Here is a 66,963-nt window from a genome sequence, read left to right as displayed (position 1 = left end):
CTGACTGTTGATCTCAAAAATAAAATGTAATCTATTGATTGATTATTATCTATTGATTTACATTGCCAATTTGGTTGAAGATGTCACTGACACTCCGATTTACCAATTAATGTTAAGTATCTAGAATTATGAAAACATAAAACACAAAAAATATTGATTTTGAATACAGGTGCAAGAACATGACTTTCCATAAACTCAGGTAATGCATTTCTATGTATTTAGTTTATGTTTATTTCCCCAGTTGATTCCCAGTGAGATGAAGAATGTCTTTTTTGAGGGAGACCTGGTCAAGAAAGCAGCATCATGACAAACATACAGGTTACAAACAACATGCAACAATGTAAGAAAGCAAAATACTAACAAAGTGACATTAAAGAAGGAGCACTCAACTTTTCTGTACAAGTGCTCCAATAGGCACTAGACAAGATCATCATTTCATACAAGTCACTCATCACACCAGTTATGCTCTATGCAAGTGAAATATGAGGCTCTATTTTAAAATCACAAATAAAAAATTGGGTTAAAATGCCTACTGAAAAATTGCAACTGTAATTTTGCTAAACCATATTCAAAGTGCAGCGAAATTCCCCAAGCAATGCATGCAGGGCTGATCTTGGTCTGTATCCCCTGAGCATTCAAATCCAAAAAAGAGCAATTCAATTTTGGTTCCATCTAAATGAGGCATAACATACAAAGCTCTCCTCAGCAATCAACACACCCCAGAGGTCCGGCCTCTAGATGGGCTGGCTGTGAAGTTCACTGAACTGAACAACACATTGAGCGGACCAGACTCAGAGCCTCCTCTCTGTCTGCACCTATTGCCACAAGGACTGAAATGCATTTCCTCTGTACATGTCCCAAATACAAAGACATGAGGACTAAATATTTCCACAACTTTGGAAAAATTACTCCAGGCTTCATGACCTACCAAATGAAAATAAACTTCCTTCTCTGTAGGGGGAAGATCACAACACTTAGCAGCTAAATGTGGCTACTGCTGCCACAATACCAGGAACAATGTACAACTTTATATTATAGAATTATTAAAACTCTTTCTATGTGGTTTAATATTATGTAAATGTTCAAATAGTATGCATTACAATCTTATGCTCACTTAAGGTATTTTTCTGCTTTTGTTTCTATGTTCTATTTCTTTGTTTTGTTTTCCCTGAAATCTATTTGTCTTTCATTGATTATCTTTTTCATCCATTCACTTTGGCAACACGGGAATGTACTTGTCAAGCCAATGAAGCAAGTTGAAAATGAAAAAATGAAAAATCGAAAATTGAGAGAGAGAGAGAGAGAGAGAGAGAAGAGTGAAGCAAACAAGAATAGAGCTCTTCTACCATCTAGTGGAGGAACCCTTGGGGGCCACAAAATTCAATGTTACAGGGCTGTTAGACTCTTAGTCTTGTGAAAACAATATTAGCCTACTTCAAAACTGTTTGAAAGTCTAAGACAGCGGCCATTAAAACTATCTGGTTGAATGAGAGTTTTAGTGTCCCATGATAGTGTAAATGCTGACGCAGAGGCTTTTCCACCCTGAGACAAATAAGACTCTGGGGCAAACACTGAATTGCTGGTATTTTTTTCAAAATACCAGCAAATTTAATTATCTTGAATATGGGCGCAAAATTTCAGCTATCAGTGATTTCAGTCTAAAAATATTTGTATTAGTGTCGGCCTTCAAAAATCCCATATCTGTCGCACCCTAGTTAGTTCTAGTAGTGTTAGTATGGTTATTACACTGTGTTGTGGCTGCAGCAACCAATGAATCCTGCTCAAGTATAAGAAAGTATATTAAAAAATTGCATAGACTAATTCAATTCACGTTCCCATAAAGTGGTGAACAGAGTGACCGACCGACCGACAATGCCATCCATAGAGCCCCTTCTGTCGCGGGGCTAAAAATAAGATCATTGTTACATTGCAAAAGCATGACTGCAAATCAAATTACCAACATCTACAGCCTACATCTGTTGTGGCTATAGGACCAGACAGCTCCCAGCAACAGCCATAAAAAATATACATTACTTATTACAATAATGAAACACAACAAAATTAACCAAACAACAAAGTTAATACATTGAATAGTGTATGTGAGCATTTGTCACTAGAATAGTACATAGAGAGATGCTACACCTGTTCTGCTTGCATGTAATGTAATTAAAGGATCATGAAGGAAGGTGTGACTCATGGCAGCAACGTTTTACAAAGTGGAAAGGAGCTGACTGAGTCTGACGTGTATTATAACTATAAAGGAAGTCTGTGAATGGTTTGGTACTGTACGTCTGTCGCTCATATGTTCCACTGGTGTCTAAGCCACGCCCCCTTCCGGGAGATAAACAGCGCTTGGCTAGGTAGGTAGCTGAACTTTCCACTCCCTAAGTAGATTGAGCCATATTCCAAAATATGTCCTGCAGTGGCAACACAAGTAGCTATGCTTCATTGTTCTACAGACAGGGCTTACTCGCACCTGGAGAGGCCAGGGGGCGCTGTGAGAATCATGTTCTTTGACTTCTCCAGTGCCTTCAACACCATCCGGCCCCTCCTGCTGGCAGAGAAGCTCTCAGAGATGCAGGTAGACCAAAACCTTGTGGACTGGATTATGGACTAGCTCACCGGCAGGCCACAGTACGTCCGGTTGCAGGGCAGCCTGTCAGACTTGATGGTGGGCAACACTGGCACACCCCAAGGAACTGTACTGTCACCATTTCTTTTCACCTTCTACACCTCAGACTTCTGCTTCAACTCCAGAATGTGCCATCTACAGAAGTTCTCTGATGACTCCTCCTTTGTTGGCTGCATCACGAAGGACAATGAGGAGGAGTACAGAGAGCTGGTAGAGAGCTTTGTGGGTTAGTGTGACAACAACCACCTTCAGCTCAACATCAGGAAGACCAAGGAGCTGGTGGTGGACTGGTGGTGGAGTGGGAAGCCCCCAAACCCTGTCAGCATCCAGGGGGAGGAGGTAGAGATGGTGAACTCCTATCGGTTCCTAGGAGTGCAGCTCAAAAACAAACTGGACTGGTTGGACAACACTGAGGCTCCACAGGAAAGGACAGGGCTGTTCTTCCTGAGGAGACTCAGGTCCTTCAACGTGTGCAACAGGCTGCTGCAGATGTTCTACCAGTCTGTAGTAGCCAGTGCGCTCTTCTTTGCTGTGGCGTGCAAGGGAGGCGGCATCAAGGCAAGGGAAACAAAGAGACTTAACGAACTGGACGGTCTGGAGGCACTGGTCTTTGGTTACCTTGTGAGGCAGCTGGATTCGCGAGATCACGATCACATGAGAATCCATCTTGCCAGGCTTCAAGTTATGCATTTGTGGCCGAACCACAGCGGTGCGGACCAATCAGCGTCCTATGAGGGCAGCTGGGGGGCGTGGTTTAGGTGTGATGACAGCGAGATGCGACTGTTCATTCACAACAATGGCGGCTCCTAAAGAGGCTAACATAGATGCTGCTATAACATCAGTTATTTCTGAACTGGAGAGTATTTCTTCATTGAAAGAAGAGCAAAGAACGGCACTGAAGGCTTTTCTGGATGGAAAAGATGTTTTCGCTCTTCTCCCGACCGGCTTCGGCAAGAGTTTGTTTATATGGTTCGTTGATCTGATTGGTTGAAGCCTGTGATAGACGGTGATAGACAGATGGTTCATCCAATCACCTGCCAAGTATTTTTTGAAAGTGCCTGCCCTTTTCCAAACAGTTTCCAAGGACGACTTCCCAGATGGTTCTGTGTAACAAACCATCTGGCAAGTCAGGTTAGGTCTTTGGTACCAGGTGATGTCACTTTCTATAGAGTACAACAGGTGGTGACATCACCTGGGTGGGGTTTAGTTACTCTTTAATGTGGCTCAACTTCCAGTTTTCATCCAAGGTGTTGATGAATCTTTCAATGTCACCAAAGAGTTTGTTGAACTGATACCAATAAGCATATAAGTGGTTAAAGACTAATGAACCAGCCCCCTTTGTCTTTGTGACAGGTGATGTCACCACCTGTTGTACTCTATGGAAGGTGACATCACCTGGCACAAAGACCAGCCAATAGCAGATGGCCAGTTCAGTACCCTACTTTTCACCATTAAAGAGCAACTTGCAGGTTCAATATTTTACGAAATTTATACTTAACCTTGTCTGAAAATAACCATTTGAAAAGTTAATGCAGAATTTAATATGTTTTACAAGACATAAGGGCACAAATTCAGAGGAAAAGTGGCCGTTTTGAGCAAAGCTCCTAAAAACGCCTTTTTTTTCTAACATCGCGTCATATTACGTCACATAAGGGAGTCCGTCTCACAGACTCCCTCTACAGTTCACTGTGCAGTAGCAGGCGGTAGTGAGTTTGAGCGGTTGTTAGTTTGTGAGTCAGCATTTTTTTCTAGTTTATCTTTGCAATTTACCATTTTTCATGATGGTGAATTATTGTGTTTGTGCAGGATGCACAAATTCCAGCCTGTCAGGACATCGAGGCCACAATTTTCCTAACAGGAAAAGGGATGGTGCTAGTTTTCGTGCCTGGGTGCGTTTTGTGCAGTGAAGAGACGAGACTTCACTGCTGCATCTGCAACGAAAAACGCGGTCGTTTGTGGCGCTCATTTTAGACCGGAGGATTATCTTCCCGGCAATATGATGGAGTTCAGGATGGGATTTCGAAGCCAGGACCGGGTGAGACTGACAGCCGGTGCGGTTCCTTCAGTGCACAAAGCGGCGTCATCAGGTCCGCCGTCAGCAGCAGCTTCTGGTTCTGCCGGCGGGAGTAATGGTCTCGGATCCGTCAGAGATTCAGCTCGACGAAAACGTGAACTGTGCACCGTAAGTCTTGTTTTCTAACCTAAAAAACCTATTATTGGGAATCATGAGAAAGTTTCAGAGCGACACACAGAGCGTCCCCGTAACCATAGCAACTCACTCTCACTCCTGCCTGGTGCGCACGGCGCGAGAGGAGAGGGAGAGACAGAAGAGCCGCTGACTGAGATTACTCTGAGCAGCATGCATGGGAATAAATTACAATATAATACATTTGTGTATATTTCTCGCTATTCAGATGGTCTGAATAACTCTCTGCTGCACGGTGCTGCTCTGTCTCGTCTGTCCACTGCGTGAGAAAATAGACTTGTGGCGTGAGAGCTTGTGATAAATGTCAATTGCATGAGTCTCACGGTCAATGCGTGAGAGTTGGCAGCCCCGTGAACTAGCTTGACATTATTATGTATGAAACTGCCAATCAGATTTATTTACTTATTAATGATGATTGATGATATGAAGCATAGCGTCCTGGCTGTGTTTACAAGACGCATGAACCATTACGCACAGGTGACAGGTATGTTACAGTCATTTTAAACGTCTTTTCAGCAGCTAAGATTGTCATTAAGCTGTAGGAGCTTACAAACACATTTTTTTTTTTTTTTTTTAGATATTTTTATCACAAACTCTCCGTCATCTGGTTTAAAACAGGTCCAATGACATCAACAATCCGTTATTTATGATAACCTAATCAGTGCAATAACAAGTGAAAACACATCAATAATACTCTTACATATTTTACAAAAACGAACAGGACATTTTTAATAACTAAAAGCAGGAATTATAGCCTACATAAGCGATTTGATCAGAATATTTTCACGGATTCAGAATTAAAAAAAACTATTGATCTACTAATTCATGTAGACTAATTGACAATTTAATGAAAAGGTTCTCTCATTTGAATTTAGAGTCTTCTACATTTTATTCTGGTGACAGCAGCAGCTTGATGCGTAGCCTATCTCCGTTATGTTATTGATTAGCCTGTTCATGATAATTTGGCAGCGCCCAAAAGACACAATACGTTCAGTGCAGCATTTTTCAATATTGTGTCACCAAGTCAGGTCTCCTCAGCATTTTTGCCTTCAAGTCTCAAGTCAAGTCGAGTCTCACAGCATACAGACAGCTCTCGTTTTAGCTTGTTCATATTATTAATTACTATAACGGCTAATTTTCGGGACAACTGCTCGCAATTTGGGACTGTCCCGAATTTTTCAGGACGTCTGGTCACCCTGTTGTGATGTGAACACAGCGTTAGATATCGTTAGCTAACGCCGGTCACTCACCAAGACACCTGCCCAGTTCTCCACTGGTTCTCCTCACACCACAACTCAACATTTCTCCTCTGACCGTTATTTCTTCTAACCCTGGTCTGTTCCTGGTCTCTTGGACGCCTAGCAGGCTCATAATTATAAGGCTGTGGTCCATCATATGCGTATGCATATACATTTACAACCTCTTCAGTGTCAAAACTAGTGTTGAGATCCATTACTTTCTTATTGTTCTTATTGTTCAACTTGACCGCTCTCCCTTTTTTTTTTTTACGTCACTTCCGGTTTGCCTTTTTTAGATGCGGAAGTAAAATTCTTTCACAAAAACGACTCCAGAAGTCACTGTAGTGTATATATAAGTATAATCTAGTTCCTACATCATTTTCCTACACATTGATTCACTGGGGTCTCCAACCTGCAAGTTGCTCTTTAAGTGTCAGGCTTCACCACAAATTTGGGTTTGGGGCTTAGTTACTCTTTAACCTGGGGAGTTGTGCACGGAAATAGTGTGAATGAATTGAAAGGGGAAAGCGGTGACAGAATTGGATGATCCCAAATGGATTCAGGATCTTGTGTTTATGGTGGACCTCACTGAGCACTTGAATGTTCTCAATACAAAGATGATCCAGGATTGATGACTGAGTTTCATCGGAATTCTCAAGTCCTGAACCAACTTGAGCCAAAAATCAAGGTGTTTACCTTGCCATTCACTATCACTCCTGACGCTGATGAGCTGGTTAAGGCCAAAAGATCCCAGGTGTCAGGGAGTTCTAAGAAGTAGCCTAAACCTGTGAGCCCCCCATATCGACTCCTTTATTTGTGTTTCTTTTTTTCAGCCACTATGATTGTGCAGTAGCCTGAGACATCATTGTTGTTCAATCAGTGGCTCATTAATGACAGGCACTGGCATTAGTAGTATGTGTCTTTGCACTATGTTTGTTGTAATACATTTATAACACCACTGTGGAAGAAATCAAGATTGGATCTTTGTATGCATTAAGTATATCATTCTTTCTTTAGTGTGTGTCTGTTTTCAGGGTGGAAACGTACTGAATACTTCATGCAAATTGTTTACCAGATCTTTATGCTCCGTTCCCGTCTTTATCAGACAGTCAAGGACATGTGAAACTCACACATAGTACCCCGAATGTTACACCCCCCCCCCACACCACATCCACCATCCCTTTTTTGATAACACTAATAAGGCTACACAACTCTTTAGTTAATGCATAACTTACGCATGACTCATCATGATTTAATGCACGAATGAATCTCTTGTGACTCAATGTTAATAAATGATGCAATCACTATTAGTTCATATGATTACTTAACACTTAATGGATCATCAGTATTAGCCTTAACTCATAGTTAAGTCATACATTAATTAACAATAGTTAATTAACTATTCCATAGCTAAACATGAAAACATCAACTTAAAAGTAGGACATGGCATCTCCCCCCATTCTCAGGGAGACTCACTGGATTACAAAACTCAACACCTTAGACCCTCATGGACTTAATAAGAAGCTAAACGTGGGCCCCCTTATGTAAATCAAATTAACTTAAGTTAAGTTTGCTCAGTATGCCTTTAAGGCAAAGTCCTAATCGCAGTGGCACAGGTTCAAATCCGGCCATTTGCTGCATGTCATCCCCTCTCTCTCTGGCCTGTCTTTCTCTACTCTGTCAAAATAAAGCAGAAATGGCAAAAAAAAACTCATGATTGAACCATAATCCAAAATAAAGGAATCCAAAAGAATTCCTGTATTTTAAGTTTGCTGTGGGAATCTTTGTTCCAGGTCTGTTTGGGTGTATACCATCAGATCTGAAGGCTCCCAGAAAAGGTTGAAGATGTCAATACAATTGACATGGCACATGCCGATGAAAGCTGTGTGTTTAGGGCTATTAGTCAGCTGAAACGGCCAATTCCATGGCTGAATGTGGGAACAAGACCCAATATGTATCTTTGAACTTTGGATTTGTTTAGAGAGTTCAACAGGAGAATGAAATCCTGTTTTAGCAGTTCAGATTGCTGTTTGGGAATGTCACTGGTACCCACATGCACAATGATTTTGTCCACGAATGGCTGATTTGATCAATTTGTGGGATTATTTTCAGTGATGTCTAACACCAGTGTTGTATGAGTGCAAGTATGGAGGAGGGGTATCACCATAGGGGCAATGCCGAGTTTCAACATCTTACTGACAATTTTACACCAATTCACACTTCCACTCCAGTGACTCCAGTGGATTTTTGTTTTCATTTTTTTTTTACTTGGATGACTGAAATTAATCTACACAGAAACAATCATCTGATATTTTGTTTCGTAGCCAAATATTGTTTCAGGAATTTGGGAATAAAGACACCAAATAGTAGCCTATAAAAAAATGAATGTATTATGTCTTGCTATATATGTATATATATATATATATATACTGTATGTACATATATATATATAGGCCTACTGTATATCTTGAAGGAACATATCTGGTTATTATTATTATTGTAATTACTATTATTATAAATGTATACAATGAAAGGGACATTTTGGGGAAAACACAATTGTATTTTTATTTTACCACAGATTACTCCCTAAATATATTCTTTATTTTCTTTTTTCTCTGCAGTGTTTAAAACCCTCATAACTCCCAATATGCAATGTGCAATATTCCCTAGATTTGTATACATTTCGGTTTCATTTGTTTTTCTATTACTGACTTCCATAGCCTCCTGTCAGTGTAATCAGTCAGGCTCTAACAGAGACATGTGCATACTGTATAGATATAATATATAGATAATTTGACTTTTACCACACTATAAAGTTACTTTTCTGATTCTGATAGCAATATGTTTACCATGAAGGATTTTATTTTGAAAAAAACAACAAAAACCCCCCCAAAAAAACCATCAACAGGAAGTTGTATGTCATTCCCGCACGCTTGACTGATCTCAGGGAGAGAGGAAAAGTCGACTTGGGGTGGGAAAAACATCAGTCTAGTTTTGGCTGAACTGAATATGAAGGACCTCATGACTTATTGAACATTTATATAGGCCGAGGCAGCGCATTATCCATATTTCGGTGAAAAATGTCCGCAGCAGCATCCGGCAGGTCCGACAGATAACGTATCCCGCGGTAACGTTAGCTAGCATAGCCAGGCTATCAAATCAAATGTCCAGTCAGCTGACGTTCTAGCGGATTTCACTTGAACGGGACTTCTCCTCATAAATAAGGTAAGAGCAATTTCACAATTTGTTTTCCATTGGTGTGGCAAAATCATTTAAATTGCACCCAGAAGTGAACCACGTGTGGTATTTGGCAGGAAGTGGAAGCAAACAGCAGTAGCTAGCACAAATCATAAGGTATCCAGCCAGGTAAAGCTGTGTTGACAATTTCAGTGTTGCTTTAGCTGTTGCTGTTAGCCATTCGTACCAGTGGAAAGTGGTTGTATGTTTGTGTTCGGTGTGTATTTATGTTCTCGTCCCTTTGACTGTATTTTGGGCTGTCAGGAGGACCCGGGGGCTGAAAATATGATTCACCCAGAGGAATCAATAAAGCATCACACAGACGCTATTTTATAAGGCCCGGTTAAATGTGTAGCTTGGTGAATATTTTATCCACTTAAACAGCATCTTATTCTCCATGAAATACCCTATGCTGTGATTCCAAGGCCCGGCTTGCCATGTATCCTAGATGATGATAGCTACTCGCATCCCAGTTTCTGCTGTTGTAAACAGGTGTTAAGCCAGTGGCAGATGTTATTGTGAAGGTTGCATCCTGATCTTTATACCTCACTGACTACTGAACACAGACTGCCCAGCTAGAAATTGTACGTTCCCAGAACGTTCTGACAACGTCCCCCCTGGTGTAAAGGACGTCGCCTTGTAACGTTCCCAGAACGTTCCCGTTCGGTCACGATGGGGAGTTCTTTAAAGGGTACGGGGACGTTATTTGGCGACTTTAAGGGAACATTCAGGACGTTCTGGGAACGTTTAGGGGACCATTACTATAGGACGTTCCCTCTAGGTCTCTACACCAGAGGTTCTCAATTGTTTTTCAGCCAAGGACCCCTTACAAGATAGAGAATATACCGGGGACCCCGCATTCTGATTTGTGATTTTGGGCTATATAAATAAAAATTGACTTGACTTGACATGTATGTCCCTTGGAATAACACTTCTATAGTCTCAGTTATGTGAAAGAACAACAAAAGAGAAATGTATTAGAAAGATATTAGATATGTATTAAAAATATTTGCACCATCTCAACACAGAATACCCATAAAACAATCAGTCAATTAGCTGCAAGTAACACTGTACCTAAACAAAATATCAAAGGGAAATCAAGAGAAAAGTGCTAATTTGAAGTGCATTTCAGAACACACACACACACATACATATCAAGATAAAGTGTTTCACTCTTAGTTCATACGTAATGATTGAAGTCTAATCATAACAACCCTAACCCTAACCATAACAAACTGAACACATGCCTGCATTGCAATTGGACTCATCCAATTGAACCGCACATTTAGACACTCAGTCTTTCCAGGAGTTGTGACTTGATATCAGAAGACATGTCCTCTTCTGTACACTTCTTTTCACGGACCCCCTGGCAGAGTGCCACGGACCCCACTTTGAGAACCACTGCTCTACACTACGTTCACATAACGTTTGCAGAACCTTTAGTGACATTACAGGGACTTTTAGGGGACCAACCTATAATGTTCTTTTTTGGTCCTATTTAGGTCCTTCCATCACATTCCCAGAACATTTTCAGAACCTTTAGTAACATTACAGGAACCTTTAGGGGACCAACCTAGAATGTTATTTTTTGGTCCTTGCATCACCTTCCCAGAACGTTTGCAGAACGTTTAGTAACATTACAGGAACTTTTGCAGAACCTTTAGGGGACCATTACTATAGGACGTTCCCTCTAGGTCGCTAAACTACGTTCCCATAACGTTTGCAGAACCTTTAGTGACGTTACAGGAACTTTTAGAGGACCAACCTATAATGTTCTTTTTTGGTCCTATTTAGGTCCTTCCATCACATTCCCAGAACGTTTTCAGAACCTTTAGTAACATTACAGGAACCTTTAGGGGACCAACCTAGAATGTTATTTTTTGGTCCTTGCATCACCTTCCCAGAACGTTTGCAGAACTTTTATAACATTACAGGAGCTTTTGCACCTTTTTTGAACCACATGTGAATGCTCCCACTCCAAAAAGCACATGTGGTTCAAGATCACATGTGGGAACATTCACATGTGGTTTACATGTGAATAACCACATGATGAATCACATGTGCTTTTAAGATCACATGTGGGGATATTCACATGTAGTTTTCCACATATGAAGAATTTAATCACATGTGAAAAACCAACATGTAAAACACATGTGTCCAAAAACCACATTTGGTTCAAGATCACATGTGTCCAAAAACCACATTTGGTTCAAGATCACACGTGAACATGACCACCTATCTACCAAAGCCAGAAATCAGAGAACTAAGAATTGAACCTGTGACATCTTCAAAATATAAAATCTGGAGCTGGAAGTTGTTACTTGTGAATGTTCTACTGTATATATAGGAGAGACAAGGCCAAGTGCAACCTTTGCTTAAACATGGTGACAGGTGGATTTAAACATTTAAAGGGGCATTAAAGTCACACTGAAATGAAAAATGACTTTTTCACATTGCTAGCTAATTCTACATTTACATTAAAGTACAGGTATAATGTAACAGTGAATGCCAAAAAAAATAATTTATATCAAAATCCCATTACTTTTATTTCAAAACGGCGTATTTCCTTGTTACATTAAATACACTTTGAGGCGTCTTAGCCTTTGTAGCTGAAATGTCTTGCAATGCTGCTCACTTGTTCGTAGCACCGTCCTCCGTAAGTGAGCAGCTGAAAAGGCCAGTAGGTGGTGGTGGTGGTGGTGGTGGTGGGGTGTGGAGATTGGGTGGGTCTGAGAGTTTTTGTTCCAAAACAGAGTGTAGGCCGGGAAGTGAGCTTTGAAAGCCAGAAATCTCAGCAGCTGCCCAAGTAATCATTGAGTCATTGGTATTGCTAAACCACCCTATCAACCCCCACAGATAAGGTTATTTTGTGGTATCAAAAAAAAGATTTATTGCACCTTTAACAGCTAGTACCTGAGTTTTGATAGCAACCAAAAAGAATAGAACCTCCTAATTAGGTTTGGGCCGGTTTCCTGGTGTAATCCGGTTTGATATGGTATACAAGCTTACACCGGTTTAATTTTCTACACACCGGCTGTAACGGCATGTGTCATTATGAGCTGGTCTGGCAAATTATCACGTCAACGCTAAACATATTAACTGGTACTGCATTAACATCACAAATACGTACCCTTTCACAAACAAATCTCTTCTGCTTTTTTTTGCTAAGCAACGCAGGACACACCCTAGTGTTTGTTTACACTCTTAAGCTGTTAAAGATAGTGCTGATTACAGAAGAAGTTTTCTTTACTTTCTTCTGCTCTTTGTGTGAGAGAGCGCTAAGGCAATGGAAATTACACTTAGAGCTACTAGTAATGCAGAGCAGTCTTGCAGTCCTCCAAGCCAGGAGAAGATATCACGTAAAAACGGGGATTGGTATTGTTTCGATTTTGCCGATACCAGTGCTAAAACGATACTTTAAAACGGTACCGGTGCCTGAACCGATACCTTCTTTAAAAAAAAAAAGCGCAAACAACGACATTAAAGAGTAACTAAACCCCAAACCCAAATCTGTGGTGAAGCCTGACACCTAATGGTCAAAAGTAGGGTACTGTACTGGCTATCTGCTATTGGCTGGTCTTTGTGCCAGGTGATGTCACCACCTGTTGTACTCTATAGAAGGTGACATCACCTCTTTAAAAAACGTTTTTTTTTTTTTTTCACAAATCATAAATAAAACCTAACCCATTGATAATAACTGAACAGTTAATAACAGGTATAGTACTAATAAATAACAGCAAAAGAAATACCAAGTGCAAACCTCTAAATGGGTCAGAGTGTTCAGCTCACTATCTGCAGTGATAGTTTCGGCGTCTAGTCTATTTTCTCTGTGTGCCTTGTGCGTATTTCACAGGAAAACACCATGATAGAAATACACTGTAGATAGTCATATCTGCATCATAGCAACACAGAAGCACAAATATATTAAATGATCTACTTACCAGTGTCTTCACTCTTGTTGTTGATTAACCCGTGTGCACTGATGCAAGTTTTAAATGCAACACATTGTAGGGTGACGATCTATCTGGTTTTGAATGATCATTTGGATCTGTTATTGAATTGCCACAAAATATAAATAAGAATAGATGTTTATGTTTAGGCTGCTTAATTTATTTAGGCCCAGATTATTGAGAGAGAGAGAGACAAGGAGAGAAAAAGAGACAGATTTTGACTAATCACAACCCACAACTCTGGCTGAGAGAAATCCTAAATAAATAAATGTGACTGCTTTGATATGTGAGAGTCTGTGAAGAAAGGGAGAAATTGAAGAAGATGTAAGATATAGGACCTAAAGTGAATCCCTGATGTGGAAAAGTACAGTGAGCCGTCAGCGTTGTGTCTACAAGGACAACAGTAAAAAAAAAAAAAAAAGATGAGGCTTTGGATGTTGTTGCCTTGCCTGTTGGAGCACAATACAAATAGCCTACAGCCTATTTTCAAGAGGTATTTCTCTTCCTGCAGTGCAGTGAAAAGGATCTTCAACAGCGCCAAGATCCAAAGGCATGTCATGGAAGTAGAGTAGGGCTGAACGATTTTGAAAAAATAGCCTATCTAATTGCGATTATTTTGACTGATACTGATATTGCAATTGCGATATGATTTGCGATATTAGAGGGAATGATAATTTTTACATCATTATTCTCATTTTCATTGAAAAACGTATTCAAATGATTATGGTGTGATTTTTTTGCGGGCATCTGTACCAAACAAAGATGTTTTCTTAAGTCTGTAGAATATGATGTGTAGGCCAGGACATCTCTGCAGCACCACAATATTTCATTTAAAATGCTATTTTGACACATTTCACCTTTAACAAATATTGCGCCTCCTGCGATTTGAAAATTGCAGTAGGCCATATTGCGATTTCGATAAAATTTTGATGAATTGTTCAGCCCTATAATACACTGTTTTCTCTCTTTGACTCTTTTTATGGGAGAGAATGCCATGTCAAACTGCATACTGAAATTGAATATTTCCTTGTTCACATACATGGCTTGTTGAATATGAATTAGGCTTAAGACTTTTTTTTTGTTTTTATGGCTGAGGTTTGAACTTAAATTTTTACTTTAACCTGTTCACTGGTTATTTTTTTGTCTTCTTCCAGCAAGTCACTATGGCAGGCAGTAGAAAGCGCTGCAGACCAATCACAATGAAAAAAATGAAAAAAGGGCTGCTTGGTCGATTGGACATAATCTGAAATGAAGACTGGTGCCTCTGGAGAATGGACCTGGCTCATGAAATTGTTCTGGTAGCTGTTTGTAGTGTTGAACCTTGACTGAACCAATGACTGTTTGTCATTGGACCGCAGAAGGATGAAGCCACGGCAGACGCAATTCAAGCCCTGACACTGTGATAATACCATACTGACCTGGCGGCCACCAGGGAGGGAGGGGTTTAGGTGAAAGATTAGAGAGCGGCAAGGAATGAGAGAGGCAGCACAGGCCACTGAAACTAGGAGAGAGCCGCCATGCTGGAGTGTCTGTGCCAAGGCTTAAAGAATTAAAAAAAAAAGACATGACCCACATCTTGCCGAACATGGCACAAGCAGTGTCTCCCGCAGGTTGTGAGTTTACTCAGGCGGCGTCGGGAGGGGTATTGACTCGTTATTGACATTTAATTTAGCGAGCCCAGTCGTATTTTTTTCAGGCACTATAGTCTCTCAATCTAGTAGGGTTCGACTAGGGCTGGGCGATATGGACCAAATCAAATATCACAATATTTTTGACCAAATACCTCGATATCGATATTGTAGGGATGACTATTGGTGCTTTCACAAAATATTTACACAGTGAGATTTTTGATAAATAATCATCAGTAATGTGGATGTAATGACTAAGTGGGTTAAAGGCAAATAATAGAACAGCTAGAACAGTCTGGTAAGTTCGGAAAATGACATCACTTTACTGTAATGCAGCCTTTAAAACCAGGAAAAGACACTTATGCCATATCACCATATTACCATATCCAAAATCTAAGATGATATCTAGTCTCATATCACGATATCGATATAATATCGATATATTGCCCAGCCCTACTGCGTTGCTTAGCAAAAAAAAGCAGAAGTGATTTGTTTGTGAAAGGGTATGTATTTGTGATGTTATCTGGTTAATGCAGTACCAGTCAATATGTTTAGCGTTGGCGCGGTAATTTGCCAGACCAGCTCATAATGACACATGCCGTTACAGCCGGTGTGTAGAGCATTAAACCGGTGTAAGCTTGTACACCATATCAAACCGGATTACACCGGGAAACCGGCCCAAACCTAATTACAGCAGCCTTTACAACACGCCCACAGCAAATGGTATACGTCTCAAAATGTCGCCAACATCACTGAAAAGACAATTTCAGGCAAACAGCTTTTTTTTTCTTCCTTTTTTTTCTTGGGTCACAGACTGACAGACAATCTATAATGTAGGCTGTCACATTTATCTGTTGGAATATTTATGTCAAGAGTTGCATATTGCTTTAATCTGACCAGCCTGTGTAGTAGGGCTGAAGAATTAATCGGCCTACTGCAATTTTCAAATCGCAGGAGGCGCAATATTTATTAAAGGTGAAATGTGTGTCAAAATAGCATTTTAAATGAAATATTGTGGTGCTGCAGAGATGTCCTGGCCTACACATCATATTCTACAGACTTAAGAAAACATCTTTGTTTGGTACAGATCCCCGCAAAAAATCACACCATAATCATTTTAATACGTTTTTCAATGAAAATGAGAATAATGATGTAAAAATGATCGTTCCCTCTAATATCGCAAATCATATCGCAATTGCAATATCAGTCAAAATAATCGCAATTAGATATTTTTTCAAAATCGTTCAGCCCTACTGTGTAGCTGCCTTTTGTAATTGTGATGTGTTTAGTTACTTCAAAGTTAAAGTCCTTTTTCATGTGGTGTTTCTGTAATTTTTTTTAAATTTGGTGTAACTACTTGAATTTGTGATTTTGGGCCTGAACGTAAGGCTACTATGTGTGTTTATTAATGTCTGTGGTTGTGGGGTGTATTTTCTTCCAGATCAGAGCAACAGAGAACTGAGCACCATGCTGGGCCTTCAGCAGCAGGACAGTGGGGATAGAGGCTCCAGCAACGCTTGGGTGACCCTCTAACGCAGTAGGGTCGGTAACCCAGCACCACACCAGGACCAACCGGACATGCACTGGGGATAAACCCGTTTCCTCCCCAGCACCTGTCGAATCTAGCCCCTCTTTCCTCAGTTCAGTGCACCTCAGAGAGCAGGCGGTCGCGAGGTGAGACCCTACGCTCTGTGTAGAGCTGGAGAGACAGATGCGGTGTTGGGTCGTGGCGAGGTAGTGGGAGGTAGAGAGACAGAGAAAGAGCTATGTCTTCCTCCGGAGGAGAACCTCCCGATGTCAGGGAGCATCCACGCTTCTTCGTGGGCTGCGATGACGGCGAGTCGGAGGAGCTGCTGGAGCCCGGACGGGTCCTAGGGTACGACTGCCTCTACGAGAATGTTGAGGAAGAAGAGGAAGATGAAGATGAGATGTATGACTCGGTGAGTAGTGGCCGTAATGACTCGGCAGCAAAACACGATGTGATCGTCCAATGCAGCAGCCTGGAATATTTCTTAGCAATATTTGTAAGAAACATGTCTAATGAATATGTCTCATTAGCTGCTATCCGGTGCGCTGTAGGAAGGTCGCACTGACAATGGCTCCGCATTCAATAATGTTATAATACTATGTGTGTGTATATATATATATATATATATATTTATGTGTATGTGTATGTGTATGTGTATGTGTATGTGTGTGTGTGTGTATATATATATATATTTTTTTCTTTTTTTTCTTTTTTTTTTTTTCTTTTGCTATTTTTGCCCTTATTTGTGACATTTTTTTGGCTATATTTCTGGCTTTTTTTTTTTTTTGGGCTATATTTTATTTATTTATTTTTATTATTTTCTTTTTTTTGTTATTTTTGCCATATTTGTGACTCTTTTTAACATTTAATATTTGATATGTTTCTTTATTTTTCTCATGCCTACTACATAGTTGTTGCTTGCCTTGTCCTTAGAATTTCATTGTTCAGAATGACCTTGTGTTATACTGTGCATTTGATAAATAAAACACTTTGACTTTGACTTTAAAGACATATTGTCTAGCATAGCATTAACCAAGTCCAGATAGAGTCCACAATTGGTTCAAATCCCTTCAATGTCCGAGGACTGGATAGTAGATCATTTGAGTTGCATCTGGTCAGCAGTAAATTATAGTCTATGCAGAAACAAGTTAAGAACTACACAACATACTTGATTGGATTTGATTGTTTGGGTTTTATCCCCTTTCTCCAGCCGCCAGAGAGGCAAATAGTGGTTGGCATCTGTGCCATGTCCAAAAAATCCAAGTCCAAGCCCATGAAAGAGATCCTGGAGCGTCTGTGTCTCTTCAAGTACATCACTGTGGTAACCTTTGAGGAGGACGTTATCCTCAACGAGTCCGTCAGCAACTGGCCTCTCTGCGACTGTCTCATCTCCTTCCACTCCAAAGGTAGGGCTGTTGTTGAACTATTATGCGCCATGCACATTATGCACATTGTGACACTAGGTCACCGCGGCTTCCCGTGTTTGCACATAGACTCTCAAGCAACTGCTAATGAACACAGATGTCAGAACGTGCACCTTTTGTCACAGAACCAGGTCCAAGTTGGTAAAACACCCAGATGCGTCTAACAAATCTCTTATTCTCTCTTCTACATCTGCCGTCTGCAACCGATGACGTAATCCGAGTGTGCGCTAAATCCCCCGTTTGTTTACTGGACTGACTGAACACGGGAGATCACCTCAGATATTCCAAAGTGTGGCTGCGCTTCACTGCAAATCAACGATTATTTATTAACTAAGAAATTGTCTTTTTTTTTTTTTTACAACTTTATTTACATTTTCACAATACAAAGTATATTCAGGTTGGAATATGGTTACATGTACTTACTGATTTATCACCCCCACCCACATCCCCCCATCCAGGGTCACACAAACAACCAAAGAAATTGTCTTTTTTTCCCTTCCAAAAAATGTCCTAAAAAGATTTGATAAGGGATTTGAAAGGAATCGGACTCGATAAGCAGATGCGATACTGTAACTCTTCCTTTGAAGTCTTCCTCTATTTTCCCTAGTACATAATATCATGCTTCTTTCCAGGAAACTTCTTAAGAGATTCAGAGTTACTTCCTTGCATGAACTGTCTTGTCCAGAACAACCTTGGCATCAAGTATCATACCTATTAGTCATCTCGATAGGTCCCAGTGTTGTTTACCCTTTACCAGGAAAGGCCCACATTAGGAAGTAGGGATGTAGGGTGGCAAATTTAAAGCAGTTTCGCTAGTAGTGTTACTCCACACACAAAATTGCGACTCCTTATCTTTTGATACTTCCAAAACATGATAGAACGCTTGATAGATCGATAAAATTCTTAATGGTGATTAAATGATCATTGATTGATCATTAGAATACCTATTAGAACACTGTACTGTATTTAGAACGCTACAGTCATCAGTAATGACCAGGGTAGTAGAGAGTAAACCCTATATAAGTTGAGCTTGTTCTATGCTTAATATCTATAGTTCATTTCTAATTTTATGAAAATCCACATGTACTTTGAACTAAATGCTATTGAAGTTCCACACTTTAACACTTTAATCTACTTCCCACAGTAGCGTTCATTGAAAATAATCCAAAAAGATGCAACCGTTCATTTATTCATACATTTATTCCTGTCCGTCTTTCAAATAAAAGTGGCCGAGAACTGGGAAGCTTTGGATGGCTATATTCAACTTCTCGTCCATTTTACGTTTGCTAGGTGGCACTTTGGTTCATAAAACGAAATCAGATCAGTCGGGGAAACAAAGAAGTGCAGAAAGCTGATTGGTCTGTTGACAGCTGATGACTGAAAAGTTCAGCCATGGCCAACTTTTGTCGTCCAACAAGCTTCACCATCAGCTTACTTTCCCTGGCTGATCAGCTATATAGGAAATGAATGTACTTCTGGTTACTTGTTGATTGTGCTGCTCACAGTGTGAACACGCGGTTAGGGGCATGGTGGTCAGTTATATACCCTGCACATTTAGGCTATTTGATGACGATTTTACATTTCCACCTCAATAATTTAGATGTTCCATTAAATGACAGTGTGATCTCATGAACTACATTGTGAAATCACCCCGCAAAATTTCACGTGTGACAGTACCTTCTCATAGATCAGTACCTGCACATGGTGGGTATACAGTATATTTCTATGCGTGTTTAAAGATGAAATGGTTGGAAACAGATACCTACACAGTCACAGGGCTTACCTTGCAAATTCCACCAACACATGTGATCTAAACAGCCTGTTTTCCACCTCTCATCTGCTTTGTTTAACGCATTATGCTGGTTGAGGCTCATTCACTGTCTTTTGTTGAATTCCACACTGCATTTTGTTTGGATAATTTGAACATTGCTGGTTAAACCTGGCTACCCTGCTTTTCAAGCTTAACTGTCTTGCAAACATATTCTTGTTCAGTCAGTGTAGAGAGCAGGATAGTGGAATTTCGTTCTTTTGGTTAAAGTCTGTTGACAGGCTTAGTATACAACAGGGCTCGTAAAGAAATGCCTGTGTATGAGTCAAAGTACAAAAGCTTGGCTAAACTTGGTCTCTACAGCACTAAGATGATTTTTTGCAAAATTGCTCTTTCTCCTTATACTACTCTTTTGTGTCATTTTATGGGAATAAAATAATCCCTCCACTTCCCCAATCCCCTGTCCAATTGGACAATTCCAGTTTCTCACAGTTTAATCACTAGTTAATTTGTCAAGGTTTTAACACTGTTTTTTGACATAGACATACACAGCACAAGGCTTATTGTCTTTGTCATTCCATCAGGTTTTCCATTGGACAAAGCAGTGGCCTACGAGAAACTCAGGAACCCTTTTGTCATTAATGACCTGGACCTGCAGTATTGTATCCAAGACAGGTGAGTTGTTGCTGAAGACACAGTTGCTAAGGATATGACCATCAAGGCTATATTAGGGGTGTGCATAAATGCTATTATTTGTATTTGAATATTGAAAGATGTCCGACAAAAAAAAAAAAAAAATCCATGCCAAACACATTATTCATGCTTTGCTGAATGCAGTATTTGGATTTGGGAACGTCCCTAGTCTCGCCAGGATGTCATTCCAAGAAAGAAAAAGAATACAGATGGTTGACTTACAGATGGTTTTCTCTTAGTGGGCTGAATCATAGAGCTGGCTAGTCATGTCATCCCGATGTCATCAAGGTTCCAGAGTGTTATGGCCATTGATTTGTAGCACCCATCTGGGTTCCTTCTAGTCCCCCGCATTCAATTGTTCTGAGAATTTATGGTGCAAGAGTAATGGATAACTAAATTGGATTTGCATTGTGGAAATTTCAGTCATCGATGATAGCAATCCCATAATGGAGCCTTGCTTCACTCTGCAGAAGATAATAAGCCGACTTGATACAGATAGGCTGTAATCAACAATAGAATGATGTTGGATGGGTGGCTAAAATGGGGGAAAATCACTTGTTGAACCACGGTACTATGTGACTAGCCAGCTCTATTTGAATTGGTATATGTAATGTGTGAATTAGGCATTCACACTTTTGTCCAGTGAATGGAAAAATGGGCGTTGTGCCAGAATAGAATGATCTTTTACCCCATGACCGCTGAATAGATGGCATCAAATATTTGTGAATGTGTTGTGTGAAATGCCCGATCAATGAAGGCAATGGACATTGTATTTAGACCTAACAGATTTCATTTTTCTCCTCCTTCATCCCTGCAGCTATATTTGAATCTATTTTTGTGTCCCTTGTTTTCTGTAAAGTACTTTGCTACAAACCCTCTTAAAAGCTGTATTATAACAAACTCACATGGATTTTATGATGTACACATACAGGCAAACATATGCACGGACACTAAATTTTATATTTTCCCAGAAGTTTTGTCAAAATCTGTGTAAATTTTGTGGTATTATGCTTTGAAGTTCAAATTCCATTTTTAAACCGAGACTCTGTGACTCCATCCTTGATTTCTGCAAAACAGAAAACACATAGAATCAACCCTGTGCTTTCAGATTGTGTTTGTACCCAGGCAGAGTCCTTAGATATTTAAACTCCAAACAGTTCACAGTACAAAAATATTAAAGTGCTTGAAAGAGCTGTACATCAAAGATCACTATATGAGCTGCATGTGCAATCATTCTTTGCTGGTTTTGTGTTCAGTTAGGTGACTATATTGTTGTTAAAAAAAAAACTGAAATTAGGAAATGATTAAAATGTAAATAAATCAATTGCATTTAATCAATAAAGACGCTAAATGCTTCCTCTAAAGAGCATTGGTTTGATCTCATTGGTTTATCAGTGAGCTGATTACGTGTATATTTGTATGTGCTTTTCTTTTCTTTCAGGAGGGAGGTATATAGAATACTGAAGGCAGAGGGGATCCAGCTACCTCGCTATGCTGTTCTCAACAGGGACCCTGCAAGACCAGAAGGTTGGTCTCAAACAAGTCATGTTTGTTTGTTTGTTTGTTTTTTTTGAACATTTTTTGCTAAATGTTCTATGTTTGCTGTGTTTGTAATTCCTTAAAGAGTAACTAAACCCCACCCAAATCTTTATTGAAGACTGACACCTAATGGTGAAAAGTAGGGTACTGCACTGGCCATCTGCTATTGGCTGGTGTTTGTGCCAGGTGATGCCACCTTCCATAGAGTACAACAGGTGGTGACATCACCTGGCACAAAGACCAGCCAATAACAGATGAGCAGTGCAGTACCCTACTTTTTACCATTAGGCGTCAGGCTTCATCAAAGATTTGGGTTTGGAGTTTAGTTACACTTTAAGCTCAGATAAACTCGCTGATGTTGAAACTCATACCCTTTTTACACCAAAATTAGCGCGTATATGCAGGTTTTTTAAACACGGGTAAACCCGCTAAAAATAGCCGATTGACTCCTTTCCCATTGCCAGTAGACGAGTTTGCCTTTCTGTTTTTTTTCTGGTGTGTCACGTTCAACGTCATGAACGTGCCGGAAAATAGGGTTAGCAAACAGCAGAAAGCAGAAAGCAGCATGGAGGCCAGTGACAATGTTGGTTACTTTTTTATATCTTTTACTTAAGTGTGTCTTTCAAACTCAACGCCAACTGAACGGTGCCATGCCATTGTTCCGACGGCTCATCATTCCAAAACCCCAATAGTCCGAAAAATGTCCCATTGGACCGAAAGCCCATTTGTCTCGTTTCTCAAACAAACAGAAGCACATGGCTAATTATTATGCGGAATGACGTCATCGGACCTTCCCGGGTGCAACTGTCGGACCTCACGGTTGGATATTTACTCTAACAATCCATCTTGGAATTATGCAGCGTTCCATGCAGCAGTGATATTACGATGGTAGTGAGGGCTTAATCCCCTAAGGACAAGCTACTTACGTTTTCTTCATGGACGCATATGGTCTGATGTTTGGAGCAGCCGAGTGGTGTAGTTGGTAAGTTACCGGACGTCAGTTCTGACAGCCATATTTATAAAAAAATTAATAAATAACAATAAATAATGTTTCTGCCTGGCTATTTACGCGCCAATGTCTGGAACTTCAACGCGCGTCATAGTGTTGCCCCGGAAAAGGGCCGAAAATTAGCGTGTCCACCCGGGTGTCATGTTTCCATCACTGCCGATTGGCGCTGGAGCCGGTAAATACCTGTGACTACTGCAGAGTCATTTGACCCGGGAACGAATGCCGATTGTACCCTTTCACACTGAAGACAAAAGCCAGATGTTAGCAGGTGTTAGTGGGTTTTTTTGTCCAGTGTGAAAGGGGCTTTACTGATGTTGAGAGATGCAAGAATAAAGCAACGTGAGGCTAGAAATGACAAAATACCCCAAATCAAAGACGCCAATTTTCAAAGACCCTATCATGTATTTTTCTGGTCTGTACTGTGACTGCTGCTTTCCCAGAGTGTAACCTAGTGGAAGGCGAGGACCATGTGGAGGTGAACGGGGAAGTGTTCCAGAAGCCGTTTGTAGAGAAGCCAGTAAGCGCCGAGGACCACAACGTCTACATCTACTACCCCACCTCAGCTGGCGGGGGTAGCCAGAGGCTCTTCAGGAAGGTACAGTCTGCATATCTCAGGCTATCCGCAGGTCCTCAAAAAGTCTGAAGAAGTCTTAAATTATCTAGCCTTAAAAAAGTATCACAGTTTCTTTAATTCAGTAATAAGTGGTGTTATTTTGTTCACCAAGTAATGCGTATCAAAATGCAGTTACAAAGTGCAAACAAAACAGAGCGAAAAATAACTTAAGACACAATAACGGTAAGACAGAGGTTAAAATCACATGACTTGAAAAATGAAAAGTGGGTTCAAGTAAAAGCAAGACGGTAAAAGTGCAATTACAGTAATCAAGGCGAGTAGAAGTGAAAGCATGTGTCACAATCTCCAAGTGTTTGAAAGAAGAAAATGCCTTGATCTTAGGGAGTCTTCTGAGTTGAAGGGAGCAAGACTGTACCACTTTCTTGACCTGATTATCTAGGGTTAAACTGGAGTCAAAGATTACTCTCAAATTTCTGCAGCTAGATGTTACATTTGTAGAGAGCCAATTTGCCTGATATCAGACAGAATTGTCAACTCCACTCCATTTCCATCTTCAGTCTGACATTGCCTCCACTCTAACCGATTTCCATGGGGGAGGGGGATTCGATTTTCCCTAACCAATCACTAGAGACCGACGTATCCGCCTGAATCTAAGTGCATTTTAAGTCGACACTGATGCATAGCCATGACAACACCAGAAATGGTTCAGAAAGTATAGAGCATCTTTGACAACACGGAGCGAAGTAAAAACAAAGTATTTTGGATTTCAAAGTAATTGGTACTTTTAATCGATTTAGAACAGCCTCGAAAGCAGCATCTATCTTGTCTATAGCGGTCTCCATTGTTGTTATTACTCCTCCTTGGTTCCGGCGCACAGCTTGACAACAGCTCGACAACGGCATTAGTTCCTCCCGTTGATTGGCTAATCGTTAGTCCCCCCCCCCCCCGGCGCTCATTGGACCGATCGATTTTTCAGCCAAGAGAAACCGCTGTTTCATGTCATGATGCCAGACCAGAATCAGTCAACTGGTGGAGTGGGCGGATTCAAAGGTCTGGACCCAGGCAAGAGAGCCAATGACAAGAACCTCAGATTTATCACTGTTGAGCTGTAGGTGAAAGTTGGGTGAAATCCAGCAGCATATTAGTCAGAGCAGACCTGGAAAGTGAGGCAATACTAAGAATTGTGTAGTTTAGGCAAAAGATATGAATGGAACCGGCATTACTGTTGGTTTTATTTTCTTATGTTGTATCACTGCATGTTAAGCTTCAGATCAAGGTACACTTTTGTAGAGGTATATGACACTGACAGTTTGTCAGTATGACGCTGAGCACCATTCATTATCCAAACCACACTCAGGTTTATACCACGGTGTTTACAAGAACTTGTACTATTCAGTCATTGTCGTATATTGAGTCATTCACCTCAACCTCTGATTCTACTTCCATTTCTAGTAATAAGCATGCATTTGTGTTCCAGTGTTGCAGTGTTTTCATTCTTGTGTCCCCTTCTAGATCGGTAGCAGAAGCAGTGTTTACTCCCCCGAGAGCAACGTGAGGAAAACAGGATCCTACATTTACGAGGAGTTCATGCCAACGGATGGCACTGATGTCAAGGTAACTACACTCAGATTGATTGCAGAATTGACTTAATTAAATGTTTTCTCTCACTTAGCGATCAAAATTACTACTAATAATCTTACTGCTTTAAAGCCACTACAAGCTCTCCTTTTCTCACTTTTCAGAGAATGCTGTTCATTGATTATTACTCAACATAGTGTATGCTAAAGTGTTAACATGGCACAGGGGAGTCAACGATCTACCTGGGGCACATGGCTAATTTTGGTGTCTATGTTCTCATCACTTAACGGGGAAGTTGACCAATGGTACAATCTCCTGGTGTATTCCTTTTAAAAAATAAGGATAACCTACAAAGACAATTTTTGGACTGTTGTTAAACTGTTATTTCAGCCAGTACAAATAGTAGTACAAATACCGTATTTCCTCTAATAGTGGCCGGTAGTCAATTAAAAGCTGGGTCTCCGATAATGGCCGGGGCCGTGGTCGACACAAACGAATAAAGGCCGGCCCCAAATACAGGCTGGGGAAAAAAACAAAGGAAACAAACGTGAATTCACAATAGCTGCGACCACGTACACACGCTGTGCGGCTATAGGTCGCCAAAGGGCGGGGAAATTTTTGTAGACCGACAGAGCGAGCTATAGAGCTGCTGGTCGCAGCTAAAAACAACGGTGGATACCGGTAAACTCCCGGTGCCTGGCGGAAGTCTCTGGAGCGTACCGTTGTCGATTACTGTAATTATCGGTAATGTATTGCAGTAACAAAAAAACGGCTACCTAACGAACCCCAACAGAAGCAGATCAGAAAACAAGGAGGCTTCGGACTAAAATATGAGCAAATATACTTATCAAACAGAGGGAATTAGAAATAAAGGCCTGTCTCTAATATAAGCCTGCCTCCAATAAAGGCCTGGTACCCTCTGCAGTTGAGGTACATAAAGGCCCGGGCCAATATTAGAGGAAATACGGTATTGTAATTTGGCTTGGTATAGTCCAAGAGCAGTGAACACACCACTCAATGGTTTGTATTCACTATCTGAAGCTGTAAACAAAAGGGAAATTGGCATTGTGCACGTCTAGAGAAGGCAGCGTTCATTAGCTTCTCCAGATGACTTTACCTTAGTGAGGCTGCTTTTTTGTATACACTTTTTGTATAAATTGTGGCATATCTAATCAAACAAAACTTTTGTCAACATAACTGCTCAGTAATATATACTAAATTAATGTTGCACTACTTACGCATGGTGATGTATAGATGGTACAGGTGACCAATGAAGAAATAACAGATTTGGCTTTCTGCACTCATGCTATGCTGACAGCCAATTGTGGAGTCAGTGTGTTGCGACAGCGTGTATCTCTGTGTATGTGTGTCTTATTGTGTGTTTTCTTTTGCGTAGGTTTACACAGTCGGGCCCGACTATGCCCACGCGGAGGCCAGGAAGTCTCCGGCCCTTGACGGCAAAGTAGAGCGGGACAGCGAGGGCAAGGAGGTGCGCTACCCCGTCATCCTCAATGCCAGAGAGAAGCTCATCGCTTGGAAAGTCTGTCTGGCGTTCAAGGTAATTGTGCGAATACCACAGCAGCGTGTCAGGTTGTCCCCACATGGACAGCCAAGATAATGTGGACTGGGCTTATCGTCTTGTATGGCTTCATGAGAGGAGACGTGGTGTGTTCAAGGAAATTCAATACCCTTTCACATTTTCTCTTCTTGTCGTTCTTCCTCGACAGCAAACGGTCTGTGGGTTTGACTTGCTGCGTGCCAACGGTCAGTCATACGTCTGCGATGTCAACGGCTTCAGCTTCGTCAAGAACTCCATGAAGTACTACGATGACTGTGCAAAAATCCTGGGGTGAGAACAGATTTAGAAATATATTTCCATATTGCATATACAGTCCGTTTTAAAGAGGACGAGAATTTTTAACCAGCGACTGCTTTCGGAGATGATTTTTATCTGGCAAAGTAGTCTAATAACAACACGCATCAAATGAATATTGAACTTGTATCTGTAGATCCATATCTCCATGCTTAGGTTAACTACACTATCTAAAAGTAAAATGATTTTTAGTATTTTTATCATTATGTCTTGTAGGCATCAGTAGAGCTGCAACTAACGATTATTTTCATTGTTGATTAATCTGTCGATTATTTTCTCAATTAATCGATTAGTTGTTTGGTCTATAAAATGTCAGAAAATGGTGAAAAATGTGGATCAGTGTTTCCCAAAGCCCAAGATGACATCCTCAAATGTCTTGTTTTGTCCACAACCCAAAGATATTCAGTTTACTGTCATAGAGGATTAAAGAAACCAGAAAATATTCACATTTAAGAAGCTGGAATCAGAGAATTTTGACTTATTTTTCTTCAAAAATTACTCAAACCGATGAATCGATTATCAAAATAGTTGGCGATTAATAGTGACAACTAATGGATTAATGGATTAATCGTTGCAGCTCTAGTCATCAGTACATCAAGGATACCCCCAAGCCTTTTGATTAGAATAGTGCCTATTGTCTACTTAGACCAAGTGAGGGACAAAAACAACAGAAATGTAAAATATAAATATAAAGAAATGCATCAAATTACCTGATGGCTGTGTAGATTTTGCTCTGCAAGAAGGGATTTTTAAAACTACAGTACAAGGGAATATTATACACTGAACAGCAGATAAATAATCATACAATTTTGCTGGCCTTAATATATTCAATTTGAATTATGAAGTTCTGTGACTAATACTGTAAAAAAAATGTTTTTAATCCAGTAGCGTAGAAATGCTTTTGTCTATAATTTGATTACCGTATTTAAAATCTTGAAATGTGGAAAGGATCAAAATTATTAAAAAGAAGCAGAATTGGATTTGGTCTGGATTCAATTCAATCCTAGAGTAAAACCTGAATGAAGTTTGGTGATATTCTGAATATAGACCAAAACAAATTAGTCGGAACAAGAAACTGAAGGCGGTTCATGTAAATACGAAATAAATGAGTTGTCATAATCCACAAATTAGGAGAATAATAGTAAGGTTTAAGCACAACTTGCAGTCTGTCCACTTAAATACAGAAACAGTTTAGTCAAAGCTCACACCTGTAGATTGCGTTACACCATAATACACCAAAAATGCCTTTCCTGCATGGTTCTTTGGACAGAATTCTTATGTAATTTGGTGCCTGTCCTACAGAAACATCGTCATGAGAGAACTGGCTCCACAGTTTCAAATCCCCTGGTCCATACCGCTGGAGGCTGAAGACATCCCTATTGTCCCGACCACCTCTGGAACCATGTGCGTATGAGCTGCAATAAAGCTTCTGAGCAGGGCTATATCAGAGTTGTTAAAGAGTAACTAAACCCCACCCACATCTGTGGTGAAGCCTGACACCTAATGGTGAAAAGTAGGGTACTGAACTGGCCTTCTGCTATTGGCTGGTCTTTGTGCCAGGTGATGTCATCACCTGTTGTATTCTATGGAAGGTAACATCACCTGGCACTAAGACCAGCCAATAGCAGATGACCAGTTCAGTACCCTACTTTTCACCATTAGGTGTCAGGCTTCACCACAGATTTAGGTGGGGTTTAGTTACTCTTTAAATAGCAACTAAACCCCAAACCCAAAATTGTGGTGAAGCCTGACATCTAATGGTGAAAAGTAGGGAACTGAACTGACCTTCTGCTATTTGTTGGTCTTTGGTGCCAGGTGATGTCACCTTCTATAGAGTACAACAGGTGGTGACAGCTGGCACCAAAGACCTACTATTTACTATTATTCGAAAATGTGGAAAATAGAAAAATAAAGAAAAATGTGGTGTGTCAAAACTTTTGACTGCGAGTGTAAATTATAAGAACACAGAAAATATTGATTTATTTTGCTCATAGAAATTGAGTAGGGTTTAGGCATGGCCTTTTTGCTGCATCATCGCCAGTCTTATATATTCATACATGCTTCTAAAACAAAATTATTCAACTGTTGACGCCGTCCCATGATTCAGTCATGCCGTAAGCTACTGCATGCATGTATTTGTTCCAGCTTCAGCATGGTGGTTACTGTTTTAGGATGGATAAGAATGATTCCAAGCAGAGTGCGTCCACACAAATGGATTGGTAACAGCTGTTATTTAAGAAAACAATTGGCAGATACACAGAGTTATGCACTCTGAATCGGTATAGGCAATGAAATATTTGTATTGGTGTATCCTTCAGTGTAAAATCCCACTACAGTCCGCCTTCTGTTAGATTTTTGCACTGTCCCAAATCATGACTCACTAGCATTCTCTACTTAGGATGGAGCTCCGCTGTGTCATTGCTGTGATTCGCCATGGAGACAGGACTCCTAAGCAGAAAATGAAGATGGAGGTTCGCCATCAAAGGTAAGGTCACACAGCTCGGTTATTAAGGAGAGAACTGCATTCTACAACCGAACTCACTCCCTGAAAATTCAGGTATTGGCTACTGAATTTGAGAGCGGATTCGGTTAGTCCGAGTAGTGTGTACCAGAACCGGACTGGACAGCTGGTTGTTACGTTACGTACGACGGAGGTAATTGTTGTGAGACATTTAAAATTTTTCTATCCAGTCTGTTTCCTCAACATTGCAGTTGTTCTAGTTCTGCGGCCTTCGGCACAAATGTTGGGGTTAAAAATATCAAGTTCCTGCGATGGAAAAAGAGAATATGACGCCGCTGTCAGTGGCGGTTTATTAAGATCTTATGGATACATTGACGCCTCTGGTTACTGGTGTCAAGTAAACCATAAATACGCAGGTGAAATACAAGCAGTGGTAGCCGCAATATTGGTCTGAAGTAAACGTTACTATGGTTACAGACATTATTTACAGCCATCGTGAGATCGGAGGAGTGGAGTGACTCCTCTTACCCAGACATACAGTCTGATAATTTTGTACCATACATATGCAAATTCACTTTCATTCATAAATTTGGTTGTCGCGATTTATTTGACTAGTTTGCACTGAGCCCCACTCTCTTCCATTAATTTACATACATCCACGTCTTCCGTTGCCCAATAAAATTTAACGTTATTACCTGTGGTATTTAAGTGACATTAGTGGAATTATTTAACCGATAACTGTCGTAATGCTTCAGTGCATTGAATTGAACACGCGCCGTGGGTCTGTACAGGATCTGTGCTTGTTGTAACTGCCTTATGTATTTTGTCTTCAGGTTTTTTGACCTCTTTGAGAAATGCGATGGGTACAAAAGTGGAAAGCTAAAACTGAAAAAGCCAAAGCAGTTACAGGTTAGTAGAAATGTATTTGATAAAATGCATGTGACTATATATTAGATTATTAGATGATGATGTATTACTTACAATGCCATTTGTGGTCCTCATGTCTACAGGAAGTGCTTGATATAGCCAGACAACTTCTTCTGGAACATGGGCAGAACAATGATTCTGAAATTGAAGAATCCAAAGCAAAACTTGAGCAACTGAAAACAGTCCTTGAAATGTAAGCATTAAACATGACGGTTTCAAATTTTCAAATTAACATTTGATAAACTACTCATTTTCTAACAACATATCACTCGTTACTTTAGGTATGGCCACTTTTCTGGCATAAATCGCAAGGTTCAGCTGACCTACCTTCCACATGGATGCCCCAAAGCATCAAGTGAGGAAGAAGGTAGTTTCTTGTAAGACTTTTCCATTTACCCATGCTTCTGAGTTCTCCTCATTCCTACATTTAAGGGATTAATTGGGTTTAACTCTGTGGTTGTGCGGTCCTGGTTTTTCAGATGTACGGCGGGACGACCCATCGCTGCTGCTGGTGTTAAAGTGGGGAGGAGAGTTGACCCCAGCAGGCAGGGTACAGGCTGAAGAACTGGGCCGGGCGTTCCGCTGCATGTACCCTGGAGGACAAGGCAGGGGCTACTATTAAACCCTACATACTTTTCAATATTTGTCACTTCACAAATTTCTTTTATTCTTGAAGATAATGCAAGTATTGCATTAACTTTAAAGACCCATGTTGGTGACTGTAAATTCCAGTTTCGAGTCCCAAGTCGGTCTCAAGTCAAGTCTCAAGTCTAAATATAGAGCAGCAAGTCAAGTCAGAACAAATCAAGAGTCCAGTATCAATTTAATATCTTAAAGAAAACTAAATATCTAGGACTTTTCAAAGCAATATGGTTTAAATAGGATAAAAACTTGGTAAGAGCATCATGAGTTTGATTTCTATAGTCAGTTTCAACTTCAATAAATTAAATCATTCCATACAAATTCAGAAAACAGAATTTAAATTCAGTCGTCTGCTGGAACAAATCTCATCACTCAGTCATTTACACAAACACGAGATCTCAAGTCAAGACTTTAGAAACCTTTTGAAGTCATCAAAGTACAAGTCAAGTCCCAAGTCACCAGAATCCAAGTCAAATCTCAAGTCTTCTTGCCAGCACCATAGCTCCTGCATCACATCGCTAGCTTGTCTGTGAAGCTAAGCATGTCTGTTTGTGGTTAGTCCTTGGATGGAAGTCCACCTGGTGCTGGAAGTGGTGTTGGAGGACCAGTAGGCGGCGCTCTTCCCTCTGGTCTCATGAATAATATCCCCAATGCCCCAGGGCAGAGACAGGGAGTCTGTCCTGTGAGTGAGCACCATCCTTCGGATGAGACGTTAAACCAAAGTCCTGACTCTGTGGTCAATAAAGATCCCATCACCACTCATCGCAGGAGTAGGGGTGTAACTCCGGTGCCCCGGCAAAAATTCCCAAAACAGGCCTTGCCTCCGTCATGGCCACCTAATCATCCCTCGTCACCAAATTTGCTCTTTCACTCCTCTACTCTGTAATCAATGTAATCAATTATTCTCTTCGTGTATCAAGTCAAATCTTAAGCAATTAAAATTGTGACTGGAGTCTGACTTGAGTCCATGTCCCTACCTCTGATAATTACTTATTTCATGCTCCCACATTTATACTCCATCTAGCGCCTGTTTTGATAACTGTGGGTGTATCATTTCGGTTCAAAACAGAGCTTTGATTGACAAGTTGACACACTGTATGACCACACATGTACACTGTAAACAGTGTTGGTCAGACACTAGCATACTGTATGAAAGTGGATACAGCCATTATCAGTGAAAGTATTTCCATAGAATGCATCTAGAATTTCACCCAATTCAAAGCGAATGAGTAAACCATACAGTACATACATATACAGTGTTGATGTTTTAAACTATCACAAATCCCGATTTTCAATATTCATTCACAACAGTTTACAACTAAAATGCCTCACTACCACAGGTGACTATGCAGGATTCCCTGGATGTGGCCTCCTGCGCTTGCACAGCACCTACCGTCACGACCTGAAGATCTACGCCTCAGACGAGGGCAGGGTCCAGATGACTGCTGCTGCCTTCGCTAAGGTTTGCACTGAATTACCATCTCATTCCAATTCCATATTGGCTCTCACAAGGAGTTACACCACCAGTCTGGACAGTTTGGACTATGAAACTACGAAATACCACGAATGGAATTATGCAGTGACCAAAAAAGTGTTAAATACTTCGAAACTATCTTATATTTTAGATTCTTTAAAGTAGCCGCCCATTGTCTTGATGGAAAGGCAAAGACTTTGGAAAGAAATTCATACATAGGATCAACTTCACTATGTATATTTGTCTAAGAAACACATTTGAAGCATTTAAGCAGAAGCCTTTAGATCAAAATGGCTTTAAGAGAATGAAAAACATAGAACATTCAATCAGGTGTGTCTAAACTTTTGACTGATAGTGTATCTCTGTTGTAGTGCTGTAGACATGACTAGTCTGTGGCTCTGCTGGATCAATAGCTTCCTGTGGTTTTATCGTAAAACAGCAGATGGTGTCATCTCTCGTAGGGTCTGCTGGCACTGGAGGGGGAACTGACGCCCATCCTGGTGCAAATGGTGAAGAGTGCCAACATGAACGGCCTGCTGGACAGCGACAGCGACTCCCTCAGCAGCTGCCAGCAGAAGGTCAAGGCCCGACTCCATGAGATCCTGCAGAAGGACAGGGACTTCACCACCGAGGACTATGAGAAGGTCTAGAGCCGGGGCTGGACATCTTAGAACAATGAGGGTTGTAGTTGTGTAGTCTCCTGAAAAATGGCCTCTGATTTGATGATGATGATGATGGTGGGAATATTAATCGACTAACTAGTAACTCTTCGCTTTCCTTTGTCCATTCTTCATGATCAATGTGCTGATGAGCCTTTTTACATGACTATTGTACATGTTTGTGGATCTCATATAGACTTACAATAAGGACTAGCTGATAGTTTATATCTTTAAGAATCCATCCCTGACAAGTGAAAACTCACCACCTATGCCCTGGTTTGCCATATAGCAGAGTCTATATAGGCTTAAGTTGACATGTTTATAATAATTGGTCAATAGATGGATTGCATGTTATGTCTGATAATCTTATTCTTATGCAGTGTTTTGTAGTTTTCTCTAGACTCTCTTCCTTACTTGCTCGGGAGATATTAAGTCATTTTTATATTTCCAGCTTGCTCCTACCAGTGGTACATCTCTCGTTAAGTCCATGCAGATGATCAAGAACCCAGTGAAGACTTGCGATAAGGTGTACTCCCTGATCCAGAACCTCACCCTGCAGATCCGACAAAGGATGGAGGACCCCAAGTCATCCGGTATGTGAGCTCAATAAAAAAAAATCCCCAAAAAATCCTTCTTATACAACTTAGCGTATTTCCTCTAATAGCGGCCGGTAGTCAATTAAAAGCCGGGTCTCTGATAATATAAGGCCGGCCCCAAATACAGGCCGGGGTGGTTATTACAAAATACGGGAGTTGCACTTTTTTTTTTGATGAAAATGTAATATGTAATGTGTTGGTTATTATGTAATAACCAACCAAAATGTCTTCGTTCATAAAAATCGTTATAACATTATAACAACAATGTTTATTTTATTTTAAGATCAGAGTCAGCTATAACGCTGGTCTAATTTAATATTTAGGAAGTTTAATTTAGCTTAATTGTTAAAATTATAACGTGTACAGAAAGACATCCATTTTGGTTGGTTATTACATAATGCACTGTATTATTACATTTTCATCATAAAAAAAGTGCAACTCCCGCATTTTGTAATAACCACCGCAATATGTAATAATTTATGACAAAATGTGGGGAACTTTATTACATATTGCGTTCAGGCTGAGTATTACAAAATGCTGCAGATTATTACAAAATGTGGGTGTTATTACATAATGAAGTGAAAATTGATAACATTTTGTCGTGTTATTACATAATGCGGTGTTATTACGTAATGCGTTGTTACACACCCCTAATGGGCCAATTGATGCAATTTTTTGTATCCCAGCAGTGGTTTACCAGGACTATCTATATGCCAAAATGGACCAAAAATATCAATGTGTAAATGAGTTATTGGATGAGCAAAGTAATCTAGATCTTTGTAGATCTTGCAACACTTAAACAGCATGTAGGTAAGGAAATGGATCACATTCGGTAAAATATAATTACAGTAATAGTATATTTGTCGGCCCATTATATCCTAAATCAGCATTTGTTGCATGTGGATAAGATTGCTTCTACAAAATGCACAAACATGTGAATGGTTTGCATCTATGGCCTTCTGTCTCTACTGTGTCATCAGACATCCAGCTGTACCACAGTGAGACGTTAGAGCTGATGCTGCGTCGCTGGTCCAAGCTGGAGAAGGACTTCAAGATGAAAAACGGTCGCTACAACATCAGCAAGATCCCCGACATCTACGACTGCATCAAGTACGACGTGCAGCACAACAGCTCGCTCAAGCTGGACCACACCATGGAGATCTATCGCCTGTCCAAGGCCTTGGCCGACATTGTCATCCCACAGGTGATATCATATCCATATCCACCCATATCCACGGCTCGCTGGAAGATATAGAAACGGTTTGAATTTGCAACTCACGGACATTTTATCGTATGATTCATTGCGATTTTTCTTGTGCTACACGCATATTTCAGAAGTGAAAAGGAAATTGAGGAAGGATAAAATTAAAAAAATTCAAATTGGGTCAACTGTTTAATTCTTGATTTGACGTTTGATTTACGGCTTGAGCAAACAAATCTACTTTGCGGCATTTAAAGTAATTGTTTTCTAGTAGTTTAGGGGATTGAGGGGATACAGCAGGGCTGTCATGTCTCTCCTTGAAGATAGACTTTTTCATAGGCTAAGGTTCTAAATGGTTGCTCTAGACTTAAAAAAAAAACCCATTCCATTAATAGTAAAAGTGTACTTGCTGCTTAAAATCAGTTCCGGCAACCACACTAACAGTGGTGGCATTTGGGGAGTAGTTGTTGTTAGCTGAAGCAGATCTATGCTGTATCTTAACTGTTTAAATTAAATAAATACAAAACACTATTAACAAATTTACATAATAAATAAAACCTGACCCAACTATTATAATTTAACAGTAAATACCTTCTTAACCCACAAAGTCTTGCACACACCCCTTCTCTCTCACAGGTTTTGGTATATTGCCGGGGGACTTTTATTCTGAAGGGCTACGTAACGAAATATGTGTTGCGATTCGGTACCGATTGAATGGGAACCGGTGCCACAGCATAGAGAAAATGTATAATGTATGGAAAATATATAGGAGCCCTGCACTGTAGGGATTGTCACCAGGTAATATGAGATCAATACCATATGTAACCGGTGGATTGTGGATTATTTGTTAATTCCCACTTCTATCACTAGGAATATGGTATCTCCCAGGCTGAGAAGCTGGACATTGCCAAAGGTTACTGCACCCCTCTCATCCGCAAGATCCGCTCCGATCTGCAGCGGACCCAAGATGACGACACCGTCAACAAGCTGCATCCAGTGTAAGAAAGCATATCAACACACAGTTACTATTGCACATAGGCAGCTGATATTCTCCAATCCAGAACAGGAGTATGACCAGGGTCCTCTATTGAGTTACTGTCGCCCCACTACTGGTTTTGTCTGTTGCTCTGAAGACTTTTTTTCATCCTCAAATTGATTGAGCTATTAAAGCAAGGCATGACAGTGTGTGACTATGTACATGAGTTAAAATGTATTGCGAAACAATGCACAATAAGTACATTCAAGAAAGTAGATTCAATGAGAATACCAAATGTGGAAGGGAATATATGAAAAGTTAAATCAAGGTGTCTATGTGGGGGTTCAGCTAAACTAAAGAGAGGAGTTGAGACTTGAGTGATGCAATGGTCATTCCCAGTCATTCCCAGTCAAGCCAGTTTTCCTGTCAATTTCACTACTACTTTGTGAACCCGTAAAGGAGAAGTAGTGGGAAAAAAATACTTACAGTAACAACAGGCTGTCAGGCTACAGCCCGGCCGCCTAATAACCCTAACAAATACAACAGGGTCGAGACAGGAAGTGGATTGTAAGTACCCATTTTGAAAAATGTGTGCGACTATGAATTTAATGCCAGCTTATGCCTCGGTGGTCTTATTCAGGTATTCGCGTGGTGTGATGTCACCGGAGCGCCATGTGAGGACCAGGTTGTATTTCACCAGCGAGAGCCATGTTCACTCCCTGCTCTCCATTCTCCGCTATGGATCCCTCTGTGACGTGAGTAGCTTCTCACACAATGTCAGTTGTCTCACTTCGGTTCAGTGGTACTCAACTTTGGCTTCAATGGAACATGGTTGAGAACCAGTGGCTTAGGTTATGTACTGTACTGTAGCTCTCTGACAAACAGAATCTTGAATGGCTGCCTGTTACACTGGCTACCACAAAGAGGTAGTGTCAAAATTTCTCCAAACGTTTCCTCCTGACTAGCCTAATGAGAAACATTATTCCCATGTTGCAAGTCGCTTCAAACTTGATCCATCGAATAAGTGCATGAGCAAGTTTTAAATAGAAACTCTGAATCTGCTGTCGTTCCATCATTGACTGTTTCACACAGTATCTGATTTTATACATAAAATAGCATTGAAAACGGGTAGGGTTGCATATTTCTATGAATAAATGCATATTAAAGAGTAACTAAACCCCAAACCCAAAACTGTGGTGAAACCTGACATCTAATGGTGAAAAGTAGGGTACTGAACTGGTCATCTGCTATTGGCTGGTCTTTGTGCCAGGTGATGTCACCCTCTATAGAGTACAACAGGTGGTGACATCACCTGGCAGAAAGACCAGCCAATAGCAGATGACCAGATTTGGGTTTGGGGTTTAGTTACTCTATTACTCTATTTGTTTGGTTGGTAAAAATTATTCTTGGCAGTAGAGCTGCAACGATTAATCGATTAATCGATTAGTTATCAACTATTAAATTAATCGCCAACTATTTTGATAATCGATTAATCGGTTTGAGTAATTTTAGAAAAAGAAAGAAAAATAAGTCAGAATTCTCTGATTCCAGCTTCTTAAATGTGAATATTTTCTGGTTTCTTTACTCCTCTATGACAGTAAACTGAATATCTTTGGGTTGTGGACAAAACAAGACATTTGAGGACGTCATCTTGGGCTTTGGGAAACACTGATCCACATTTTTCACCATTTTCTGACATTTTATAAACCAAACAACTAATCGATTAATTGAGAAAATAATCGACAGATTAATCGACAATGAAAATAATCGTTAGTTGCAGCCCTACTTGGCAGGAAAGCCAAAAGTTAATTTCAGACACTGCTAACTGCTAATTTCACAGGAGACCAAAGATGACCAGTGGAAAAGGGCCATGGACTACCTCAAGGTTGTTAGCGAGCTGAACTACATGACGCAGATCGTGATCATGCTTTATGAGGATCCCAACAAGGTAACACATCCACCACGGACAAAATCCAGGTATATTCACTCGTGATTTTGACCGGAAGGAGTAATACCGTCCGTTCGCCTGTAGGACCCCTCATCTGAGGAGAGGTTTCACGTGGAGCTGCACTTCAGCCCAGGGGCCAAGGGCTGTGAGGAGGACAAGAACCTGCCCTCCGGGTTCGGTTACAGGCCAGCATCTCGAGAGGTAAGGGAGCTCTACCTTAAACACTTGCTTTTCCTCAGATACAATAAGAACCTTGTCAATATCGTAGGAAAAATCCACCCTCAGGTACTCAGATACTTACACCATTAGATATCAATTTGTGATGTTCCTGGAGTTATTTTGTTTACAATTAATTGTAAATAATCGTATATCGCTATTTTATGTTACCATGATTAATGATTGTGTAATTTGGCAATATTGAAGTGTTTATTATATTTTCAATTCCCCTGAAAGTGATATATTATATGAAGCACTTCCTTTATGCATGACCAATCGCAAACTTTGACTGTGGACTGTGGGTGGATTTTTCCTTCAAAACACTTCTTAGATACAGTGGTGGCTGTTGCCTCATTAGGTTGTTTCTTTTACATTCTCTTTACATGTTTTTTTCCCACTAGCCATACATTGCGTTCTCAAGAGAGCCTCACAGCCTTTGAAATCAGCTCATTTGCAGTATTTGTATTTCCTAACGATCCATGCGTTCATCTGTCAGAACGAGGGCTCTAAGAAGAAGTCCCAGAACGACAGCGACGAGGAGTCGGGCCTGACCAAGCGAGACGAGCCAGACCGGGCCCTCATGACCTTCAGGCCCTTAGTGTCCGACCCCATCTACATCCACAGGAAGTCCCCTCTACCCCGCTCCAAAAAGATCGGCTCCGTGGAAGTAAGTGCGCCGTCAAAGTCCAGTTTCAGTCTAGACCCTAGTGCTGCTAGAGCAGGATGTAGGAACGCAATACATGTGAACAGAAACGGGCACAAAGTTTCAGATACAACTAGGAGGCATAATAGCACTAGAGGTGGGCAGTATACTTGCATCAGTGCGGTGCCAGCATTACATCATGCAATGATACAAATTTTGAAATGTTGCGATACAATGCCTTTTGTTCAATTTTCATCTTCGGACACATTTCCACATGCCAAATTGCTCCCATTACCAGTAGCTACAGACCCTGAAAACTGTGAGCACAAATTAAGCCTGTCATGTTACAGCATATTATCATAGTGAACAATAGCCTACTTTGAATTTATAAATATCTCTAAGATTTCATTTATCTCTGCGTATCAGTTCTATTCTCAACTCTTTTCATTTTGCGTTTTAGTTGCAAGTGACAAATTGTACCGTGATGGCATATTGCTATCATCCACAGTATGGGAAAATATTATGAAATTATTATTACTGTTAGTGATATGAAATTGAGTCCATATTGCCCACCCCTAGATCCCACATTCCTCAGCCTTGAATTTCCAATGCCGTATTTATCTGATGATCCCAAATCATTATCATGCTCTTGATGCCTTCTTGGTAGTGCTGCTTTTGCACGTTGTTGCTTTGAATAGATGTAGATAGGAGTAAGTAATATGCCTATGCTTTGAGCTATATGTTTACTTCCAATGCTTTCCTAGTTTCACAGTTTCTTTACTCCAAAGTTCTCAGCAATTCGTTGCTCTGGGAGATTACTGTGTTTAGTTATTGTCTATCTATAAGTTTTACAAGGTGAATGTTGCTGAAATTTGTTAAGTAATTGATAATCCAGATTGCTTTTGATGATTAGGCTTGTTGTTATGCATGTTTTTAAGTTATATATGGTCACATATTGAAATGGTAATGTAAATGGGTGACACTTTTTAATAAGGTTGTATTAACTAATATGTGTTAATGCATTAATTATTGGTGATGATCTGTTCATGACCTATTTATGACCGATTTGTCTTTTTTGTGTGATTTCCTGAAGCATAAAGCTGTCCCATTTTTGAATTAATGTCTTTCTGACTGTAGTAAGCCATTAGTAATATACTTGGAAGACCAACTAGATGCATCATTGTCGGGGAACCCTTACATAATGTTTCACACGGACTTGTATAAGCCATTGGTAGGGCATGAAGAGCTGTCACTTTACAGCAGGTAATGTGAAATGGGTTATTTAAGGGTTAACAAACATGAATTAATGTCTACCATTCAGCAGGAACCCATTAATGAAGCATGAGGATCTTTTGAAGGGAGTTGCGATGAGTATAGTTTTGGGAATGTTTTGTTAATGTTAGTAAATGGTTTAGTTCCAAAGTTCCAAAACGGAGACAGATCGGTCACAAATAGGTCGTGAACAGAGTTTAATTACTGCATTTACATGAAGAAATGATTTCATGCCTTAGTTAAGCATTTGTTCACCATTAATTAATGCATTAATTCATGTTAGTTAATACAACCTTATTATAAAGCAGAGGTGGGGACTCGAGTCACATGACTTGGACTCGAGTCACATGACTTAGATTCAAGTCAGACTCGAGTCACAATTTTAATTGCTTGAGACTTGACTTGCTGCATGAAGAGAAGACTTGAGACTGGACTTGACTTGGGTTCTGGTGACTTGGGACTTGACTCTGACTTGTACTCTGATGACTTGAAAAGGTTTCTAAAGTCTTGACTTGAGATCTTGTGTTTGTGTAAATGACTTAGATTGAAAGTGATGAGATTTGTTCCAGCAGACGACTGAATTTAAATTCTGTTTTCTGAATTTGTATGGAATGATTGAATTTATTGAAGTTGAAACTGATTATAGAAATCAAACTCATGATGCTCTTACCAATTTTTATCCTATTAAAACCATATTGCATTGAAAAGTCCTAGATATTTAGTTTTCTTTAAGATATTAAATTGATGCTGGACTCTTGATTTGTTCTGACTTGACTTGCTGTTCTACATTTAGACTTGAGACTTGGGACTTGACTTGGTCACACCTCTGTTATAAAGTGTTACCTGTAAAGGAAATATTTTTATAATACATCTGGCCTGATGAACAAAAATTGTTGCACTCCAGCAGAACATAAGTATTGGTCACTAAGAATTTAAGATTTTTTTATGGTGCATTGAGTATTTTGCCATCAATCACTTGCCCTTAATTGCTCATTTCCATACACTAAACAAGAAGTCACATCCTCAAATTGCATGTACATAGAGTGCTAAACATCTTTAACCGTTTCCCCTCCCCAGAGTTCACTGAAAGTGAAACCACTAATATCAAACGATGAAATGCAGTTCAGAATCACCAAATGTTGTGGTCCACAGTTTTTATGTGTCTTGACACCATATGACAGTATGAATTTACTATTAAAATGTGAAGCTCTGAGTTGTTTTTTTCCTAGGTTGTATCTTTAATATGTTGCAAATGGTATTACAATACCCAGAGAAAAATGTATACATTAGCACCTTGTTTGAAACTTGCTTATTGTTATCTATATGACCAACCTAACAGTGCCAGAAGTAGCAAGGAATTGACCTAGATATCAACCTTACCCTTTTAACAGAGAATACATTGATTTTCTTTTTCCTCATCTTTTTTATGCTTTCTGTTTAGTCCCCATTGCAGCCAGACTTAATCAAGACTGCACCTGGCAAAGTATGACCACCACACATTTCTATACCCGACTCCTTACTCTCCAAAACAGGCGTACTTGTGAATGTTACTGAGATTGGACATGTACATAGCTACATAGGCTGAACTGTTCTTTTTCTGTAATGTTGCATGACTGTGCTGTTTTTGCCCCCTCTCTCACTTCCAGGAAGAGAGCCCCCTGAGTGTGTCTAGCCCTGACTCTATTGGTACCTGGCTTCATTATACCTGTGGTGTTGGTACTGGGCGTCGAAGACGCAGATCAGGGGACCAAATAACTTCCTCCCCTGTCTCCCCCAAATCACTGGCTTTCACTTCCAGTATTTTTGGCTCATGGCAACAGGTTTTTACACCCTTTTAATTCATTACAATCACACACAAAGAAACCGTTCACTGCTCTTTCGCACGCGTGCACCTGAGAGCATTGGGGCAGTCTCAAGGACACCTAATCAGCAGATCAATGTAAAGATGCTGTCATGTTTTACCGGCATACACATACTGTTCCATGCATCTTCCTACATTTCTTTAAACATACTCTTGTTTTTTTTAGCTTCCACTTTAATAGAAATATTATTCTTGCTGCTTAAGGTGCAGTTTATGCTTACCTTACAATGGTGGGTACAATTGAACTGCAGTCCAAATTCACAGTTTCAACACTTAACAAACAAATGTGACTCCAGCCAGTCATCAAGGCACTCTAGTATAGGGCTCTCTCCCTGGGTTTATTTATGTTGAGTTCTGTGCACATTAAGTGTGTAGATCATCCAAGTTGTCATTGATTGTCACTGTCATCCATTCCCTTCCTTCTCCTCTTTATTTCATCATTTTAGTAGCTTATTCATTATGTGCTCACAGACTATTCAGCTATGGCTATTTGAAATCAGCCCACATAACTGATTTGGCTGTAGGTAAACCCACCACACCCAGCCCTGAATTAAATCCAATTTCTGAGAATTTGAGTAGATAATATGTAGAAGAGATGTCGTAGTGTTCTTGCGCCTCATATCACAGCTAATAGCCATAGCAGAATCAGTCCACTTGCATAGTTTGTAGTCATCGTATTCACACACATTTGATATGTAGAGGTCTGTCTTTATATTCATCTGCTGAAACACAAACATTAGTTGTCCTTTGTGACTTGCTCAATTTTGTTGTTGATTGAGAATTTGATCAGTATATCTGGACCACAATAAGGGCTGAACAGTGAATCTGTTGTGCGCATCTGTGTGGGTGGGATGTCTGTCCTCTATTCACCTGGAGCTGCTGTCCTCAGGACTCTGGCCCATTCTGCTTGGATGCTAAATACTGTATTTGTAATGGTTGACTGCTTTTCACAAAGGAAATGTAGGCAAGGCTATTTTGACTACATTTCTCGACCCATTTGCTAAATGGAACCAAAAAAAAGCTTTGAATGTGGAACTGACTGCATTGATCTAATACATTTGACTTATTTATACCCTGATCAAATATATCAACCTCAAAAGGAAGAGAACAGCATTCACTTTTTAAAGTTTTATGAGCTGTGATTCACGCCTAAATGTGCAACTAGACAAACTGAAGTCACTGACAGTAGGTTGCTTGGATCTAGTTGTATTGGTTTTCTTCCAGATGACACATGACTGAGTTAAAGGTGCTTGGATGCGTGTAAACCAGAGGATAATAATAATAATAATCATCATCATAATCATCATGATCATCATGATCCTAATCATAATGATAATAAATATAGCTGCATGGCAGCAAGTTGCCGGGGTTCACTATATAAGGACAAGAGATGCAAATGACCTGGTTGCTATTGGGAAATATTTGGAGCATATGGAGCTACAGTTCTGCAATTTTGCTCCAACTCACAGGTGAAGTGTTGGACAAATGCTGACTAATAATCTGTTTTTCATGTAAGATGTCTTCTAGGTGAGATTGAGAATTGCAGGTTTTGCATATTTCCATTGATAAGCAGTCTGATCCATAGCATTTGTAATTACTGCCAGTGGTGGAAGAAGTACTCAGATCTTTTACTTAAGTAAAAGTAGAAATACCACAGTATAAAAATACTCTGTTACAAGTAAAAGTCCTGCATTCAAAATGTTACTTAAGTAAAAGTACAAAAGTATTAGCATCAAAATGTACTTAAAGCAACAAAAGTAAAAGTACTCATTATGCAGAATGGCCCATTTCAGAATAATACAGTATATATTATATTATTGAATTATAATTATTGATGCATTAATGTGTAAGCATCACTTTAATGCTGCAGCTGGAAAAGGTGGGGCTGATTCCCACTACTTTATATACTGCTGGGTAGCTTACAGTAATCTATAATAATACATCACAATTTATTAGTTGATTATATTTTGTAGTGGAGTAGAAGTATAAAGTAGCATAAAATGGTAATACTCAAGTAAAGTACAAGTATCTCAAAATTGTACTTAAGTACAGTATTCGAGTAAATGTACTTAGTTACTTTCCACCTCTGATTACTACTACTACTATTGTACAGCCACTAGTAGTGCGAGTGAGTAAAGTGGGTCCCTGTACAACAACAAAAACAAATACACAAGCATGCATACAAGGAGTGGAGAGGGAGTTTTTGCCTTGCTTATTGGCAAAAAACATACATCGGAAAATATAAGTTGAGACACAATTACTAATCGGTAGGGTGTTCTGGTAAATTCGGCATGTATATAATCCTCCAAACAGCTCGGATTTTAATGGACCGGCCGATTTATACGCCGGAGAAGTGGTGTTACTTCACACACAAAGTAGCAAGTCCTTACCTTCGATACCTTCAGGAATAGTGGTCAAGTCAGTATCCTAATCATAGCAAGCGTCCATTGAATAATAAAAAAAAATGCACTAACTCGGTAAAACATGATAGAACGTTCATTGTCATCGATTCTGAAACAGTCCAACCGGCACCACCATGCTGATGATGGTCTCGCTCTGCGGAGGGCAGAGTGTTGTTGCAATGATAACGCTGAACGATAGAGGCCAGCATTGGACCAGAAATTACACATTGAATATGAAGATTATTGAAGTTGCACCACAGCACCTTTAATGTAAGCCATGCCTAATGCCAAGCAATGAAGTAGACTCCATACGCTAATGATAGGACTTCTAAGGTGCTTTTTAATAGTGTCGCTCAAGTTAACTGCACTATAACTGGGGTTCCAATGTAGAACCCAGTGGGTTATGCAGCAGTCACTGAAGGGAGACTTGAGAGTCAGGGCCAGGGGTTTGCCTTGGCCCTTCAGGTAAGTTTTGTGAGGTGTGAGAGTGGGCCCCCGGTGTCGTGCCTCAGCCAGTCGACATCCACCTCTCATAACCTTTGAATCCCCCATTCAGAGCAGGATCCAACTCCTCTCATGTACTCCACCTCAAAAAATTGCCCGTTTCACATTTGTCTCAGTCCTATCCATGCATGAAACTGTGATATTACATCTCTCAGGGGGATATGAGAATACAATATGTGTTTCTTTTCCATTTTGCACAGATTCAAGGGTGTTTTCACACTTGTTTTCAGAGTTTCATCTGAGTGAAACTCTGGAAACAAGTGAAATCGGGGAATTAGTCAACATTTTTGCTTCAGTGTAAATGGTTCGGTTTTGTGTTTGCATTCAAATGTGCTTTATTTTGCACATAGCGAACACCAAGCGCTCTGACTTCATTTATGGAGTTGGCATGGAATTAAAGCATTTCAAGCTAGGTGACATTACTGGTTGATATCTTGAGGTAAAATTACTACATTGCTCAAGTAGCGCCTTATTTCAAAATGATGAGATAATTAGATATGCATTGTAGTTGCTTTTTCAGTTGAACTCTAGGTTTATTGTGTGAAAATTAAAGGTAGCATTGCCTAACCTGATTATTATGACCCATCTGCCTTCTTTAGAAGATACTGTTTTCAGTAAATCACCTATAAATGTATTAATCAGGATTACAACTCCAGCTCAGTGCTTAGATGCATGGCTAAAATATGTATTACTTCCCCATTATGTGTGCCAAAGTTTGTGTCTCCTGAAGAAAACCTAGGTCTGCAAACTCCCTCACACAATGAAGTTAAGTTTCCTCCAAGACTGTCTTTGCTTGAGGATATATTCTTGCAGTGTTTTTTCATAGTGAAGTTTATTAACTTTGCTTTTCAAGTGCTTACTATTTTCCTTGTGCATGTTGACATTGGTGCTTAGTTGAGTAACTATAGCAATGAGATCATCGATCTTCTTAAAGGTTACCCTTGTAGGTAACACTTTACAATAAGGGTACGTTAATTAACAGTTAACTAATGTGTCTGGTAATCATTTACTAATGGTGTTCATGTTAACTAAGGTATTAATTTATACATTATTTAATAGTCATCTTTATGAACTATTAAATAATGTATAAATTAATACCTTAGTTAACATGAACACATTATTAAATTACACATTAGTTAACTGTTAATTAAGGGTTAGTTAATGCTTATTAAGCATTAACTAACCCTTATTAAGCATTAACTAACCCTTAACTTAGTGTACCCTTATTGTAAAGTGTTACCCTTTTGGAAAATCCTGTATGGAAGAAGCCTTGACAAATGTGGGATTGTGCCCTCTCAGGCCTGTAGAGGGTCGTACTAAAATAAAAGTCATTGCACACACATGACATAAATGATGTAAAATAAATAAAATGTCTCCAATGCTTGGGGCATCCTGGTTGCCTGTGATGCATACCATGTAACCGCGACATCCCAGGTTCGCATCCAGTCGAGGACCTTAGTCGCATGTCATCCTGCATTCTCTCCCATCCCTCTTGTCTCTTTCCACGGGAAACTATCTAATTAAGCAGGAATGCCATAAAAAGAGAACGGCATGTGACAAACGTACCAGGCCAGATTTGAGTCCAGGACATTGCAGTTACCTGGTATGCACCTTAGCCAACTAAACCACCAGGACACCCCATAAATCTATTCTTAAAAAAAAAAACCATTCTCTCTTTTGTGAGCCAGCCAATCACAACAAAGAGGAGGCGGGATTTTATGCTACATACGCAGCTTTGATTACAGCACCGACCTCTGGCTTCTCTGCCTTGATGACCAAAGCAAGCACAAGCAGTCTTTTCTTTGCCATGGTCAAACAAATTAAAAAGTAACTAAACCCCACCCAAATCTTTAGTGCAGCCTGACACCTAATGGTGAAAAGTAGGGTACTGCACTGGCTGTCTGCTATTGGCTGGTGTTTGTGCCAGGTGATGTCACCTTCCATAGTGAACAACAGGTGGTGACGTCACCTGGCACAAAGACCAGCCAATAACAGATGAGCAGTGCAGTACCCTACTTTTCACCATTAGGTGTCAGGCTTCACCAAAGATTTGGGTTTGGAGTTTAGTTACTCTTTAAACAAAAAAAAAACGAGTGAACGAGTGCCTGCATGTATCTATTGTTTGTTTATGTTTATTTAACTGCATCTATTTTACGATGTAAACATAATACCACACGCCATCACCAGCTTAATAGTGTCTTACGATGTTATGAAGCAAAGCGTGAGGGTTCCAAATGGACTAATAAACGGACTTGCAAATAAAGATGAAGCCATGAACAGAAAGTGGACTGGGACCTCGTCATAGCTGAAGTGGACTAGGCAGCAGTCTTTGTTTCTTTTAAAAGGAAAGACAACTCCAGCACAAAGAGAACCAAGTTTGATTCCTCTTGATCCCCTTTTTGGTCCACAAAGAGGAACGAGTTGGTTCGATTTAAAAAGAGCGAGATGTGAAAACACCCTAAATGTGTTAACTGGTTAAGGTTGTGCAGTCATGATTGTTGAAACCTTGTTATCTGCAAGCTGCTGCCTTGTCTCTGTCCTCACCCGTCATCCTGCATATTCTCTTGCCTGATGTGTCCTGTGTAATCGCCAATCTCTCATGGGAAATGGACTCTGTGTGGCCATGGGGATGTTGCATGATTCATCATTCCTTTTTCTTTTGGTCCTTGTTTGCCTACCGCACTAACGTTTTCCACCTGCTGCTTCATTATTAACCTATTTGTCCAGTTGTCCAGTTAAGGTATCCATTTGAGTAGAAGTTGTGGACATCCACCCACAGGGGGGTCAGAGTGAAACATGGTTACATAGTTTGTATGATCTGCCCACTGTAGGTTCTGTCAGAAAACAATGCCCACACACAAAGACCCACAAGACTTCACTCTGAACTCAAGCTCACTACTGGAATAGGTAAGCATGTTTTAAAATTATTGCAAAGTTATTAAACATGTCACGATAAATACATGTAGTAGAATGTTTCACATGCACAATATAATGTCTACTGTACTTGGAGTAAAAAGGCTATAGTAGAATGTAGCTACAAATTTTTCAGTTAACTTGCTTAACGTTTTGGTAAAGGCCACTGAAATGTTACTGTTCATATATTTAATTTGTATAAGAATGTGTTTTGTGCATTTCAAATCTTTTCTGTCTGTTGATTGCGCCTAAAACACCTAGTGTTTTTGCACAGGCTCCTCTCCTAATCTCTGTAACACTTAATGACTGAATACTAAAAGTTTTAATGTGAAGCTTGCCTGAGCAAGTAAAACTGTACATTAGCTTTAATCTAAGCACACTGTAGACTAAGATTTTTGCCACACAACTAATGAGGTGCTGACTCAATCTCTCATATATGCTGGTAATGTCTTTTGTAACTTAAAATGTTGGAGCCACAGCAAATTCTTGACACCATTGAAAAGGGATTTGTTGTTTGCTACCATTTTAGAAATTGCTATACTAGTGTAAGTACAGTGTACACTTGCTATTCATGTCCTAGCCTTTTTTATTAGTTGAACAGTTAGCTGCTCATTTTACATTCTTGTTATTCCTACTCCTAGTATGTTTGTAGGTTTACCTTAACTCTTACCCTTTCAGTGTTAGTCCTTTTAATGGTGTTGATTTATTTATTATACTTATCACAAATGTAGAAAACTCAAGGCATGGGACCTATGGAGTTAAAATAAATATAGGATGTTAAAAAGGACATGTTTAAACAAAGCTGTAATTGATAGTTAAGATAGCATTCAGTGGCGATAGCGATCTTGCTTTTGAATTAATATAGAAATTATAAAAAGACATTCAGTTACATGATGAAGATTTAGTGTTGATGTCCATTTGTGTTACATGAAATATGAAAAGGGAAAGAAGTACTTCTCTTCCCCTTGTGCTAAGTGACATTACTGCCAGTATGTGAAGGCTCTTATGAGACTGCACAGTTTTTTGTGGCAAGAATCTCTTAGAAATGCATGGTGCATGCATTCCAGTGGTGTGGATTTGGCCCACAAGGTTGCTGTATCTATCTTCTCTAACTCTCATCAGGATCTCATTGCGCTGGTCTGTTTAGCACCATGGTGCTCGGAGGCTCCTCCAGTGCACCAAACCTACAAGATTATGCTCGCGCGCACCGCAAAAAGCTGACCTCTTCTGGCTTCTTAGATGGTATGTGCAAACACGCACACATCTTTTGGAAGAAAAAGATGAACCCTTATCATTTTGTCAAGGAATCCTGACATTTCCCTCCTGTGTATTTTAATAGGAAATACATTGCCATACGTGGTACTCATTCTTCCCTTTTATGGATCAACTTGTTTCTCATCTAAATCATTACTCATTTAGATGGGATTACTGATTGGATAGTATTCTTTTTTTACTTTGTCACCCAGAAAGATCCATATAGTGATTTTGATATTGTTGAAGTTTAGATATTTTTTTTTTTACAGGCATAATCTTAATTCGAAACATCAGAGGTTGACGTATTTCATTTGTGATGCATTTCTAATTTTTGCACAAATTCATCCCATCCTTTCAGATTTGATTTAGCTTCTCTGTTATTCTTTTTTTTATGCAGTACGTTAAAGAGGAGTCCAAATTTAAAGCTGCAATAAGCGATTTTCTGACCACTAGAGGGTGACAGAAACCACAACACATTTGTAAATAAAACACAGCAAAGCCACTGCACTACGGAGGCCTACTAAGGACATACATTGCAAAGCCCCGTGCGTAAAGGCTAATAGCTAAGCTAAATGTACCTACGGAGAAGTGTCGCCGGTTACCAGTCTCGCTTGACAGATTTTTCTCCTGCTGAAGGTTACATGTCCCACAGTGACAACTGAAGAGGTAGGTAGCAAGTTTACTAGTTTAACAAGTTTACTCACTCGCTTCATCGATTCCACCATTAAAGTGATAAGTAATATTATGTTTCAATGAAATCTCCACATAGAACACATTAGTTTCAGGATTGGTTATAAGGTCTGATATCGCTTATTGCAGGTTTAAGTATAGCAAGCAATGTTTACATTGTTGCGCGACTTATAAATGTTTCACATTGCTCAAATAGGCAATTTTCCTAAATTGTCAACATGACAAATCATTGGAATTCTGTGGCATGACAGCTGTGTCGGTTGGCTCTCAGTACCATCCTTTACACATCCCTGTGACTTTTATGTTTTCCCTCACTGGTATCTTTTTCAACTTTTTTGAAAATAAGTCATGTTTTAGAACGTGAAGCCCGTTGCGTTTTCAAACTTTTTGTCTGGACACCCACTCATGTTTTTCTGCCAAAACAAATCATACGTAAACAGAACAGTTCAAAATGAGTTCTGTAAATCCAGAGTTGGGATTGTAACCCAAGTTTTGCAAGTACAATCCTCGGGATACAATTGCAAATCATCATTTATGTATTTAGTTAATTTAATATCTAAATTTACAGATTTACAGATTATTTGATTATGTTCTTACTTTTGGCAGTTTGTATCCTAAACATGATTTTATGGATGTGGAAGTAGAGCATTTTTTTGTGCAGTTCTCACCTTGTGATTTTCTAAATAAAAGCAGGCTTAGTCAAAGCTCTTGTAGTACTACACCAGTAAATGGCCAATAGCACAAAAATCAAATAGGCCTTCATGTTCAAAAGTCTGTCTCCTTATTTTTTATTTTGTACTGGGAAAATCAGAGTATTAATAGAAAAAGAGAAAATGTATAGGCTAGCTAAAAAGGTTAGGCCTTTCGATTTATATTTTCACTGCGTGACTGAATTTACTGTCTTATAAATATAAAGGAAGAATATAAACTCAGTTAGCTTCAATGTATTTTATAGGTCCTACAGTGAAAAAGGGAGCTTCATGTATATGATGAGCTTTTTTCTTGTGTACTTGTTGAGATAAATTCCCAAAATCCATTTTATTTTTTTATTTTTTTTGCATTGTTTTTTTTTAAAACACAAATTCCACATATTGTGCGCCCTAAAAAAACACAAAAAAACAGGTTGAACATAAGTGGATTAGTAAATTAAAAAAAAGGAAAAAAATAATATTGACAAGAAATGTATAAAACAAAAAAAATAAAACTAATATATAAGTATATAAAAAAGTATTCAGAAATGAGAATGTAGGACCGCAGATGGAGTAAAGTTTGTCCTTCGATCCTCTTATTGTATACTTTACTGTTTCCAAGTTCATGAATAACAAATCTCCTAACCACTTTGAGACCTTTGGTTTGTCAGATTTCCAGTTAAGCAAGATTCTCCTGTGGGCAAGCAATGACGCAAAGGCAAGGTTGTATTTGTATCTGTTAAGCAATGGCTGGTCAGCAGGTGGAACTCCAAAGATGGCACTCTAAAAATTAGGTTGTAGGTCTATATTCAGCGCTTCAGACGGAGTTCTGAAAATAGTTGACCAGTAGTCACTTGCATGTGGGAAGCCCAAAACGTGTGTTAGATCAGCTGGGGACTTGCAACACCTGTTACATGTATTATCAAATTTTGGATATATCTTAGATAGTTTGTCCATAGACATGTCCTTAGGTTTCTAACGACTGGACTGTAGCCTCAGCAGTACTCAACCTTTCAAAGTTCTCACCGGCTAGTGACTTTGTAGCCGTGAATAGCCCTGAAAGATGTTGGCTGTCTCCCATAGAATATCCATGGCTGTTTGCAGCAGTTTCATTGAATCCTGAATTAAACTTGATATGTCGTCCTTAAAGAGTAACTAAACCCCAAACCCAAATCTGTGGTGAAGCCTGACATCTAATGGTGAAAAGTAGGGTACTGCACTGGCCATCTGCTATTGGCTGGTCTTTGTGCCAGGTGATGTCACCACCTGTTGTACTCTGTAGAAGGTGACATCACCTGACACAAAGACCAGCCAATAGCAGATTGCCAGTACAGTACCCTACTTTTCATCATTAGATGTCAGGCTTCACCACAGATTTGGATGGGGTTTAGTTACTCTTTAAGGCTCAGTCTTTATTTAGCTAGCTCAAAAACAAGCTGTCTCGTGGTGATGGCGTCGGTATTGGTGTTAACCTCGGATGGCTGCGCTTTGTTGGCTGAGACGGTGGCAGCCGTGTTTGCAAGCTTACTTGCTATGCTTATGCTAGCTCGAGTTGCTGGTGGCCCTTGTGCACAGGATTGTTTCTGTTTGGAGTTACTAATTTTTGCTCAAGACTTATCTTGTAATGTGTTTGAAGAAATGTAATTGTTGTATAATATAAAGTTCGACGTAGAAATTAGTAGCTTGATTATCGAGAGCTCTCTCTTGTGCATCCTCCTTCTACATCGCCTAACCGGATGAGCTTTTTATCAGCTGACTGGTCCAAGTTTTTAGAAATAAGAATGGATTTTCAGCAAGAACTGACCAAGTTATAAATACTATAGAATACTATGATGTGCATTGCCCCCCTTATTCTTTAGCTCTAAAGTATAAATCACGGCGAAAGTGCTTGGTCAGCATGTACGTATATGTTCATTCACATAACAATTTCCTGTTCTTGACATTGGAACAGTTGCCCACTTTTATTCTGAAGGGCTGCGTGAACCGTGCTTGCAGCAGCGTAGAGCGACGTCATCAGCAAGCTTTACCGTGTTTTGGGAAAACAAAGGGCTTCATTGGAACTTTGATGGTACCTTCTACATGATACTAAAGCCTAGGAGGAAGGGTGAAAGTTTGAGCCATCGCGCACCATGCACAAAAATGAAGGGCTTGGTAGGTCGTTCTGTATAGAAGGCTTCGCCATCTGGCGTCCCTTTGGGTTAGGCTTTACAAAACTGAGGTTGAGTTTACAAATCATGATTTAACAAGTGATTTGTTTTGGCAGAAAAATATCAACATATTTAAAAAAAAAAAAAAAAAAAAAAATTCAGACAATTGTGTAGACCTGTCTGGCAAAGTTTTTCTTGTTTTTAAGGCTGTTACCCTAATAGCCTATAATGTTTATAGGCTCTAATTATTCTATTCTAATTATTATATCTATTGTCAAAAAGATTATTGCATTTAGTTGACCTTGTAACATTGCATTATGTAATAACACCGCATTATGTCATAACTTGACAAAATGTAATAAATTTTCACTTCATTATGTAATAACACTTGCATTTTGTAATAATCTGCCGCATTTTGTAATACACAGCCTGAATGCAATATGTAATACATTTCCCCGCATTTTGTAATAAATTATTACATATTGCAGTGGTTATTACAAAATGCGGGAGGAACTTTTTTTAAGAGTTCTTACAGGAACCAAAAGGTCAGACCACATCACCCTGATTCTTAAGTCACTACACTGGCTTCCTGTCAGCCACAGAACTGAATATAAGGCAATGCTGCTTGTTTATAAATCAATACATGGAGTGGGACCAAATACATTACAGACATGTTTAAGGAGTACACTCCTGCCAGGCCTCTCAGGTCAAGTGGGAGTGGGCTGCTAGTAGTGCCCAGTGCCAGGGCTAAACTTGGTGAAGCAACCTTTAGTCACTATGCTGCGCATCTCTGAAACAGACTCCATGTCGATCTTAAAAGTAGCCTGATCTTCAAAACTTTTCAATCAGAACTGACGGGATTACATTTCACTGTGATTGTACCTGAATGATTACACGTGACAAATAAAAACTTGATTGATTGATCAGGACTCAAAACCACACTGTTCATGGATGCTTTTAGTTAAGTTGAGTTATTTGAGTTCTGTAAAAAATTTTAAACTTATTTTAAATCTTGTTTTTATCTACACCACTATTTATTTTTTCATTGTTCTTATAAATCTTTTAATCTTTGTAAAGCACCTTGAATTGCCACTGTGTATGACAAATAACCACTGCAATATGTAGTAATTTATTACAAAATGTGAGGAAATTTATTACATATTGCGTTTAGGCTGTGTATTACAAAATGCGGCAGATTATTACAAAATGCGGGTGTTATTACATAATGAAGTGAAAATTTATTACATTTTGTCGTGTTATTACATAATGCTGTGTTATTACATAATGTGTTGTTACAGACCTCATCAGTAGTGGCATCCTGTGACCCCCCTTTGGGTCTTCGGGTTTGAAAAACTGCACTCTAGGTGATCTGTCCCACAGCTGCTTAGTCAAGTGCAATAGACACAGATCTTAACAGTCAATTAGCTAGCTTTGTAGCATGTGACGCTCAGTGAAATTCCTTTAATTAAAACAAAAATATTTTTTATGAAGCTTTAGTGTCATTGTATGAAGCCGCCCCACCACTACTATTACTGACTGCTATGGCCTTTCATGATGCACTGAAGGAATGTTGATGTCAAGTGACTAACATGCCTTTAACGCATCTTCCTCATCTGAATATCAATTCATTTGGCACCACCACACTTTTTTGTCAATCCACACTGGTTCATAACCTCATAGTTGTTGCTGGAGGAAACTAGTTTAGTAGCAGTAGATGAGTTAATACGATGATGAATCAGCTGTTTTATTAATCTGAATGGCGAGTTGTTGGAAATACTGTCTCAGTTCATTGTAGTGAACCGGTTAACATTAATGTTAAGATTTTGTATTTCCGCAAAGTCCCTTTAATTCACTTTGTCGTTGATCTTAGGGCACGGGAGGCCTAATTCATCGTTATACAATAGAGGATGCTGTAGATTCAATATTATTAGACATCAGTTACATGATAATGGGTTTGCTAATCACTTTTTGCAGATTAGTCGCAATAAAGGTATTTTCGCAAGTAAAGGTATATTCAGCCAGCAACGAAAACACAAAGCCAGTAGAGATGAACTTCACAAACATCAACGGTTAGCATCAGCTCTAAACTTTGGTTTGGTTTTCACCCACTTTGCTCTGGCTCTGGCTGAGGGAATCTCAACATGAAACTCACCACTAAAACAAATGCTTCTTCTCTTTTCCCCACCCTTCCTTCCTGCATGCCATGTAACACTTGTTATCTTCTGTCTTCTCTCAAGTCGTCTCTGCTAGCTATTGTACATTTCAGGTGCCTGTTTTTCTCTTTCTCAGAGGCCACGCGTGGTCCTGGTGTAAAAAGATTTTCTATCTCATTTGCGCGACACCCGACCAATGGTATGTTTGCTTTTGTTAATTAAGATGCACCGTTACCTCATCCACTTTTGTTTTGGTTTGAATACTTTTCCCCCCCCTCCCATGATTCTGCTGACTCTGAAAGCACATGGAATGCGACTGCGAACATTGGGACTGCTGAATGCTCATGCAACCCTTAGACACCATGTGCTTCTTCAGATCACCTGAAAACTCCCCCTGTCCCAGTCGTGTCATGGTTTAGAATAGAATGGGTGCCTGGCCAGACTAGCAGGTTTTCTCCCAGATTTTTAATGGTGCCATTATTCTTAAAGTGCCATTGGTACCATTCCCCTGGATGTTGGTAACACTCAATGTTGTGATTTTTCCAGAAATTGACAGTTGGTAGTAGTGTCTTTAAAATGGAGTCTTGAGATTTTGATTAGTAGATTGATGTTTTCATCTAGAACCTACTGTTACCTTAGTATCGTACATTTAAAATGTTTAAATGTCATTTGCAAAACCCTGGATATTTTTTTAGAAATGGAAATTTAAAGGACCAGAATATGGGTGAACACAGAGGGACATTCACTGTGCACCATGGAAAAGATTTGTATAATAATTGCCTTTACTGCTACAAGTTACTATTGTGTTTTAAATTAATAATAGATCTCAGTTTGTAGGCATTACATTGCCTATTCTCCATATTTCTGGCATCGTTCAATGTTTTTTGAATCTAGTTTGTAAATGAACATTTTGGAAGTTTGTTAATTTTGAGATCTATTTTTGTTTTGTTTTTTTATCTGCTTTTCTAAATGGGTCAGTCTTTTCCAGTATGTTCTGTGGTAAGTGTTTTTTATCAAGTTTAATTTACCCATTTCTTTCTTGTCTGTATGCAGTTTGGTGTTCTTTAGTAGCTAAACCAGATTTTTGTTGTGTAGCTCGACTTCCTTTATAGCCTTTAGCATTGAGTCCTCAATTCCCACTTCCCCTCCTTATAACCTTGTACTCTTCAACCTCAGAGCCGTTGGCTATGGCATCGGCCTTGCTAGATTTGCTGTGTACACCATTCATACCATCCACAGCACAGCTCTTCTCCTAATATTAACATTATTTATCTAGTGATTATTAAAAATTCAAAAACAGATACACAATTATGGGCACAACCCTTAACAGTTGAAAACAGTTTTCATTGGCTCATCACTCTTAATTGATTTTGCTCTTGAAAAAAGGAGTCAATATCCAAAAGCAAGGTTTTTAATATATTGTGAAGCTCTAAATGTGTATTTATGGTTGCATTATTTTTAAATATTAGGGTACAATACTCTTGTTTCTTGAGTTATGCTGGAATAAGTTGTTGAAATCCTACTTCATAAGATTCATTGCAAGTACATTATACCCTCTGTTTTTATTGCTCAAAAGTTTGGCTTTAAAATACCAGCACTTTTTTGTCCATACTAAACCTACATTATTCCATAGTAAAAATATACCTCTTCAGTAGGCTACTTAAAAGAACGCAAGTTTTCCAGATAAGGATCATACTGTGTAGAAAGGCACTACAAGTTTCATCAATGTGTTTGATTCAGTGGACAGTGGGGGATTATTCATACTAAAATCTTACTGCTGTAAATATTGAGGTAAGACAAATAAAGGAACATTAACATAACTGGACAGATGTGCTCATTCCGATCCAAATTTTTCCACTATGCTACACATCACTGTGCTCAACACTCCTCTCATGCTGTGGATACAAGACCCCATGAGCTTGCAACTTTTTTTCTCATTTGAGTTTCACTCATTTGGTCTGTTTGTTTGATTTTGCCTTTTGATTGATGGAAGATTCTTGTGCATTTTTTTTTTACTTGCCCGTTTTATTATAGTAGATTATATATTCTAGTAATAAATGTGTTAAGTTAGTGTAATTACTAGCTCCTGTTCTTTGTTCTTTGTTCCTCATTCTGGTCCTTCTGCCTCATTCTCTAATTGTTGCCCACACTGATTATAGCACAGCCTCAGGCAATGGGTTCCCAAAAGAGAAGCAAATATCTATGTCGTGCTGGGTATTACAATCCATTTGCATTTTTTTAAAACCTCCCCGATAGTCTTCACTAAGTCTTCAAAAAGAGATTGCCCTTAATATACAGGTTGTGGTCAAAAATATGTTCCCGCTCCATTATAAAATCGTGTCAAAGCTTCTGGTGGCTCTGTATTCGTACATTTTCCTCCAAGTAATAATTGAATCCGATTTTAATAAGAAACGTTAGGGTGATGGTGAAGACTGAACACTGTTTTGGACTGCCAACATTTTAAAGCACAGTCTCATGTCATCTTACACTCTCAGTCAAAATCCAAAGAAACTAGAGACTTTGCGCTGTTACAGTGAGAGGAAAAAACTCAAGACATAAATTGGTGTTAAAGGACAATTCCAGTCTTATTGCTTTACTCATTTTCTGCATTCCCTTACTGTTTTAAATCAATGTAGATCATTATCCAGTGGTTCTGTCATGTTATGAGATATATGCTATTTTTCCTATTTTTAAATACAGTACTGTCTGTTGGCTTGAATGGGTTGCGATTAACAGAATGCGGGTCTCTAGTGTACCACAGAGAATGCTAACCATTGGTTGAAAGATTTATGTCGGCCAGGAAAATGCAAAAATTGGACACGTAGTGACCCAGAAGTGGTATCTTGCCTCTTCTCCTTTATAAGCAGAGACCGGATTCCGGATTCCTGTATACGCAAAATGGTATAGAACTTCTTTCAAAATGTAAAAGTTTATAGCTTGAAGAGTAACTAAACCAAACCCAAATCTTTGGTGAAGGCTGACACATAATGGTGAAAAGTAGGCTACTGAACTAGCCATCTGCTATTGGTTGGTCTTTGGTGCCATGTGATGTCACCTTCTATTGAGTATAACAGGTGGTGACATCACCTGGCACCGAAGACCAGCCAATAGCAGATGGCTAGTTCAGTAGCCTACTTTTCCCCATTAGGTGTCAGGCTTCACCAAAGATTTGGATTTGGGGCTTAGTTACTCTTTAATATTAGCATTCTGATGCAACTTTGCAAAACACAATTGGTGGCCTCTCGTTCACAGTGATGGATTACCTTTACTGACCAAATTAGTCTCCAGAGTTGTTTTTGTATGCCATTTAGAATTGCACATGCATGGAAAAACTGTTATTACTATTAAGGGTTGGAAAATGTCAAAAAAGAGCAAAAACTCGAATCACGCTGGAATTGTCCTTTAAACTTTAAGATAGGATAAGATAAGATATATAAATAAAGAAAATACAAATATTGATCAGAAAGAGAAGAAAGAAACATTTGTACTTCTAAAATATTGTATAGCCATGTGATTTTTTAGAATATTCTGAAAGCAGTCAGTAATTTATTGATGCACTCTGCAACCATGGTCCCATGACTTGCTTGCACTGTTATTTATCACTTGCGCCTTGTTAGATCTGTATAAGAATTTGCATTTAGACAGGCAAAATGTATACTATACAATGAATATGATATTAATGACTTCATTCTTTATTCATGCTTACATAATTCCGGTAATGAACAGCCATGGTTTTCACTGAATCTGCTTGGCTTGTACTGAGCGACCTAACGGGTTGATAATGCCCTAGGGAATTGTGGCAATTTCGTTTGGAAAGAAATGAACATGAGACAAAAGTGATATCTAAAAATCTTTGTTACTATGTTGACCTCCAAGGAATTTAAAACAGTGCCAGGAATTACGCCCCATTCGAATAAAGAGACACCAGAACTCTGTCTTACTTTGTCTTAGTTGTGCTTGTTTTGACCCTATCCTGTATGTAGCATGTTTTGTTAAAGGAATCACATCAGTGATGAGCAAATGGGGGTTAGGTTTGAAGCTACTGTTGATGATCAGGTAAATGAACCCTTTTTGCCATTGTGTATACTGTAGCCAGTGAAATCATTTTAAGATGAGGTTTCAAATTCTTCTCATCAAAGAAGGTTAAACATTCATTTGCATATTGTTATTTTACTCTTACACTGTTGTTATACTATCGGCCATATCATTTTTGCTAAGTAGAATTACATTTCGCTGGACCCATAATTATAAATTCAGTCAGTGTACCAGTGTATAATACTCCTATTGTATTTTCCCTATTTTTTTTTAAGTTTGTTGTGATATTTATGATCAGTCCTGTTTACTTTTTTAATAATTCCAATAAAAAGTAGGTCAGTCAGGTAAGTGAGCAATCATTCATCTCAGTCTTGCTGACAGAGTTGTGGTAGATGCAAGTGCTTCAGTAAAATGTGTATTTCTGTGATTCATCTGCCTCCATCCAACAGTATCCACCTCAATCTGGAGTTTTAGAATTGTTTTAGCTTGCTGTCATTTCTGTTATTATGAAAGCGCTATGATTTTGTATGCTGATTTCATTCCCCTAGTGCTTGGTTCAAAATCACTGATGGTCAACAATAAAGAAAGCATATTTACACTTTTTTTTGGCAGTATTGCATAAGCTTATCACTTGGAGCTGTTTCTCCCTAGGTTTTGAGTTGTACTCCATGGTTCCATCCATATGCCCTTTGGAGACCCTGCACAACTCGCTCTCGCTTAAGCAAGTGGATGACTTCCTGGCTTCCATTGCCAAATCCCATGATTCCATCTTGAACATCTCAGCCTCTCCAGGTTTGTATCAGTTAATGTATCAGTATAATATGCAAGTTGCCATGCATTAAAGCTGGGGCAGGCAGCTCTCTGCTCCCTCCCTGCCATAAATTCAAATTATTTTACGCAAAACACAGCTCTGCTAGCTCAATCTAGTTGTTACTAAAACATTCGCCAGCAAACGTAATTTTTGTCTGTAGATTAGCCATCGCGGTAACAGACACACACTGTAATATAAATGTTGGTCGAGCGAGGTTCACTCTACGTTGGAGAGAGAGTGTCGTCTCGGGCAAACCTTTTATGCAAAACACAACTCTGCTAGCTCAGTGTAGTTGTTACTGAAATATTCGCTGGCAAACAAAATATTTTTTGTCACGCATAGATTAGCTACCACAGTTGCAAAGCCATAGTTGGGTTGACTGAGTGACCTGAATTTGGCTCCTTCTTGATGAACATGTTGTGTAGTGGGAAAATAACTGGCTTCCTTACACAAGAAGTTTATTCCAGTCCCAGTGTTCAATTTGGATTCTGGCTGTTTCACTCATCTCTTCTGTGGATATATTAGTTTTCTCTCTGCAGTTTGCAGGCTGGTCAGAACTAGACTGAGCTATAATAGCTATACTATGTGTGCGTGTGATTGACAGGCAGTTAGGGACGTAGAGAGCTGTCCTGATTGGTTGTTAAGATTCAAACGCCCTGAGATGTTGGAGTGGCTGATTACAGGGCCTGGGACCATCACCGAGATTTATTGGTGGATTTATTGATAGCTTGTCAGGACCTAAAGAGATTTTCACCGAATATTACCAAAATGGTTCTTAAAAACACTGCCTACCCCAGCTTTAATTTATTAATGTTGACCATTTGGAATGCTGTCTTCTATGTTCAACAGCTGTGAAGAAAGCTCCTCTCAACACTTATACTCCAGCTAAGGTCCTGCCTTGTCCATTCACGCAAGGCAAAAAGATCCTTGAGAAGGCAAATGGTAAATGCTTTGTCATGATTGCATTTGTAGATCATTGATATAAAATGAATACGTTGAATAATATGACTTGAATGTCGTTTTGAACGTCCGTTATGACCATTCTCATTTTGTTTGCCTCAGTGAGCGGTACATCCCCAAGCAAGTCCCTCCAGTGTAGTCCTGAAGTTCCTTCCCCACACGGTTCAGCAAGAAATAAGTCGCCGGAGCCCACGACTACTTGTTACCTACATCCAGCTACCACCGCTGAGGACCAGCAACCGTCCCCTGGATCCACAGCTCTCCAGCAGACCAGCGAGAAACTTCTCCCGTTATTCCCCGACACCGCCGGGAGCAAAGGGGTCAAGCAGACTTTACAGCTCGGCACCCAAAGTCACAAAGTGCCAGAAGAAACGTTCACTTTTACGGTGCCGAAGAAAGATACTGTGACACGTACGTCACGTCCAGCTCTGCCTGCTCGAGATGCTGTAAGCGGCAAAGCGCCGCCACAAACATCCCAGAGCCCCGAGAGTTGTGAAGAGCAGCCACTTGCCTCTTTTTTCCACGTTCCGCTCGTAGACGAGGAGAGGGTTACTGTCGGGGAGACGGCGTTGTCCTCGACCACCAGCAAAGCACAGGATATGAAACATGACTCATAATAAACTTCAACTTCATCAGTCGAACGAAAGTTTTTACATATCTTCGAGATACAACTCAATGACTATTGGAATAGCGGTTAGGAGGAGAAAATATGTGTACTTGTAATCTTGGGTCACTCTGGTGTTAGTTCCGAAATAATACCTGCTCAGGGTTTGTACGTGAAAATGAAAATCCGAAATACTTTATGGAATTAGAAAATCGTGGCTTCCAGGCCTGTGAAAATACAAAATGTATTCCAAATTTTGTAAAGTTATTGTAATCAAAATCACTTTATTTAATGAGTATAATTAATGTACAGCAATTACTCTTGGTGGCCTTGGTGCAGAGACGTATCATCAATATGCATAGTAACACAGTACACACGCATAGTGCTCATACAGTGGAAAGTGACAGTAAAAGCCTTGAAGTAGTCATTTAAACATATCACTGTGCATATTCATATTCAATATCTATGTGCATTCAAACTGCATTGCATACACTATGGTTACCGCTGAAGAGCAAGTGCAATGAGTTGTGTTGTATGGGTCCATTTTACCATAGAATGAAGAAATAAATTATGAGCATCGTAGAATATAGAAGTGGAGATGTGGCGAAATTTGGGGATGGATGAACAGTGTTGGGGTAATGTATTTTAACAATAATAGATATTTTTATAGGGCTGTGTGGGTGTGAGTCATAGGAGGGCTGGATGAGTAGGGTGACAGTTCAGTAGCTAGCAGTTGTTTGTATTAGAAATAGTTCACACAATTAACAGTTGGTTAAAAGAACAATGGTTGAAGTTGCTCAGAATGAAGACTGGTTTCCAATTCTGTAATCTGTCCCACTTTACCTTTGGAGATGTACACACCACCAAAATGTTACCACAGAAACACACTGAGCATCCCTTGTTAGCCACCTTTCTTTTGCTGTGGATTCTATACTGCATTTAGAGACACTTTCAGAGACACAGTCAGAGGCTGGTAGTCTTATCATCCATTCAAACCACTCACCAAAAGTCCATTCGTTTCTTCCGTGTTTCCTTACTGATGTGTTTTTGCTTCATCAACAATAGTTCTGCAAAATGGACAAAATGTTGATTACAGCCATTCAAAGCGTCCCGGTTCTCCACAAATTTTATTTGAAAGACTACAAATAAAATCTCAACAAGTGAAACTAGCTTAGTGCTTGTTTCAAGCTGTTCTCCACCTGTTTTGTCTGTGAAGCTGACCAATATAACAGCAACCAGTATCAAGCTCAAGTGTATCAATTGTACATTTAAAATTTCCAATAATTCCTAACAACAAAATTCAAGAAGGCCCAAGGCAACCTGCTCAGTCCTGCAAATGGTTTTACTCTCAGAGGGGCATGACGTCCACAGTGCTTCTGGCTAAGACAAAGCAACGATCTCTCCACATAGCCTCAGTTGCTAAAGTTCAATTAAATGGATGGAAATAAATGTTGCTCACAGTGTGATCGCAGGGTTACAGTTCCACTATGCTATCTAGGAAAGCAGAGGACAACTAGCTTTCACAGAATAAGGCATGAGTTCGGGAGATACATTTTCTGTGAATCTAACCTCCGGTTACCTCCAGTTAATGTAATAACTTTTTTCCTGTTAACGTTATATATAACGTTATACATTATATATAAAGTATTCTATTAATGGATTTTATCACATTAACATAAAGGTAAAATAACAAAATTTCAAAAATGTATGAAATAGAAAATGTAATAATAGTCAGAATTACATACAAAATTGTAACCCAATCATAAATTTGGTTATAGTGTTATGTTTAAAAAAAAAAAAAAAGAATATGTATCTTGGCTTACATTGCGAGTCAAAGTGCTTTTGTATTATGCTCAAATACTCAGATTATCAATAGTAACATATAAATCTCATACCTACCAAATTTAACTGACTGTATGACGTCAACCTTTCCATTTCTACCAGTTACAATAGTCAGCAGGTCCATGTAAACTAATGTAATGCTCCTCATGTCCTACTGTGCCCCGTCCATGGCCTAGAATTAAATGGTGCAAATTCTCAACATAGTGGTTCAAAACTAGAATGAGAGATGTTGAAACAATAAGCAGCTAGAAATTACTGCACTTAGTATTTGCTGCGAGTACATGTGAGATGCCATCAGGTGCACTGATTAAGCTTGTTCAACCATTTGCCTTGGGAATATGAGTTAACTTGCTTTGAAACCAGCAGCTAGCCAAATAAAGATGTTCTAGCAAAAAGCATTTTCAATAAAACGGTAAAGTATCAGACTTGTAAATCATTTGACACTTCGTTCACTTGAGGTACTTCCACATTGTGAGTTTTAACATGCTATGAAATGTTCTATCATTTTAGTTAAGCATAATTAATACCTCGGAAATGTAGCTCACATTAAGAAACAGGAATGAATATTCTACAAATTCAGTTTCTCTATTATTTGAAATTGTTAATTTCTATGCTTTCTTTTTAAAGAGTACACAGAATTCAGACAAAAAAAAAAATCCAAAATAAATGCTTTTGACATTACTTTGTATTTCAAACCCTCAAGAGGAGTGACTACTTTTTGAGCTACAATCAAGGTGCACAAATATGCTGTTGACAATGTTGATCTCCTAGCCATGTTTGAAGTCAGCTTTTCATAGGGTTAGTAGCAGTGGGACCACCAAATGTTACTCATTTTGCTCATGGAATTTGGTTGAAGATCATTGAGAAGTAATGGAAATGTCACAAAAACCATGATGAACATTTGTATGAACCCTGTTGCAACCACTAGTTACTTTTTTAAGTAGTTAATTAAATCATGGGCCATCCCGTGACGCAACACTTTGTAAATTTTGCTTGCACAGTGTCTATTAAGTCCACACATGTACAGTTGTTTGTAGTTGATTGTATATATGCAATGTTTTGTGACTGTCCCTGTGACTGAGTGAATGGCGCCTATGCTAGTCACCAATTGCTAGTGTCTTGTATATTTGAATGTAAAGCAGATGTACAGAATAGAAATGGAATATGAATTGATCCTGCCTACATCTCATTGCTGAGGATTTCAGAAGTGAGACTGGTGGTATGAATGAATCAGCTCATCTTGTGCCTAAAATCAAGGTCCAATATGTGCTTTTAAAAAGTCAGATAACTGTTTTTCACCTCTATTTTCTCACTGCTACTGCATCTCATTCCCCATTCACAAAACTGGAATTGGAAGTGTCTGCCTTACGCAAACTATAATGGCAAAGCTTTTCATCACTCCTTATTTTCCTATGACATGATATCAAATATGATTTGTGTATACATTCAGAATAAATTTCTGGAAAGTCATTTTGCTGGGATTGATGTGATTTTTTTACATAAAGTGCTTTTTTTTTTTTTATTTAACAAAAACATGACATAAATCACCAGAAGACAAACAAACACAAATCAAACTTAACACACTAAGTCACACTAAAACAAACCTAAATAATAAACACAAACACATACCATATATCATCACAACATATATCAGTAGGCCTAACAAACTAAATAAGTAACAAAACAGAGGAGAAAAAAAAAAGTGCTTAAAGTGCTTGTTACTAGAACAATGTGGTGGCAACTAAAAAAAGAGGGAGAGATTCTTCATTAGTGGCACAAAATTGACAAATTATTTTATCTTATAGAAATGGTTATATAATTATTTGGTAATATATTGTGTCACAGAAATCAAGCATATAAAACTCCCCATCAGATTTTTTTAATAGGTATAATATGTTTGTTTCTCCAGAATGAGTTAAGAAAAATGGTTAGTTTCTTTGGAAGTAGTATTTGCGGGGCCATGTTGGCTGCAATAATGCCAAAGGGACGTCAGGGCCCAAAGAACCTGACCCAACGAAATAAGTGGCTAACTGCCATTAAATAAGACAACTGGACACCAACAGACCACTTCATCACAGGTAAGTTAGCAGCAGTTGTTGGCTAATTAACGCCGCACAACAGTGAAGGACAGTGGCAAACGGGGGTTACGTTATAAATCCAATTGATACAATTATACTTAACAAAAATATAAACGCAACACTTTTGTTTTTGCTCCCATTTTTCATGAGTTGAAGTAAAAGATCTAAGACTTTTTCTATGCACACAAAAGGTTTATTTCTCTCAAATTTTGTTCACAAATTTGTTTAAATCCGTGTTAGTGAGCACTTCTCCTTTGCCAAGACAATCCATCCACCTGATGGGTGTGGCATATCAAGATGCTGATTAAACAGCATGATTACTGTACAGGTGTGCCTTGGGCTGGTCACAATAAAAGGCCACTCTAAAATGTGCAGTTTTATCTTGAAAAAAGACATTTATTTGGCACTGAACTATGGCTCTCACATGACTAGGGCTACAGATATGCATTTTTTTGAAAACCAGTCAGTAACTGGTGTGACCACCATTTGCCTCATGCAATGCGACACATTTCCTTTACATAGAGTTGATCAGGTTGTTGATTGTGGCCTGTGGAATGTTGGTCCACTCCTCTTCAATGGCTGTGTGAAGTTGCTGGATATTGGCAGGAATTGGAACATGCTGTCGTACATGCCAATCCAGAGTCTGGTGAGTATGCAGGCCATGCAAGAACTGGGATGTTTTCAGCTTCCAGGAATTGTGTACAGATCCTTGCAACATGGAGCCGTGCATCATCATGCTGCAACATGAGCTCTGGTGGACATTCCTGTAGTCAAAACTTGCGACATCTGTGGCATTGTGTTGTGTGATAAAACTGCACATTTTAGAGTGGCCTTTCATTGTGACCAGCCCAAGGCACACCTGTGCAATAATCATGTTTAATCAGCATCTTGATATGCCACACCTGTCAGGTGGATGGATTATCTTGGCAAAGGATAAGTGCTCACTAACACGGATTTAAACAAATTTGTGAACAAAATTTGAGAGAAATAAGCCTTTTGTGTGCATAGAAAAAGTCTTAGATCTTTTATTTCAACTCATGAAAAATGGGAGCAAAAACAAAAGTGTTGTGTTTATATTTTTGTTCAGTATAGTAGTAAAGCGCTTAAGCCCTATACCCATCGTTAAATAACTGCATTGTATGATCGTGGATTGGGTATGGCAGTGTATGGCAGTTTCCATACCTTGGCTTTATGGAGTTATTCAGAAAAAAATTCTATAGTAATTAAAGAAAGAATTTAGCAGTTCACATTTTCTCTAATCATCCTTTCTCTAAATCCAAAAATAGATCAGCCTAAAAGAAATAACTTTTGTTCGCTTCACCACAATTAATGCACAGTTTCCCTGCAATAATGTATTGAAACGAAAACAAATGTCAATAGATGGATTTTTACTAAACGTACAGATGTGCCTGCTACAGCACAATCAACTTGGGGGCCAAGCGGGGCAGTATTACCAGCTTTTGGTCCTCTCGACCCACCGGTTAACGACGACTCATCCTTATCTCCTCAAGCTAACTTGGAGTTAGCCGAAAGCGGCGCTGCGGCTAATGTTAATCAGCCTGCAAATGAGTGCCCTATCAGCTCCGACAAAATCAACAGCTGTACCCGGGGACGTAAGCGAGCTCAAAACCGACCCACCGGCTCAACCACACCTTACCCAGTTTCCCACAAGGAACGGGAGGAGAGGGAGACAGTACCCGTTTACGCTGGTTGGGGAGTCGACGTACTACCCCACCGGTGGCATCTAGGTAAAGGGTGAGTGGGACATCTTGCCGGAGGTGCTCCACAGTGATGGCCAGGCCAGTTTCAGTGTACAAACGGACCCCAGAATTCCACCTTGAGGTACTCCACAATTAACCTGTGCTGGGGAGGATATAGAATTACCCAGCTCAAATGAGAGCTGCCTGTCTGTCTGAGAGATAATATGTAAACCATTCTATTGTGTCTCTAATTCCCATGAAATCGATTAATGACATTACATCCACAGCTAGGACATGGTTTTTGGCAATCTTGCCTCTTTTCAGATAGCTGGCAGGCCAAGATATAGGTCTTTGCTGACATTTAAATTCCATAGAATTACATTCTCCTCACCCATGTGTGCAAAGCCTTGTCATCTTGCCTATAGCCA

At 39.5% G+C, this 66,963-nt stretch overlaps 1 protein-coding gene across 5 annotated transcripts; it reads left to right on the top strand.

Annotated features, from left to right (window-relative positions):
* The first annotated feature begins 9,026 nt into the window (after positions 1-9,026).
* ppip5k2 (diphosphoinositol pentakisphosphate kinase 2) lies at positions 9,027-62,525 on the top strand. Of its 5 annotated transcripts, XM_071515484.1 has the most exons (33): positions 9,027-9,301; positions 16,333-16,831; positions 17,630-17,825; positions 20,196-20,286; positions 21,746-21,831; positions 23,293-23,447; positions 24,939-25,040; positions 26,401-26,562; positions 26,732-26,853; positions 28,180-28,281; positions 29,276-29,362; positions 30,172-30,247; positions 30,349-30,458; positions 30,547-30,632; positions 30,745-30,870; positions 32,248-32,369; positions 32,843-33,025; positions 33,492-33,633; positions 34,617-34,840; positions 35,708-35,835; positions 36,454-36,568; positions 37,654-37,761; positions 37,846-37,962; positions 38,474-38,644; positions 41,334-41,375; positions 41,539-41,712; positions 47,491-47,566; positions 48,695-48,814; positions 54,642-54,704; positions 55,484-55,504; positions 59,192-59,332; positions 60,201-60,293; positions 60,414-62,525. In XM_071515484.1, exons 2-33 carry the CDS (start codon positions 16,658-16,660, stop codon positions 60,926-60,928), a joined length of 4,230 nt encoding a protein of 1,409 aa, XP_071371585.1. In that variant the 5' UTR covers positions 9,027-9,301; positions 16,333-16,657; the 3' UTR covers positions 60,929-62,525. The 5 variants fall into 5 exon arrangements, 4 of the variants coding, with proteins under 4 accessions (XP_071371585.1, XP_071371587.1, XP_071371586.1 ...); XM_071515486.1 differs by lacking the exons at positions 41,334-41,375; positions 48,695-48,814; positions 54,642-54,704; positions 55,484-55,504 and having other exon boundaries at positions 30,547-30,620; XM_071515485.1 differs by lacking the exons at positions 41,334-41,375; positions 48,695-48,814; positions 54,642-54,704; positions 55,484-55,504.
* Positions 62,526-66,963: the final 4,438 nt, after the last annotated feature.

The sequence above is a fragment of the Centroberyx affinis genome, unplaced genomic scaffold, assembly GCF_046629955.1.
Source record: "Centroberyx affinis isolate AG114_WGS23_722 - 3 ecotype Tasmania unplaced genomic scaffold, CSIRO-AGI_Caff_v1 ptg000355l_1, whole genome shotgun sequence".
In the NCBI taxonomy this organism is placed as follows: domain Eukaryota; kingdom Metazoa; phylum Chordata; class Actinopteri; order Beryciformes; family Berycidae; genus Centroberyx; species Centroberyx affinis.
Note: the sequence above shows the minus strand (reverse complement) of the source record. Positions and strands in the feature narration are given on the sequence as shown.

Coding starts and splice junctions, on each gene's coding strand:
- ppip5k2 (XM_071515484.1), top strand. CDS start 16,658: ATGTCTTCCTCCGGAGGAGAACCTCCCGATGTCAGGGAGCATCCACGC. Junction 59,333..60,200: donor GAACATCTCAGCCTCTCCAG/GTTTGTATCAGT, acceptor TATGTTCAACAG/CTGTGAAGAAAGCTCCTCTC. Junction 60,294..60,413: donor GATCCTTGAGAAGGCAAATG/GTAAATGCTTTG, acceptor TGTTTGCCTCAG/TGAGCGGTACATCCCCAAGC.